At 39.1% G+C, this 72,089-nt stretch overlaps 1 protein-coding gene across 1 annotated transcript; it reads right to left on the bottom strand.

Annotated features, from left to right (window-relative positions):
* Positions 1-32,199: 32,199 nt before the first annotated feature.
* LOC150032016 (cysteine--tRNA ligase 2, cytoplasmic-like) lies at positions 32,200-49,360 on the bottom strand. Its single transcript, XM_090307988.1, has 10 exons — positions 49,024-49,360; positions 48,541-48,732; positions 47,406-47,469; positions 45,840-46,001; positions 44,782-44,952; positions 44,414-44,695; positions 44,206-44,331; positions 43,767-44,000; positions 33,271-33,387; positions 32,200-32,884 (listed from the first exon to the last, which is right to left on the bottom strand). Exons 2-10 carry the CDS (start codon positions 48,705-48,707, stop codon positions 32,552-32,554), a joined length of 1,656 nt encoding a protein of 551 aa, XP_090164114.1. The 5' UTR covers positions 48,708-48,732; positions 49,024-49,360; the 3' UTR covers positions 32,200-32,551.
* Between the last annotated feature and the right edge of the window lie 22,729 nt (positions 49,361-72,089).

The following is a 72,089-nucleotide window of genomic DNA, read 5'->3' as shown; positions in this document are numbered from 1 at the left end:
AAGTGGAACTTTTCTATGACTTAAAATTTCGACGATGTTTGGTTCAAAAGGTACTTAGGAACCTTGACAAGTAGTTTTGTACCATTGTGGACGAACATAGGAAAAAAAGGACGAGAAAGAGTCTGAAAAGATGGAACTTTAGATTTCTACAAGTGGAAGTCTGCTATGACTAAAAGGTACTTATGAACCTTGGAAAGTAGTTTTGTACCATTGTGGACGAACTTAGGCACAGAAGTTTCAGAAAGTGTCCAAAAAGGACGAACTTTGGATTTCTACAAGTGGAAGTTTTCTATGACCAAAAATTTGGCCTTGTCTATTTCTTTACCCTTTGTGCCAAAGTTCGTCCATGTAGGTACAAAATTGTCTTTCCAGAGTTCTTATCTTTTGACCCAAATTTCATCCAAATTTTAAGTCATAGCTGACTTCCACTTGTAGAAATCCAAAGTTCGTCCTTTTCGGACTCTTTCTCGAACTTTTGTGCCTAAGTTCGTCCACAATGGTACAAAACTACTTTCCAGGGTTCATAAGTACCTTTTGAACCAAACATCTTCCATATTTTTAGTCATAGACGACTTAAACTACTAGAAATCCAAATTTCGTCCTTTTCGAACTCTTTCTCGACCTTTTGTACCTAAGTTCGTCCACAATGGTACAAAACTACTTTCCAGGGTTCATAAGTACCTTTTGAACAAAACTTCGTTCAAATTTTTAGTCATAGCAGACTTCCACTTGTAGAAAAAAATAATCGTCCTTTCCGGACTCTTTCAAGACCTTTCATGCCTAAGTTCGTCCACATGGTACAAAACTACTTTCCAGGGTTCATAAGTACTTTTTGAAACAAAATTCGTCAAATTTTTAGACATAGCAGACTTCCACTTGTAGAAATCCCTAGTCCACTCTTTTCGGACTCTTTCTCGACCTTTTGTGCCTAAGTTCGACCAAAATGGTACAAAACTACTTTTCAGAGTTCATAAGTACCTTTTGAACCAAACATAGTCCAAATTTTTAGTCATAGAAAACTTCCAATCTTAGAAATCCAAAATTCGTTCTTTTCGGACTCTTTCTCGACCTTTTGTGCCTAATTTCGTCCACAATAGTACAAAACAACATTCTAGGGTTCATAAGTACCTTTTGAACCAAACTTCTTCCAAATTTTTGGTCATAGAAAACTTCCACTTGTAGAAATCCAAAGTTCGTCCTTTTTGGACTCTTTCTCAACCTTCTGTGCCTAAGGTCGTCCACAATGGTACAAAGAACTTTCCAAGGTTCATAAGTACTTTTTGAACCAAACTTCGTCCAATTTTTTAGTCATAGCAGACTTCCACTTGTAGAAATCTGAAGTTCCATGTTTTCGGACTCTTTCTCGTCGTTTTGTTCCTAAGTTCGTCCACAATGGTACAAAACTACTTGTCAAGCTTCATAAGTACATTTTAAACCAAACATCGTCGAAATTTTTAGTCATAGAAAAGTTCCATTTGTAGAAATTCAAAGTTCGTCCTTTTCGGACTCTTTCTCGACATTTTGTTCCTAAGTTTGTTCACAATGGTACAAATCCACATTCTAGGGTTCATAAGTCCCTTTTGAACCAAACTTGACCAAATGTTTAGTCATAGCAGACTTCCACTTGTAGAAATCCAAAGCTCGTCCTTTTTGGACTCTTTCTCGACCTTTTTTTCCTAAGTTCGTCCATACTTGTACAAAACTACTTTCCAGGCTTCATAAGCACCTTTTTACCAAACTTCGTCTAAAATTTTAGTCATAGCAAACTTCCAGTTGTAGAAATCCAAAGTTCGTTCTTCTCGGACTCTTTGTCGACCTTTTGTGCCTAAGTTCCTCCACAATGGCATAAAACTACTTTTAAAGGGTCATAAGTACCTTTTGAACCAAACTTCGTCCAAATTTTTAGTCTCGAAAAGAACGAACAATGGATTTCTAATACTGGAAGTCTGCTATAACTGGAAGTCCGTAGTTTTCAGACTCTTTCTTGACCTTTTGTGCCTAAGTTTGTCCACAATGGTACAAAACAACTTTCTAGGTTTCATAAGTACTTTGACCCAAACTTCGTCCAAATTTTTAGTCATAGCAGACTTCTACTTGTAGAAATCCAAAGTTCGTTCTTTTCGGACTCTTTTTTGACTATTTGTGCCTCAGTTCATCCACAATGTATAAAACTACTTTCCAGGTTTCATATGTACTTTTTGAACCAAACATCGTCCAAATTTTTAGTCATAGCAGACTTCCACTCGTAGAAATCAAAAGTTCGTACTTTTCAGACTCTTTCTCGACCTTTTATGCCTAAGTTCGTCCATAATGGTACAAAACTACTTTCCAGGGTTCATAAGTACCTTTTGAACCGATCTTCATCTAAATTTTTAGCCATAGCATACTTCCACTTGTAGAAATCCAAACATCGTCCTTTCCAGACTCTTTCTCGATCTTTTGTGTCAAAGTTCGTCCAAAAGGTATAATAACCCTAAACCATTGAAATATCTTTGCAAAATATTATAATGAAGAGTACATTATTAGTTTTTTTTGCTAAACTTGATTGGATTTAAAAGATTAATGTTTTTTACTAAAAAGGATATGGTTTTCTTTTCAGCATGACTAGCTCTCTAGATCAACTCTTAGCTTCCGAGAAACTAAACGGTGATAATTACTCAACATGGAAAAACAATATGAATTCAACACTAGTAATAGATGACCTGAGATTTGTCTTAGCCTTGAAAGAAGCACAAGGTAAATATGATTTACTAGTTGATGAGACATGTTTAGTGGAGGATGATACCTCAACCTGGATATTGGATTCAAGAGCCACTAATCATATTTGCTTCTCTTTTAAGGAAACTAGTTCATGGAAAAAGCTTGAAAAAGGCAAGATCACCCTCAAGGTTGGAACAGGAGAGGTTGTCTCGGCCGAAGCAGTGGGAGACTTGAAGTTATTTTTCAATTATAGATATATCATACTTAAAGATGTTTTGTATGCTCCTCTTATGAAGAGGAATTTAATATCTATCGGTTGTATTATGGAACAAATGTATAAAATATCTTTTGAAATTAATGAAGCATTCATTTTCAGAAAAGGTATTCAAATTTGTTCTGCTATACTTGAAAACAACTTATATAAGTTATAACTTTGGCACAAAATGTCAAGAAAGAGTCTCAAAAGGACAAACTTTGAGTTTCTACTTGTCGAAATGTGCTTCAAGTCCAAATTTGGATGAAGTTTGATTCAAAAGATACTTATTAAGCCTGGAGAGGAATTTTGTACTTGCGTGGATGAACTTTGACACAAAGGGAGAAAGAGTTCGGAAAGGACGAACTTGGATAAGAGTTTTCTAACTCATTGTTTGGTTTAAAAGTTATTTATGAACACTAGATAAGAGCTTTCTAACTCTATGGATGAACTTTGGACCAAAAGGTCAAGAAAGAGTCAAATGACGAACTTTGGGTTTCTACTTGTCGAAATGTGCTCCAAGTCCAAATTTGGACGAAGTTTTGTTCAAAAGATACTTATGAACTCAAGAGGATTTTTTGTACAAATGTGGACAAACTTTGGCACAAAAGGTCGAGAAAGAGTCCAGAAAGCACGAACTTTGGGTAAACGTATTAAAATGTGCTCTCAGTCCCAATTTGGTGGAAGTTTGGTTTAAAAGTTACTTATGAACTCTGGACAGAAGTTTAGTACCTATATTGATGAACATGGGACCAAAACGTCAAGAAAGAGTCCAAAAATGACAAACTTCAGGTTTCTACTTTTCGAAATGTGCTCCAAGTCAAAATTTGGTCCAAGTATAGTTCCAAAGGTACTTATGAACCATAGAAAGGAATTTTGTACCTATATAAACGAACTTTGGCACAAAGGGTAAAGAAAGAGACTGAAAAGAATGAACTGGGTTTCTACTTGTCGAAATGTGCTCCAAGTCCAAATTTGGAAGAAGTTTGGTTCAAAAGACGTTATGACGTGGAAAGGAGTTTTGTACCAGTGTGGACGAACTTACGCACAAAAGGTCGAGAAAGAGTCCGAAAAAGACGAACTTTAGATTTCTACATGTCGAAGTCTGCTATGACTAAAAATTTGGATGAACTTTGGTTCAAAAGGTACTTACGAACCCTGGAAAGCAATTTTGTACCTATGTGAACGAACTTTGGCACAAAGGGTAAAGAAAGAGACTAGAAAGGATGAACTTTGGCACAAAATGTCAAGACAGAGTCTTAAAAGGACGAACTTTGGGTTTCTACATGTTGAAATGTGCTTCAAGTCCAAATTTGGACGAAGTTTGGTTTAAAAGATACTTATTAAGCATGGAGAGGAGTTGTGTACCTGTGTGGACAAACTTTGACACAAAAGGCCAAGAAAGAGTTCGAAAAGGACGAACTTTGGGTCTCTACATGTTGAAATGTGCTTTCCCTCAAAATTTGTTCTTGGTTTGGTTTAAAAGTTATTTATGAACCCTAGATAAGACTTTTGTATCTCTATGGATGAACTTTGGACCAATAGGTCAAGAAAGAGTAAAAAATTGACGAACTTTGGATTTCTACTTGCCGAAATGTGCTCCATGTCTAAATTTGTCTAAATGTGCTCCATGTACCTAAAGAACCAATTACAAGAAGCAAGGCAAAGAAGATTCAAGAGGCATTCACACTACATCTTAAAAAACTAGCAAATTCACAAGAACCGACAAATAATTTTGAGACCAAAGTTTTATATAATGTTAGTTCAATAAGTCAAGAAGAGAATGACATGAAGAGGCATGGGAAAAGTCCTATAATTTGGAAAATGACATGGTGGTAAAAAAAAAGTGTGCAATTTTGTGAAGAAAATGTTGTCAAGTGTGCACTGCATGGGGAAATGTGATGTCAAACCTTGTCAAACGTGCATATCTACTTTGCCACCTTCTAGAGGAGATATTTAAGATAATTTGAAGACTTTTTACATTCCTAGTTTTGCATTTGGACTTATAATTTAGTATGCAATTAAAGTTTCAAGTTTCTAGGTGTTATTTTCTACAATTTGCAATTAATTGTATTTGAATGACTTTTGAGTTTCTTGCATCCACGACCATTTAGCCTATAAAATGATTTGTAATGTTCTTCAAAACTCAGATTATCAATAGTAAAAAGCTTGTGCTTGGTGTTGTCTTTTTTTCAAATCTTGCTTTAGAATTGATATTTAAATCAATTCATTGGATTAGTCTTGATCAAACTAATTCTGGAGTGAGTTGTCTTAGGATCTAATAGTGACCATCATAGATTCTAAGTTCGATCTAAGTAGCTTTCTTTGTGAGTGTTTGCAAGGATCCTAGAAGGACCTCTAGCTTTGCCAACAAGCATCGCGGGCGCTTATCAGTTTGGTTCAAAAGGTCCTTTTTTTTCAATAGGTAAAATTATTAAACAATAAGTTCAAAAGGTACTTATGAATCCTAGAAAGAAATTTTATACCTATGTGGATGAACTTTGGCACAAAAGGTAGAGAAATAGACTAAAAAGGACGAACTATGGGTTTCTACTAGTCGAAATGTGCTCTAAGTCCAAATTTGGAAGAATTTTGGTTCAAAAGATACTTATGAACCCTGGAGATGAGTTTTGTACTAGTATGGGCAAACTTAGATACAAAAGGTCAAGAAAGAATTCGAAAAGGTCAAACATTGTTCTTTTATATGTCGAAGTATGCTATAATTCCAAATTTGGACGAATATTGGTTCAAAAGGTACTTATGAACTTGGAAAGTAGCTCTGTACCTGTATGGATGAACCTTGGCACAAAATGTCAAGAAAGAGAAAAAAAAATGACGAACTTTGGGTTTCTACATGTCGAAATGTGCTCCAAGTAAAAATTTGGACGAAGTTTGGTTCAAAAGGTACTTATGAACCCTTGAAAGGAATTTTGTACCTATGTGGACGGAATTTGGCATGAATGTTAAAGAAAGAGACTAAAAAGTAATAACTTTGGGTTTCTACTTGTCGAAATGTGCTCCAAGTCCAAATTTGGAAGAAGTTTGGTTCACAACATACTTATGAACCTTGGAGAGGAGTTTTGTACCAATACGAACGAACTGAGAGACGAAAGGTCACCAAAAAGGATGAACTTTGAGTTTCTACATGTCGGAGTCTACAATAATTCCAAATTTGGATGAACTTTGGTTCAAAAGGTACTTATGAACCTTGGAAAGAAGTTTTGTACCTGAGTGGATGAACCTTGGAAAAAATTTCAAGAAAGAGTCTGAAAACGACGAACTCTTGATGTCTATTTTCGAAATGTGCTCCAAGTCCAAATTTAGAAGAAGTTTGGTTCAAAAGATACTTAAGAACTCTGGAGTGGAGTTTTGTACCTATGTTGACGAACTTTAATACAAAAGGTCAAGAAAAAGTTCGAAAAGGACGAACTTTGGGTTTCTATTGTCGAATTGTGCTCTCAGCCCAAATTTAGTCGAAATTTGGTTTAAAAGTTACTTATGAACCATGGAAAGGAGTTTTGTACTTGTATTTATGAACATTGGACCAAAAGGCCAAGAAAGAGTCCAAAATGACAAACTTTGGATTTCTACTTATCAAAATGTGCTCCAAGTCAAAATTTGGACGAAGTTTGGTTCAAAAGGTAAGTACCTTTTGGTTTGGCACAAATAATAAAGAGACTAAAAAGGACGAACTTTGGGTTTCTACTTGTCAAAATGTGCTCCAAGCACAAATTTGAAAGAATTTTGGTTCAAAGGATACTTATAGACCGTAGAGAGGAATTTTGTACAAGTGTGGACGAACTTGACATAAAAGGTCAAGAAAGAGTCCAAAAAGGATGAACTTTGGGTTTCTGCATGTCGAAGTCTATTATAATTCCAAATTTGGACGAACTTTGGTTCAAAGGAACTTTCGTTCAAAACCCTGGAAAGGAGTTTTGTACCTGTGTGGATGAACATTGGAACAAAATGACAAGAAAGACTCCGAAAAGGATGAACTTTGGGTTTTTACTTGTCGAAATGTGCTCCAAGTCCAAATGTGGACGAAATTTGGTTCAAAAGATACGTATGAACCCTGGAAAGGAGTTTTATACCTATGTGGACGAACTTTAACACAAAAGGTCAAGAAAGAATCCGAAAAGGACGAACTTTGAGTTTCTAGTTTTCGACTCTCAGTCCAATTTTGGTCGTAGTTTGGTTTAAAAGTTACTTATCTATCCTAGACAGAAGTTTTGTACCATTATGGATGAACTTTTTGAACGAACTCTTAATCAAGAGTACCTACGAGCGGAAGCGGATCTTTCCAATTCATTGTGACAGAATTACCGCATATACATTCAAGCATACTTTCATGATGCAAAAGGGATCAATAAATCATACCAGATGAAATTTCTTCTTCACAACGAGTCTGAAGCCCAACCGTCTACCTCGAATAGTCACCACTCGGACAGAAGGAATCGGAGAAGACAACAACACTTAGAGCCCTCTGTATTGTTAGAGTGAGAATCCAAAGTGTGGGCTTTGTTCGAATTTGGCAGAGGAAAAGAGGAAGAGCAATCGTACACAACGATGAAGCAAGTGGGAAATGCGATCGTCTATCGCATAGACAATATGCTTGATCGTTTAGGTAAAGTATACGATCGTGTAGCAAAAGTAAGTGTCGTCTATATGATCGTGTAGGAAAAGGTAAACGATCGTGTAGAAAAAGGGTGAGCAATCGTCCAAAACGATCGTGTCGGAAACACTAAGCGATCATATTAAGCGATCGTCTATACGATCATTTAGTAAATACTAGGAGCTAAATGATCGCTTAGGTAAAAGGTAAACGATCATTTAGGTAATAGCGCGTGACGGTGTAATCGTTATGTGATCGCTTAGCAATATCTTATATGTAAGCGATCGTGCAGTCCCTATCGTATAGGCACTAATTTTCTAAACGATGACACTATCTTTTTCACAATACCCACGCACATCGAGATCAACACACCGTCTACTATTTATAATGCACTCATTCGTTATTTTAAACGAAGAGGTGCCTTCCCATTTACTTTATAACCATCCGATGAATGTGATCTTATCACATTCATAACTTATAAATTAATATCAAATATTAATTATAATATTTTTTTCCTCTCCTAGATATAAATCATATTTATATCCAATTTCCTCTAAATTAATGTATCTCATACATAAAGTTAATTGTATCATATTTAATTAACTCATTCAATTATATCATATTAATCGAACTCCCTCTTGTCAATTTGAACATTTCAAATTGACCCAAAAACTGACTCTCAACTTGTATCCAAGCTACCAAGGGGACCTTATGAACTAATGGCTCGAAGCTCCAACGGTACATGAATAGCTGACTAAACTCTTTAGTCACAATATCCACCATCCGTTAACTGCCAGACATTCCACTAAAGACCGACAGTTGAACTCTTCTTGCCATAGATATATTTCTATGTCCATTGGATATAACCAATCATCAGTACGATGACCCTTTACAGATTTTCGTAATTACAACAGGCCAATTTACCGTTTTGCCCCTGTAATTACATCTTCCTCCTTAAGTACCACCGATCCCTCTAATGAACAATACAACATAGTCTTACTATGTGTGAAACCTTTCGGGCCATGAGAAGATGCATGACACCACATCGTTCAAGCCCTAAAATCAGCCCTTAAGGGAGCTATCTATCTACTTACCCCTGCCACGGGGAAGGAGTGAATTCCATCTTGTGAAGTTGAGTTCCCAGCTCCCAAATCAGACGAATCCCCAAAATAGTAGGTTTAAGTCGGCATTCTGCCACTCGCACCCATACAAATCAAAGGACCGCCCTCAATGACAGGAGTTCCCAACTGACTCAGGATTGAGGTTATACCTATGGTCATCCTAGTGAAGTGAAGTCTCAGTTATGAACGGTGTTATATAATGAGACATTCACACTTCGTGGTCAGGTCTTATACAAACTCTTTGTATAGGACGCCCCCGCTCGCATGTTCCCTACACAAATGATCAGGATCAGACCATCTGTGATAAGTCATAACACATATGACCATTCCACAAAGTAGGTCGCATTCGTAGCGTTACCAGGATAAGGTTTCCCTCCTATATCCATATACTACAGACCATTTTGGTTATCACTCAAGACATCATCCACTTGTATGTCACTACATACATGCTTAAGTTACATATAGATAACCAGAAATATTAAGTTTATTAGTTAGTGAAGTAAATATCATTTATATTATATATCACAAGTGTTCGTACAAAGTTGTTTACAAACTACTGGACACGAGACTTTGGGCACAAACCCCAACAATCTCCCACTTGTCATAAAGCGAAGTGGGGAGTACAAGTAAACATGTACAAAAGAATAAACTAGGGCATAAAAATCCAGTGCAACAAAATCTCCCACTTGCCCTAGTCCAGCCACGGGTGGTCCCGTAGACCCATGCTATGAAGGTGACCCTCAAACACTGTAGTCGTGAGGACCTTCTTGAACGAATTAGCAACATTTTTCTCTAAGGTGATCTTCGTGACGATCACGTCACCTCGATGCACTATCATGCGAATCGACTTTAACATGGCAACAGGTGAGAAAGTCTCCTCATAGTCGACTCCCTCCACCTGGGTATAACCCTTTGCCACAAGTCGAGTCTTGAAGGTTAACCTTCCCATCAGCACCCCATTTGTGCTTGTAGATCCATTTACAACCTATAGGTAAGCTCCATCAGACTGATCTACAAGATCCCATACCGAGTTGAAGTACATCGATTCCATCTCAAGATTCATGGCTTTGACCTATTCATCCCGATCAACATTCTCCATTGCCTTTTTATAAAACAATGGATCCTCAACATCACCATCTGTCACCATAGCTAGGATTTCAGTGAAACCCAAATAGCAATTAGGCGGGTTCGTAACCCTCCCACTGCATCAAGGTTCCCTTAACTCTTAAGGTGGAACCGACCTACCAGATGAACTATCATCGACAATTCTGTTGATGAATCAGATCCTTCAACAACTCTTGTTGAAGCTTTAGTAGTTTCTTTGGAAAGTTCACTTAACACGACTTTACTATGTGGACTGTGCTCCCTGATATGATCCTCCTCTAGGAAAGTAGTGTTCGTGGAAACAAACACTTTGATTTCGGACGAATCATAAAAGTAACCTCTTTGTGTACCTTTGGGGTAGCCTACAAAGAAGCACAACCGTGATCGTGATTCTAACTTCTTGGGTGCCTTAAGCACATGTGCTGGGCAACCCCATATGTGGAAATGACGTAAACTAGCTTCACGCCCGTTCCACAACTCCAGAGGTGTTCTTACAACACTCTTAGAAGGAACATAGTTGAGAATGTATACCGTAGTCCCCACTGTGAAACCCCAAAACGAGTCCGATAAGTAAGCGTAACTCATCATTGAACGAACCATGTCTAACAAGGTTCTGGAGAAACTCGTTGGCGTTTAGACTGAGTTACAATAGATTTAAACATCTCTATGTTATGGAGGGAATTTACGGCTAAAGGTCTTAGCACATACAAGTTATTTTCTAGTTTAGCTGTACAAATTTCAACACCATCCTTACGAATAAATGCTTTATTCAATTTAAAAGAAATAGTGTAATTGTATTGTAACACTTTACAGAAGTAAGATTCCTTTATAGTTCAGGAACTACAAAGACATCTTTTAATATAAGAAACCTATAAAGTAAACTGGATGTCTCCCACTACCACAGCTGAGACGACGTGCTCGGTGCCTACTTGCATCATCATCTCACCAGCCTCAAACTGTCGTCAGGATCTAATCCTTTGAAAAGAAGGACATTCATGATTAGTGACGCTTGAATCTAATATCCAAGCAGAATCATCATTCTCCACTAAACAAGTTTGAATACAAGAAAATCATATTTACCTCTGTCTGCCTTGGCCTTAGTCTTGGTCGCCTTCTTTTCCTTTAGATAACGAGAACAATTCCTCTTCCAATGTCCATCCTAGTTACAGTGGAAACATTTTCCTTTTTCAACCGGCAGTGGACGTTTCTTCTGGGCGATAGGTGGCAGGTTAGCAGGCACATTCCCTTTTCCTTTACCACCCTTCTTCTTCTTTCCCTTTCCAGAGTTAGAAGTAGAAGGTGCAGACTTTGTTCCTGAGGTCGAACCTCGAGAGGACTTTTTTGAGGACGAGACAACATTTGCCTCACCTTCTTTTTTCTCCTTACTTTTCAACAAGGATTGGTAAGTCTGCAACTCGTTGAAGAGAGTGGTAAGGGAGTATTCCACTTTGTTAAGAATCGTATTGCTGACAAAGTGGAGGAAGCTCTCCGATAATGAATGCAGGATAATGCTAACCTGACTACCCTCATCGATTTTACACCCATTCATCTCTACCACGTTAAAGTGAACCATCATATTCAGCACATGTTCACGAACAAAGGTGCCTTTCTCCATTTTGGAGTTGAAGATGTATTTTAGAGCCTCATGCTTGAGCTGTCCAGACGGCTGTCCGAACATTTCCCGCAACGATTTCATGATCTCACGAGCTAAGACCATGGACTCGTATTTCTTGCCCAAGACGTCACTAAGACTGGCCAGAATATAGGCTCAGGCCTTCTCATTTACCCGTGTCCAATGCTCGTATGCTACCCGAACATTTTGAGTAGCATCCTGAGGTGGAATAGGAGGACATTCTTCCGTAAGGACAAATTTCAGATCCTCGATGATGAGTATCGTCGTGAGCATATGTTTCCAACTTGAATAGTTTTGGCCATTCAGTTTTTCGACGCTAAGCAAATTGATAGTGGCTGATGGCATAAAAAAACCGTTGCTGAAATGAATAACCTTTTATAAGACTTTGCAAAAACCACATATTAATTAACCAATTAATTTTTAGCAAAACATATTCCAAGTACCCTAAGTGAAAAGACTTCTATTTTGCAATGATGCCCTAGTGAGGCAGGACAAACATCACTGGTGGGGTGATCGGATGGCCCTTCACTGTGATGAGACATTCTCAACCATTAGGCAGAACCAACTCTTGGAACTAAACCTAATAGCCACCATTTGTTCGATCCAGAATAGTTAACTCTTAACAATCCTGCGTAAGTGTAACCCCTCGTTTTCGGCCCCAGAGTCCCACTCTAATGCGCTCACTGTAAGGAAAAGAAAGATTAGGACAAGAGACTAAGTAACCTTATCCTCTTGTAGGAGATCAAATAAAGAAATGCGCAAAATAGTCATCCTATAGGGGGACACTCCCAGGGTGCCACGAGGCGATGCGCAGAAACTTTATTCAATCCATCGAGGGAGACCGAGGGATATGCTGTCACACTTCCCGCTCCCACTTACTATGAACACTCTCTCCATCCACCTTGATATTGACCTACCCAAACACCATCCGTTGGGGGAACACGCCAAATGTCACACCCCGCCCCAGACCACCCTCCGAGCCTAGAATTTCAAAGAGGACGCAGTGGACAGTGAAGTCTGGATAACAGCATCAACTTAGGACGAGGAGTTCTCCCAATATACTCGTGCGTTTAGAGTGATTACAAAGCCACCTGAAATCTCTGAAAGTCTAGTTTTTAGGGTAGGGTTGCCGGAGAAAAAGCTCTAAAGGATTGGGCTAGAAATTGAGAAAAAGACAGAAGGGTCAGACTATCGGATATGATTGTGCCAGTCTTGGAAATTTTGAGATTCCGCCCAAACCACGAGGATTTCTAAGCTCATATTTTAGGATAACCTTCCTGAGACATTTTAGAATATGTGTAGAATGAAGTATCTCAAAATAAAGCTTATAACTATGAGTAATCTAAGTGTTAAATTGAATCTGAATTTTAGGGGTGTAAAGGGAGCCCGATGTAGACAAGGAACCTCTAGAGAGAAAGGTTCCTAAGTGATCAAGGTGAGTGATTAAAACATTTGACTAAAATATTTACAATGTTTTAAAGAAAGCATGTTTTAAAGAAGATTATTCTCATGCCAGCTAGTTTTACAAAATAATTTCCAAGCAAACCATGAGTTATGTTTTAAATGCATGCATGTGTGGAAAGTTTGTTGAAAAGCTATTTATATGTTAAATATATCCAGCATGCGTTAGTATCTTTAAAGCCATGTTTTTATATGTGTTATACTTTACATGCTTTAAAGAGAGAGTCATTTATGACTAGTTTTACTTAAAACGCTATACCGAAGGACATTTGAGAAAGTATCCACCCAACTTGATACCGAAGGACATTTGAGAAGGTATCAAACCAACTTGGTACTGAAGAACATTTGAGAAGGTACCAGACCAACTTGATACCGAAGGACATTTGAGAAGGTATCCTAGCAGCTCGATACTGAAGGACATTTGAGAAGATATCTGAGCAGAAGTACCTAAGGTATGACAGTACTTAATATGGCCACGTGCACGTAGGTAGTTAGATTCAGAGATTGAGCAAAAGGGTTCTTTCTTGACTAGTAGTTGGTGTTGGGATTATTTTTAACCACAGCAGGGTTATTCTCAACTGAGAAATGGTTTTACTGTTTCATGATTTAAACAGCTTTATATGTTTTACGCTTGGAAAATGTTTATATTGCAGTACAAGGTACTGTAGAAGTTTATATTTCAGTTTAAACTCTTTATTGAGACTTTTGCATGAGAATCAGTTATCTTTCTTAAGTCACTCACTGGGCTAGCAAACTCACCCCATTTTAAAATGTTTTCCATTTTCTCAAGTAGAGGTCAAATCGTCAAAAGATAGCTCTGCATCTGCTCTTCCATTAAAGGTAGATATTGTAACCTGTCAGTTTAGGTGGTTACTGTAAATATTGTACACATGTTTCCGTTGTTCATATAGGGACTAGGGTTTTTGGGCTTTGGGACTTATGAATCTAGTGTTAATGACTCTAAACATGTTATGTTTCTGAATTAATAAATTTTTTGCCTAAAGACATTCCGCTGTATATGAGTTATATCTTGGTATCAGAGTTATTCTGCAAGAGTTATTAGGTATAAATGTCAGCAGAAGGGTTGATAACTGCTGTCAGTCACACCCTTTCCTAGGCTCAAAGGGTAGTCTGGGGCGGGGTGTGACATGGGGTTCCTTCAATCAAACACCTTATGTGAAATAAGTTCTCCCTTTGATCTTCAACTTTCTCCTCCTTAATATGCACATTAAGTACTCTTCTTGCAACTAAGGATATGGAGTTGCCTTCTACAATGTACTCATCATCAAAGGCTTCGGATTCTTTCTCAAGGCTGCCCACCTTGTTCATCACATTCATCTTCTGAATCAATAATTCCATTCTTATGACCATAACTTTTTTATTGACATAATCTTTGCTCATGTGCCCAAATCCTTTGCACTTTCAACATTGAATGGAACTAGATTTCTCTCTTTCCTCCTTTGAAGCTTCATTATTTTTAGTATAAGTGCTCCCAGCTTCCACTCTTTTAGGAGCCACAAACTTCCATTTTGCTTCACCCATATTCACAAAACCATCCTTGTTCCAAACATTAGAATTTGAAAAGGTATTAGCTTCAGAATTATACCTCTTGGAATGCTCCTTTTCTTCTCTCAATTTTTCATCAATTTTGATCGCATAATGATACATATCTTCCAAGTATAATTGTGGATATCTATCAATGATATAAGCAATTTCTCGATTTAAACGTCCAAGGAATCTAGACATGGGGTCTTCTTCTTCTTCTCGAATATTTTCTCTTTCCATCAAAGTTTCCATCTCTTGATAATATTCAGCTACACTTTTTGTTCCCTGCCTCAAAACTTGCAATTTAGTTTTCAAATCTCTTTCATAATGTTTTGGAACATACCTCTTTCTCATAGCTTCTTTAAGTTCTTCCCAAGTTTCAATGGGATCCTCCTCTTTCCTCCTTCTCTCGGATTTGAGATGTTGATACCAATTTTCCGTATGGTTAGTGAATTCTGCAATGGCAAGTCTCATCTTCTTATTCTCACTAAATGTGTTGCAATCAAACACATGTTCTATCTTCCTTTCCCATTCCAAGTATGCCTCTGCATCCGACGTTCCACAAAATGGTGGAATTTTTATCTTGACTCCACTGTCTCTATCTTCATGGATTCTTTCTCCTCGTCTAGGGTGTATATTATTTCTTCCTCTTCCTCTCATGTTTCCTCTTCCTCCAATTTGTCTTTCTTGTTCAACTAAGTCAATTACTCTCTCATCTTCTTGTAAGACTCTTTGTTGTTGGGCCCTCCTTTCTTGTCATCTTCCCTCATCATTTCCATCATGCCTTGAATGGCTTGAAGAATAGCCATATTAGTATCTTGTACTTGTGGTACTCGTTCACCCTATGACATTTTAAAGTTAGTAATAAAAGGACCTCACAACACTTCTCACCAATTTCACTCAAGAACACTCGTGTTTATCACTCAAGGGTAGGCTTATACTTTTGGTGAAATCTCACTAAAAATTTGATAAAAACCAATTCAAAATGATCAACTCTCACAAACTAAGACTAGAGTAACTAAAATTAGGCTAAAAAACAAATCTGGAATTTTTTTTCCTTTTTTTTTTCAAATTAATGACAAGAAACTTTCATGTGCTTGGATCTTTGATTTCTTTTCTTTCTTTCCTTTCCTTTTTTTTTTTTTTTTGCTACTATTTTTTTTCCTTTTTTTTTCTTGCTGATTTTTTTTTTCCTTTTATGATCCAAGAGCTGATTTGAAGAAGTTTTCAAGACAAGTTGTAGTATGTCTTGTTACAAGATGTAAGCAATTATTATGGTGAAAAAAATTGAAATAAAGTAAAGATAACACCTCTAAAGTCGGTCAAAAACGATGAACAAATGCTCTGATACCAAATGATAAGCACCCGTAATGCTTATTGGATGCAAAGCTAGAGGTCTTTCTAGAATCCTTGCAAACACTCACAAAGAAAGCTAACTTAGATCAAACTTAGAATCTATGATGGTCACTCTTAGATCCTAAGACAACTCACTCCAGAATTAGGTTGATCAAGACTAATCCAATGAATTGATTTAAATATCAAATCTAAAGTAAGATTTGAAAGAAAAAGACAACACCAAAGGATAAGCACAAGCTTTTTACTATGGATAATCTGAGTTTTGAAGAATATTACAAGCCATTTTATAGGCCAAATGGTCATGGATAGACCAAGAAACTCAAAAGTCATTTAAATATAATTAATTGAAAATTGTAGAAAATAACACCTAGAAACTTGAAACTTAATTGCATACTAAATTATAAGTCAAAATGCAAAAGTAGGACTGTAGAAAGTCTTTGAATTGCCTTAAATATTTCATCTAGAAGGTGGCAAAGTAGATATGCACATTTGACAAGGTTTGACATCACATTTTCCCATGCATTGCACACTTGACAGCATTTTCTTGACAAAATCTGCACCCTTTTTTTGACCACCATGTCATCTTCCGAACTATAGGACTTTTCCCGTGCCATCTTCATACCATTCTTTTCTTGACTCATTGAAATAACATTATAGAAAACTTTGGTCTCAAAATTATTTGTCAGTTCTTGTGAATTTGCTAGTTTTTAAATATGTAGTGTGAATGCCTCTTGAATCTTCTTCGCCTTGCTTCTTGTAATTGGTCTTTTAGGTACATGCAATGGTTCAATGGTTGAATTCACATCAACAAGGCATCATAGCAACAAATCACAAACAAAACAAGTCTGAACAGAAACGACAGAACAAAGCCAAATAGAAACAAAACCTCCCACCAGGAGAAGAGAAACAAGTAGAAGCAAAAAGTTCGTCATTTTTCGTCTCTTTCTTTACCCTTTATGCCAAAGTTCATCCACATAGGTACAAAATTATTTTCTAGGATTATAAGAACCTTTTGAACCAAACTTCGACCAAATTTTGACTTGGAGCACATTTCAACAAGTTGAAACCCAAAGTTCGTCATTTCTTGACTCTTTCTTGACTTTTTGGGCCAAGGTTTATCCATACAGGTCTTGTCCAGGGTTCATAAGTAACTTTTAAACCAGACTTCGACCAAATTTGGATTGAGAGCACATTTCGACTCTTTTTGACCATTTGTGCATAAGTTCGTCCACACTGGTAAAAACTCCTCTCCAAGGTTCTAAGTATCTTTTGAACAAAAATTCTTCCAAATTTTTGCTTGGAGCATATTTCGACAAGTAGAAACCCAAAGTTCGTCCTTTTCAGACTCTTTCTTGACATTTTGGTCCAAGGTTTGGCCAATCTACATAACTCCTTTCCAGGGTTCATAAAGACATTTTGAACCAAAGTTCGTCTAAATTTGGAATTATAGCAGACTTCGACGTGTAGAAACCCTAAGTTTGTCTTTTCAGACTCTTTCTTGACTTTTTGTGTCTAAGTTTTTCCACATTGGTGCAAAACTCCTCTCCAAGATCAATAAGTATCGTTTGAACGAAACTTCTTCGAAATTATGACTTAGAGCATATTTCAGAAAGTAGAAACCCAAAGTTCATCTTTTTTAGTCTCTTTCTTTATTCTTTGTGACAAAGTTCAACCATATAGGTACAATTTTTCTTTCTAGGGTTCATAAGTACTTTTTGAACCAAATTTCATCAAAATTTTGACTTGGAGCACATTTCCAAAACTAGAAATCCAAAGTTCATCATTTGGACTCTTTCTTGACCTTTTGGTGTGAAACCTGGATTTTAATTTCCCTACTTGAGTAGGTGATGAAAGGAATTAACTAAGTGAAAGTTAAATCCTATGTTAAAGAGAAGGAAATTCTAAGTGTTTAAATAGATTGTTTAGTAGATTTGAGATAAGTCTTAACTAGTAAAAATTTGGTTAAGTATAAATCCAAAAGAACCACGTGTTGGAGGCTAGAAAATGGCTAAGTGTTGTGTTATACATTGGACATACTCATTTGAGAGGTTATTTGGGCGTTGAAAGAGGCTAAGGTATGGCCGAGAGGAAAAGCTTTGCATGGACAAACATGCGGCAGTCAATACCTTGAGAGGTTAACAAAGCATGTGACGGCCTCAAGTTGTGCGAAAATGGGCACTGGGTGCTAGAGGTGCGCACGCTGAACAATCGTGTAGTAAGTGAGCAGTGCTACACGATGAGGTATATGATCGTGTAGCAAATGAGTGGCGCTACACGATGGGGTATTCGATCGTCTAGTAAGCGAGCAGCGTTACACGATGAAGTAGGCGATCGTGTAGGCAGCCGCTGGATGATCGTGTAGCAAATGCGTGGATCTAAACGATGTGGTAGGCGATTGTGCGATAAAGTGTGGTGCTAGACGATGCAGTGAGTCGCACTAAATGATAGCGCTATGCAATGGGCGATAGGGCTATGCAATGGGCGATAGCGGTATGCGATGGGCGGTAGTAGTATACGATGGGTGATAGCGTTAAGCGATGGGGCATTGGCACTGCACGATCGGCATCAGTGCTAGACGATGGGCGTCAGCATTACACGATAGGCGGAATACTAAGCGATGAGCGTTGCGCGATAGACGTAGATGCTAGGCAATGACGTTAAGCGATAGGTGGATGCGTTAAACGATGAGGTGTCAACGCTAAGCGATAGATGCAAAATCTGCACGATGAGCAAGAGCTGTGCGGTAGGCGTGTGTGCTAATCGATAGGCACAGGCGCTATGCGATGGTGCTATGTGGCAGCATTACTAGACAATGAGCTAGGCGATAAGTGGATGCATGGTGAAATGTCTTTGCGTTGCTAAAGCTGGTAGTACGTAAGGCTTGTGAGGTTAGTTTGCATTGGTCTTGAGCAAGGGACTAAAGACGTTGAAAAGCAATAAGGACAAACATGCGATGGTCATGGGGGATGCATTAGCAAGAGGCTATGTGATGGTAAACTATACCATGAGGCGTTGAGTTGAGACCTAGCTTCACTCAAGGGTTGTTATGTGTTGGAGATGATGTGCCAAGGACATCTGAAGGCATCTGGGCGCATAGGACAAGGCTAATAGTATGCGTTGAAAGAGTGTTGGTCATAATCCTAGTTGAACGCATAGGCCAAAGGAAAAGCCAGGTGAGAGAAAAGGACATGCACGGCCAAGCAATGGGGTTAGGATGCGCCTTACGAGCATCTAGCATATGTGGCCAAGTTGCGTTAATGGGATGCACAAGATAAGGTTACGTTAAATAGACATGGCAATCGAGGTTAGTAGGTCCGGAAATGGCTAGAAGGGTGTACTAAGGATAAAAAGACATCTCAAGGGCGCAAAGAAGGAATTGATGCATGCGCCAATGGGGTGTCTGGACATAGGTTTGTTGCGCCAATTGGATGGATACATTTGAGGTCAAATTGACGCATAGGCCATGCGGGGGAGCGATCGGCCAAGATGGCTTGCGACCATAAGAGTGTGGAATGTGCCAATGGTGATGCTAAATCATCTGGACATGTGGCTTTTGGGGAGAACTCTTGGGCTTCAAGCAAGTGAGGTGGATGCACGGGAAGACATGCAATTTGAGCGTTATGTGTTGGCTAAGGAAGAAGGAGACACCTTAGATTGCGATGTCATGAAGGTTGCATTAATAGTGTGGGGAAAGGACACCTGAACATGCGGCCAAGTAGGAGGTGTCGAGGCAAGGGGAGGTCTTGAAAGCCTATAAATAGGCGATTGGGTATGAGTAATTCACCTGCGCCATTTCAGTGTTTTAAGTGTTGAAAAACTCAGGAGGGAGTTTAGAGAAGGAATCTAGGTGGCCATTGTAGTTGAAGTTCTAGAGAAGAAGGAATCGATGCAAGGAAGCTAGGTGGTCCGACTGTCCAGACGCGCATGCCCAGTAGCCAAGTGCACACGTGCTTTGCCAAACGCATAGACGGGCGCACGTCGCGCAGCCCAAACACCTACACGCGCATCTTTGCCTACGTTGCATGTGATTTATGCGGGGGTTGTCGCTCACGAGCGTGTCACCCAATCCCTACGCGTGCGGACACAACCATTTGCGAGCACCAGCGCCCCAAACTCGGTCAAAATAACCTCAAAGCGGGTTGTTTTGGGAAGGTTGGCTTATTTTGACACTTTGAAGGGTGGTAAGCTGGTTATTTCCATATTAAGGGTTATTTATGCAAAGTTTTTAGATTCTTGGAAAATTATAAACTAATTTGGAATTCCCTTAGGAACAAGTGGAATTCCAGGGAACGGGATCAGAAGCCGGTCGAGGGAACTCCTGAAGAGCAAACCAGAAGGAATTGTGAGTGGTTATATCATTTTACTGATTGTATGTTGATTTCTATATATATAGGTAAATATATAGATATAGGTAATATGTGAAATTGGCATGATCGAGAAATGTGTTTGTCTGGATTTAATTGTTATTATGCTTGTTGAAATATTGCTTGTGATTGTGCTGGAAACTAAAATAGTACCTGGGATTTAGTTAGCATGCTTGGAAAAGGTACTTGGCGAGATTAGTCAGTATAATTGGCGGGATTAGTCAGCTTCGCTGACGGGAAAAATATAGTCAAGATACCTAAGCATAGCTAGGGGGATTTAGTCGATGTGCACATTCGGCGGGATATTGGGGTACTAAGGAGGTTTCCACGAGATTTGTTTGTTGTATTGGGATACGTACGGAAATATCCAAGAAATACATGATCATGGTAAGGGTATCCAATTGACAAGCTGGGGTAATTACATTTTGTTATGTGATTGTTGTTGATTGTGGAATTGTTTTCCTAAAGATGAATTTCTGTAATCAAACTTATGTTTGTTTAAAACTGCCACTCACTGAGCTTTGTAGCTCATGGTTTCCATGTTCTGTTTTATTCCCCCCTCCCCCCAAGTAGTGGAAGCGGAGCGTTCTGGGAAAAGCCACCAACACCGGAAACTGGTAAGCTCTCTCAAGGCAGGACTCGGATCGAGATAGTTGAAAGTCATTAGGATGGCTAGATTATTTGTTTAAAAACTAAAATAAAAACAGTAATGAATATTGTCATCATTCTTAACGTATCAATTATTTTAGTCGGAGTTGTTATTGCATCAGCTGTCCTATAGTTGAGTATAGGTGGGTAGTTGATGTCACATAAGGGTGATGTTGGCTATCTTCACGCCCTCTTTTGAGTCTGGTGGACAAGGGTCGGGAGGAGGTATGACATTTGGTCCAAAGTTCATCCATACAGGTACACCTGTCCAGGGTTCATAAGTAACTTTTAAACCAAACTTCAACCAAATTTGGACTGAAAGCATATTTCGACACGTAGAAACCCAAAGTTTATCCTTTTTGAACTTTTTTTTTACTCTTTCTGTCAAAGTTCGTCCACAAAGGTACAAAACACTTCTCGAGGGTTCATAAGTATTTTTTAACCAAATTTCGTCTAAATTTTGACTTGGCACCCATTTCGACAAGTAGAAACCCAAAGTTCGTCTTTTTTAGACTCTTTCTTGACCTTTTGGTCCAAAGTTCATCTACACAGGTAAAACTTATTTCCAGGGTTAATAAGTAGTAGCTTTTAAACCAACTTCGACCAAATTATGACTAAGAGCACATTTCGACACGTAGAAACCCAAAGTTAGCCCTTTACGGACTCTTTCTTGACCTTTTGTGTCAAAGTACGTCCACGCAGGTACAAAACTCCTCTCCAGGGTTCATAAGTATCTTTTGAATGAAACTTCATCCTCATTTGGACTTAGAGCACATTTCGACAAGTAGAAACCCAAAGTTCATCTTTTTCGGGCTCTTCTTGACATTTAGTGCCAAGGTTCATCCACACAGGTAAAAAACTCCTTTTCAGGTTTCATAAGTACCTTTTGAACCAAAGTTCGTCAAAATTTGGAATTATTGAAAACTTTGACATGTAGAAACCAAAAATTCATCCTTTTCTAACGCTTTCTTGACCTTTTGTGCCTAAGTTCATCCACACTGGTACAAAACTCCTCTCCAATGTTTATAAGTATCTTTTGAATGAAATTTCTTCTAAATTTGGACTTGGAGCACATTTCAACAAGGAGAAACCCAAAGTTTGTCCTTTTTAGTCACTTTCTTTACCATTTACGCCAAAGTTAGTCCACATAGGTACAAAAGTGCTTTCTAGGGTTCATAAGTACTTTTTGAACCAAATTTCATCAAAATTTTGACTTGGAGGACATTTTGACAAATAGAAATCCAAAGTTAGTCATTTTTGGACTCTTTCTTGACCTTTTGGTCCAACGTTCATCCATACAGGTACTCCTGTTCAGGGTTCATAAGTAACTTTTAAACCAAACTTCGTCCAAATTTGGACTGAAAACACATTTCGACAAGTAGAAACCCAAAGTTCATCCTTTTTGGACTCTTTCTTGACCTTTTTGTCCAAAGTTCATCCATACAGGTACAAAACTCCTATCTAGGGTTCATAAAACCTTTTAAACCAAACTTCGACCAAATTTGGACTGAGAGCACATTTCGACATGTTTACCCAACGTTCGTCTTTTGTGGACTCTTTCTTGAAATTTGTTGTCAAAGTTCATCCACATAGGTACAAAACTCCTCTCAAGGGTTTATAAGTATCTTTTGAACCAAACATCGTCCAAATTTGGATTTGGAGCACATTTCGACAACTAGAAAACCAAAGTTCGTCCTTTTTAGTCTATTTCTTTACCCATTGTGCCAAAGTTCGTCCATATAGTTAAAAAATTCCTTTCCTGGTCATAAGTAGCTTTTGAACCAAACTTTGTCCAAATTTTGACTTGGAGCACATTTCGACAAGTAGAAAACCAAAGTTCATCATTTTGGACTCTTTCTTGACCGTGTGGTCCAAACTTCATCCATACAGATACAAAACTTCTGTGCAAGGTTCATAAGTAACTTTTGAACCAAAACTTTGAATAAATTTGGACTGAAGCACATTTTGAAACGTAGAAACCCAAAGTTTGTACTTTTCAGACTCTTTCTTGACCTTAGTTCACATAGGTACAAAACTCCTCTCTAGGGTTCATAAGTATCTTTTGAACCAAACTTCATCCAAATTTAGACTTGGAGCACATTTCGACAAGTAGAAACCCAAAGTTTGTCCGTTTCAAACTCTTTCTTGACATTTGGTTTCCAAGGTTCATCCACACAGGTACAAAACTCTTTTCCAAGATTCATAAGTACTTTTTGGACCAAAGTTTCTCCAAATTGAGAATTATAGCAGACTTTGACATGTAGAAACCCAAACTTCGTCGTTTTCGGACTCTTTCTTGACCTTTTGTGTTTAAGTTCGTTCACACGTGTACAAAACTCCTCCCTAGGGTTCATAAATATCTTTTAAACCAAACTTCTTCCAAATTTGGTCTTGGAGCACATTTTGACAAGTAGAAACCCAAAGTTCGTCCTTTTTAGTCTCTTTCTTTACCCTATGTGCCAAAGTTCGTTCACACAAGTACAAAATTCCTTTCTAGGGTTCATAAGTACCTTTTGGTCCAAAGTTCATCCATGCAAGTACAAGACTCCTTTACAGGGTTCGTAAGTAACTTTTAAACCAAACTTCGACCAATTTTGGACTGAGGGCACGTTTTGACATGTAGAAAACCCAGAGTTCATCCTTTTCGGACTCTTTCTTGACCTTTTGTGTGGTTCATCCACACAAGTACAAAACTCCTCCCTAGAGTTCATAAGTAACTTTTGAACCAAACTTCGTCCAAATTTGGACTTGGAGCACATTTCAACAAGTAGAAACCCAAAGTTCATCCTTTTTGGCCTCTTTCTTGACGTTTTGTGCTAAGGTTCATCCACACAGGTATAAAACTCCTTTCCAGCATATATAAGTACCTATTGAACCAAAATTCAACCAAATTTGGAATTATATCAGACTTCGACATGTAGAAATCCAAAGTTCGTCCTTTTCGGACTCTTTCTTGACCTTTTGTGTTTAAGTTCGTCTACACTTGTACAAAACTCCTCTCCAAGGTTCATAAGTATCTTTCATCCTCTTTAGTCTCATTTTTTACCCTTTGTGACAAAGTTCGTCGTTTTAGGTACAAGATTCCTTTCTAGGGTTCATAAGTACCTTTTGAACCAAATTTCGTTGAAATTTTGACTTGGAGCACATTTTGACAAGTAGAAACCCACAGTTCGTTATTTTTGGACTCTTTCTTGATCTTTTGGTCCAAAGTTCATCCATACAGGTACAAAACTCCAGTCCAAGGTTTATATGTAACTTTTAAATCAAACTTCCACTAATTTTATACTAAGAGCACATTTCGACACATTTACCTAAAGTTTGTCCTATTCGGACTCTTTGTTGACCTTTTTATGTCAAAGTTCATCCACACTGGTACAAGACTCCTCTCAAGGGTTCATAAGTATCTTTTAAACCAAACTTCATCCAAATTTGGAGTTGGATCACATTTAAACAAGTAGAAACCCAAAGTTTGTCCTTTTTGGAATCTTTCTTGACATTTTTGCCAAGGTTCATCCATACAGGTACATAACTCCTTTCCACGGTTCATAAGTACCTTTTGGACCAAAGTTCGTCCAAAATTTGAATTATAGCAGACTTCGGCATATAGAAACCCAAAGTTCGTCCTTTTTGGACTCTTTCTTGACCTTTTGTGTCTAAGTTCATCCACACTGGTACAAAACTCATCTTCAATGTTCGTATCTTTTGAACCAAATTTCTTCCAAATTTGAACTTGGAGCACATTTCGACAAGTAGAAACCCAAAGTTCATCCTTTTTAATCTCTTTCTTGACCCTTTGTGCCAAAGTTTGCCTACATAGGTTCAAAATTCCTTTCTAGGGTTCATAAGTACCTTTTGAACCAAACTTCATCCAAATTTTGACTTGGAGCACATTTCGACAAGTAGAAACCCAAAGTTCGTCATTTTTGGACTCTTTCTTGACCTTTTGGTCCAAAATTCATCCATACATGTACGACATTCCTTTCCAGTGTTCATAAGTAACTGGTAAGCGCTCGCGATGCTTTTTGTATCCAAAGCTAGAGGTCCTTCTAGGATCCTTAAACACTCACAAAGAAAGCTAACTTAGATCAAACTTAGAATCTATAATGGTCACTCTTAGATCCTAAGACAACTCAGTCCAGAATTAGCTTGATCATGACTAATCCAATGAATTGATTTAAACATCAAATCTAAAGCAAGATTTGAAAGAAAAAGACAACATCAAAGGGTTGAATAAGCACAAGCTTTTTTACTATGGATAATATGAGTTTTAAGGAGCATTATAAGTCATTTTAGGCCAAATGATCATAGATAGACCAAGAAACTCAAAAGTCATTTAAATACAATTAATTGCAAATTGTAGAAAATAATACCTAGAAAATTGAAATTTAATTGCATACAGTTATAAGTCAAAATGCAAAACTAGAAATGTAAAAAGTTTTCAAATTACCGTAAATATCTCCTCTAGAAGGCAGCAAGGTAGATGTGCATATTTGACAAGGTTTGACATCACATTTCCACATGCAATGCACACTTGACAGCATTTTCTTCCATGTAATCAGAATTTTGAGAGCTCAATTGCTGAAGTGTTGGGATCGGTGTCCTAAATCTCTTGTAATCTCCTAGTTTGTAAACTTTGTATAAACATATTGTTGTTAATAAAATAAGTGTTATTTTATAAGCATATACTCAATCCAATAAACTAAGATCCTAGGTTATTTTATGTAATTTAAACATGTAGAGACATACAAGTGGGTCTTGTTTAAATAACTATCTAAATGGTCTGTAGTAGATGGATAAGACTACCTTATCCTGGTGACACTATATGGATATGGTCTGCTTTGTAGGTATTACAAGTGTTGTAAAGTACTACAAATGATCTGATTCTGATCATTCATGTGGAGACATGTGAGTGGGGGTATCCTATTCAAAGAGTTTGTATAAGACTGAATCACGAAATGATTAGTCTCATTATATAACGTCTTTAATAATAGAGACTTACATTTCACTAGGATAACCATTGGTGACATGACATGAATCCAGAGTGAGTTGTGAACTTCTGCTCATAAAGGCGGTCCTTTGATTTGTATGGGTGAGAGTGGGCAATTTGCCAACTCAATAAGCCTACCATTTTGGATACTCGTCTGACTAGGGAGCTGGGAACACAGCCATACAAGACGAAATTCACTCCTTTCCCGATGATGGGGCAAGTAGATAAATTACTCCCTTGGGGGCTAATTCCAGGGCTTGAACAGCCACACCCTCTCCTGACCCAAGAGGGACTTGGTCATACGACTATGACTTACTGATCATTAGAGGAATCAGTGGTACTTAAGGAGTTAGATGTAACTACAAGGGAAAAATGGTAATTTTGGCCCAGCTGTACTTACGAGTAATTTGTGAAGGGTCATCGTGTTGTTGATTGGTTATATCCAATAGACACAGAAATTTATCTGTAGTGTGAGTATAGGTATCCGTCTTTAATGGAATGACTGGCAGTTAATGGATGTTGGATAATTAAATTAAGGAGTTTAATTGAGAATTATTTTTGGATTAATTTGAAGTGATCAAATTAATTGAGAAAATTAGTTAGATATGATATAATTAATTAAATTAATTGTATATGTGATGTAATTAATATAATATATTTTATACATTATAATATAAGGTAATATGAGAGGAATTTGAATATGATTCAAATATTAATTATATGAATGAGATTCATGTAAGTAAATTTAATATAAATATGATTTATATTACATACCGTAAATAAGTTTAGAGGAATTAAATGTTTGGATATGATTTAAATATTAATTATATGAATGAGATTCATATAGTTGAATTTAATATAAATGTGATTTATATTAAATGTCATGTATCATTAGAAGAAATTAAAACTATAGGTATGTTGTATTTGATGCAATATAAAACTATAGGTTATATGTTATATTTGATATAACATATAATGTGTGTGTGTATATATATTTTTAATTAATTTTAATTAGAGGGAGGGAGTTACAACTCCCTCCCCTCTGATCTCTCATCCATCACGTGATGTGGGTAAGATAAATGGCTCTCATTAATCTTTCTCCATGAAACACTCTAAAAAAATTCACAGAGAAGAAAAAATCCCTCTCTTCCTCTCCACTTCCTTCCTTTTTTTTTATCCAAAAACCGTAAGGCAGAGTCCACAACTCCTATCATTCTCAAACCTAAGGAGAATACATGAGGCTCCGTTTGATGGTGTTCCTTTTGGAAAAAGAGATCCGTTCGAGGGAATTCTTGAAGAATCGTTTTACAAAGGTAAGATCTTTCTTCTCCCTTCTATCTATTTAGAAAAGCATGTTGTAGGTTAAATTTTAATGCATAATCCTTCTCTTTTAACTCTAAAATTCTTGTAAATTTTGTGAAAAATGAAAATTGGGACCGATCCCCGCATTCCACTACAGAAACCTTCAATGGTTTTTCCATCATGAAGAAGGTGTTCTTCCCTCTCAAGCTAAAAACCATTTTTTTCCCCCTAAAACTCCCTAAATAGTAGCTCATTTTGGGTTCCACCACCCAATCTAAGGTCCAAGAGAATAGTAGGGAAGATCAAGGTCCACACCTTGTTGCTGAGGAGATTAAAGTTGAATTTGAAGTTGAAGAGAGTTCGTCAAAGGTATATTGCTGAAACCCTAATTTTTCCTTATGAACATGCTTTCTTAGTAGCTAAAATTGATGAATAAGAGTGCTTAATGATTCTATTTACTTCCGCTAATTGCATGCTAACTCCAACAATCTGAACCTTTTGAAATTATGGTTGATGCTAGTGATTAGGCATTAGGTGTTATCTTAGGTCAATGTAAGGATAACATTTTTTGGGTGATATACTATGCTAGTAAAACTCTTGATAGTACTCAACAAAATTACACTACTACTGAAAAAGGGTTACTAGTTGTTATATTTGCTTTTGATAAATGTAGGCCCTACTTACTTTGTTCTAGGGTAACTGTTCTATTGACCATGTAGCTTTGAAAGCGTGCTAAGAAAGAATCAAAACCTAGATTGATGAGATGGGTTTTGCTTTTGCAGGAATTTGATTTTGACATAAAGGATAGGAAAGAATATGAAAATGTGATTGCAAACCACCTGTCTAGGCTTGAACTTAAGAATGAGAAACCTAGCACGTCTATTGTTAAGACTATTTTTGATAAATATCTGTATCAGGTGGAGGATAGGTCTCCTTGGTCTTTTGATATTGTTATTTATCTTGCAAGAAAGGTTTTACCTCCTGATCAAATACACAACAAGGGAAGAGGTATTTACACAAAAACAAATCTTAACACTAGCAAGCTCCTCTTCTTTAAAAGGTATGTGTGGATGGTTCCACAAGAAAATGTGTTCATCAGAAGAAAGTGGTAAGTATCTTGAACTCTTACCATTCTTCACCCTATGGAGGTTATTTTAAACCAACTAGAACTGTAGATAAGGTACTTCAATTAGGATTTTATTGGCCTTCTCCTTCTCAAGAATGTTATATTTTTGTCACATCTTGTAATAGGTGCCAATGTATTGGCAATATCTCTAGATAACATAAGTTGTCTATGACCTTTATTTTGGAGATGGAGCTATTTGATGTCTGGGGTATTGACTTTATGGGCCCTTTCCTTTGTCTTTAGAAGGCTATGCATATTAGTTGCAGTTGATTATGTGTCTAAATGAGTAGAAGCTATAGATACTATGAATAATGATGTCCGCACTGTTTTGAAATTCTTACATAAAAACATTTTCACAAGGTTTGATACACCTAGGGCTATCATAAGTGATGAGGTATCTCATTTTTTTAACAAGTTGTTTGATTCTATAATGACTAAATATGGTGTGAAACATAATATTTCCGGAACATACCATCCTCAATCTAACAGGAAAATCAAACAAATCCTTGAAAAGATAGTTCAGATTAACATGAATGATTGGGCTTTCAAGTTTAATGATGCATTATTAGCCTACCATACAACTTTCAAAACTTCAATTGGTACTTCACCGTATAGGTTGGTGTCCAGGAAGGCTTGTCACTTACCGGTGGAGCTAGTGAGTAAAGCTTATTGGGCCATCAAAAAGTTAAACTTTGATACACAAAAGATGAGAGAGAAAAGGTTGTTGGAACTTGCTAAGTTGGAAGAGTTCCATGATCAAGCTTGTGAGAATGCCAAGTTGTATAAAGAAAGAATTGCTAGATGGCATGATAAGAAGATCATTCACCATACATTTTATCCTGGACAAAAAGTTTTACTTTTTAATTCACGTTTAGATTTGTTTCCAAGTAAACTCAGGACTATTGTGGAGCTGTGGAAGTGCAAGGTGAAGATGGATCAAGATTCAAAGTCAATGATCAAATACTTGAGCACTATTGTGGTGATGAAGAATGGAAGATCGAAACCTGGTTTTCAAATAATGATTTTGTAGTTCAGTCTAGCTAAGAGACGTTAGACTAAGTACTTGTTGGGAGGCAACCCAAATTTTTACTACGTTATTTATTGTTCTGTTTTAGTTGTTTCTTTTAAAAAAATTCGAGAATCACTCATTTGTTCTCATATTTTTCAAGGTATATGTTCAACACAAAAGGTACTCTTTTCACTAACCTACTTGGTAGACTCCTGCACGCTCCCAGACTTGTTTTCCTATACTCTATTCTTTTCTTGTATTGAGGACAATGCAAATTTCTAAGTTTTGGATGGGAGGTGTCTTTCGTACTTTTATGTTTGTTTGTTTATTCCGATATGTATGTTGATTTGATTTTATCCTTCTATGCATGTTATTTTGAAAAAATGGAGAAACTTTTATTTTTTTTTTATTGAGAATTGAGATCTCATTGGTTCTTTGTTGTGTGCTATTGATATTGATTGTCCATGATGAGACTTGAATATGCATGTTGAATGACTCATAGTGGAAATAGGATAGTAATATCTTGAAGTACGATCTATCTATGTCCCTCTTTGAGTTTCCCATATCTTGAGCACGTAGTCATTTCAATTTAGAAACTTTAACAAAAAGTAGAATCATGATAAGTGTATTTGGTTGTCACCTTGAGAGATACCATCGGTTAGAGAGTTTATGTGCATGATGGTTTATAATGTTAGACTAAGAGGGGAAAAAAGAATATTATGTTTGCCTCTAAAAAAAAGTAGTGATCACTCATTATCACGCTTGAAAGAAAGATTCTTTTTATGATTTATATAAACTTTTAATGTGAATGCATGAATGGGAGTAAAAAGAGTTGCTCTTGCTGCGATCAGTTAGGATACTTGGAAATTAACTATATGATTCTCTATAAAGAATGTGTGAAAGCTAGTGCCCCTAGGTAAAATGATGCACGTTTAGGACCCAGGACTGTAATTAAGGCACCCTAGTGGACATATACCTTCCTAAAATGTGTTGATGCTTGATGATTGGTGCATGAGGCAGAATAGGGGAAAACTGGAGAAGCTTTCTTGAATCTAACTTTAGTTTCTAATTTCTGAATTGAATGTGACTTGCACACACACACATGGGAGATTATTAGATTTGGCCATGGATGACCTTAACAATAGACTTGCTTGAATGTTTCTGTTTGAATTTTCAACTAGTTATTCTCTGAGGCATGAATCATTATAGCACACTTATTTAGAATTTTTCTATTTTTTTTTCTTTTTTCTTAAGTTTGGGATGGTGAAACGCACACAAAATGTGTTGTTTGCCTTAGATTTAGGATCGATTTTTTATATATCTTTTTATAAGATTTGACGGGTTTTTGCAAGTGATTTCTAGAATTTATGATCGATAATCAAATTATACTCAAAAGGAGCTAAAAAGGATCAAAATATGCTCAAAGAAATCAAAACCGAGCAATGGATCAAAGTTTAATGAACAAGTTTAATAAAGTTTAATGAGAGAGATAAATATTTAATATAATATATGTGGATACATTATATAATAAAGTTTAATGAGAGAGATAAATATTTGAATATGATTCAAATATTAAAATTAATTGAATATATGAGAGAATAAAAACTATAAGTATATTCTTTATGATATAATATAAGCTAAGTTATATATGGTATTAATTATATTAATTATAATATAATTACAATTTGAAAAATAACTCTTTAGGAGTTATTTTCCGTGGTTGAGAGAGAGTTATGAGATAACTTCCTCATCTCATATATGGGATTTACATAGAGAGGCGGGATGATGGTTTTTTACGTGAAACTCTTTGAAGAAGAAAAGCTCTCTTTAGATCATCTTCTTCCTTTATCAAATTTCTTCTCAAGAACTCCCTCAATTCCCTCACCAAAATCTAAAGCAAGTCCATCACTCTACCTAGATTTTCACCTTGAGAATAGTAAGGAAGACCTCATTGATAACGTCCAAGAAGTAATGTATTGTTACACATAGGAGTTAGTGACGAAGAGGAAATTGGTTGTTCGTGATCTTGTCAGAGAGAAAAACAAGAAAAGTTCTTCATGAGCAAATCCATCTCATTTTCCTTCCCTTTGTGCATTACGTAGAAAAGCATGCAGAAAAGCATGCTTAATGTTGCTTATACCTGTAGTTCTCTGTATTTCTCTGTTTTAATAAGTTCCAAAACGAATTCAACAATCCAAGTGAACATCCGCTTCTACTGGGGGAATTCACACTTGGCTGCCCCTTCAAAATTTCTCCTCTCCCAAGCGCCAACTCTCTCCAACAAATCCCTGATAGCATCGATGAACAAGTTTCATCAAGGAATTTGGAGTGCAATCGATCTCCTCTCTCTCTTAGACGCCGGCAAATATGTATCAAACACTAAAGCAACCGGCGGTGACCTCCACACATCGGCGACCAAAGCAAAGAAAAAAAAGGTAAAGGTTTTAAAAAAGGTAAAATACATAAGACAAAAATTCTCATCTTTTCTTTTCACTGCTGGCCACATCCAATTTCTCTCCGATGGTCTGTCCCGGTCATCTTCTCCCGCAACAATAGCAACACCAGTGGCAATGGCTTTCCGAAAAACATAACCCAATGGCGGTGACACCTTTTCTCCACAGACGACAACTAAAGAGCTCATATCTCCTCAACTGTCAACTCCACATGTTATAGAAGTCACAAAACAAAGGGTAATATTTTAAAATGATAGGAACAAAAATAGAGTAAAACTCATATAGGTATTTCAAACATAATTAGATTTTTTTAATAACAAGAAAATGAAATAATATAAGGACTACAATTTAAAAAAAAATATATCTAAAAAAAAAAAAAAAACTGGCTCACACAAGGAATCCTGCTGAAAGAAGGGAAAGACGGGACTCCCATGACATTATTGAAACATCTTTGCTGATCACATCAGTCATGCATATAAACTAAAATTCTTTCAAGAATTCTACTAATATTTGGGGGAAAAACTAGCAAAAATTGAACCATAAATTTCCTCTTGGCCCATAATCAATTATTTCAAATGAAATTCTCATTATAACAGGGAGTCGGCTGGGATTAATTTTTAGGGGCTGAACTGTGGTATAAGTTAGTAGTAAATTCTCTCTCTTTCTCAACAATTAAATTACGTATAAATAAAGTTACATATATCTGTAGGCCAAGCAGGCTCTTCCAAAATGTATCAGGTTTCGACATTAATGGCCAAAAAGTGTTTACGAATGGCCAACAATGTAAATCTCATCCTCCATCCCTCTTCGCCAAACGAAAAAGACGCAACATCAGATGGGCACAGTCACCTTCTTTTCCGCCTCATGTGGCTGAGCATCAACTGTTTGCTCTTGAACTGCCTTCAAGTTCAACTGCTGGCGGCTGGGCAAGTTGCTGCTCCTTCGGCTTTTGCTCCACTGGACTGGGCTTGTTCTGTTCAGATGGAGGAGGCAGTGGCGCCAGTTCTACAGGAACACACGGCCTCCAGATGGTCTCTTTACCAACATCCATGAGAGCTATGCCCAAGTAAGATAGCTCGGCTCGGATATTGTCACTTCTCGCGAAATCTTTGTTTTTTCTAGCTTGTGTTCTATCTTCAATCAAACGGAGGATATCATCTTCCACCATCCGTGCTCTCTTCAGTGCTTTGTCCTTCAACTGCTGCAAAACCTGAATGGTGGATTGCATCTTTATGTTTCATATTCAACAAGTTCAATTCTAATTCATTTTTCATCTTGTTCTCTTCTAATCCCTAATGTTTCAAAATATTTTATTTTTATCTTTTAACATACATAGACTTCATTTCAGTCATTAATGTTAAAAACTTGTTCCAGTCATTAATGTTAAGCTAACATGTTAACGATTTGGAAAACAAGATTTGTGTTAAATGTAAGACCAAAATCTAATTGCAAGAATTAAAAATACATTTGTGTGAAATTCCAGAAATCAAAGTCTTTTGAAGAGCTGACCAAGCCAGTAAGAGTGTGAAGATTAAAGAAGCAAAATAAGATATGAACCTATGGAAATAAAATATATATAAGACAGATTATATTTACTTCAGAGTACGTAAATGACGACAGCAATCCAAGAACATCTAGAACTTCTCTCAATTCCTTCTTCACATTGACAAGGGACTGGATCATGGACAGTTGCTGTTTCTTTGGTTGCTTCTTCTGATAAAATAAAAAACATGGTTATTCTAAATGGAAAAAATAAAAAGAAAGAAAAGAAAAAAAGAAAAGGGGCGTAGGAATTCAGACAAAAAAAATTCCCGCTGTATTTAGTTTAGTAGATTGATTTTAATTTATCAAGTTGAACACTAAAATAAATGGAAAATTAACATATACAAAACCAAATTAGATAATAAAACCAACCTAGATCACCCAAACACTTGGCTAACAAAACATAAGAAATCTGATAGGCCTCAGCCACAGGGAGAAATTTGAGAGCTCCATTCCTCTCCACAATGCTCAAAAAGTTGGATTACAGTAATGAACCAAAAGTATTCTCTCACCACACACCCCAACGACACATAATCTCACCTTGAGGCCCCCTAACCAACAATATTCCTTTCTTGGGCCAACACTAACTATATATTTTCCTTGCACGAATTTACCCCTCCTCTCTTACCTCTCTTACGAACATACACTCTAGTGACTTGGGGCCTATCATTACTCGCCCCCAAAGAGCCACCTTGTCCACAAGGTGGAAATCTGGAAATTGCTCCTTGATAACCGAGGCAAGCTCCCACGTAGCATCCACAGGGAGGCCACCGTCCCGTCGAATTAATACCTCCAAAGCTCCCTCATTATTGGGAGAGTTCTGCAGACCTAACACCCCTGCTGGTTGGAGCTTGAAAGTCTATTCATTGGCCAAATTGGGAGGTATTGGTAGATTTGGCAGGTTGTTCCTACTGCTTTTCACAAGAGTGATACATGAAAGACCAGATGAATATTCGATTCTGCTGGCAACGTAAGCCAATGGGCTACTGCTCCCACCCGTGCAGCAATTTGGAAAGGCCCAATGTAGCGTGGTGCTAGCTTCGGATGAGCATGGTTGCATAAGGAAGATTGTTGATATGGCCTTGGCTTCAAGACACCCAGTCTCCTACTGCATAATCGACCTCTCGTCGTTTTTCATTTGCAGCCTTTGTCATGCATTGTTGGGCTCTATTTAACTCAACCTTTAGAGTTTTCACGTTCGTGCGGCAATGTATCAGTCTCATTAACAGCACTAAACCCCTGTTCATAATGCAAAATTGGAGGTGGAGGGTAGCTATACAATACCTCGAACTGTGTTAAACGCGAAGCTGTATAAAACATGTTATAATTAAATTCTGCCCAGGGTATCCACTTTGACCACTGCTTGGGAGTGCCCATTGCAAAGCATCGAAGGTAGGATTCAAGCCCCCAATTAACTACCTCAGATTGACCATCGGTGTGAGGATGGTAGGTGTACTACGGTGGAGCTGAGTTCCCAATGAACGGAATAACTCTTCCCAAAACAAGCTGATAAAGATTCTGTCACGATCCAATACAATGCTCCTGGGATAGCCATGCAAACTTACGCTTTCCCTAACAAAGGCAGCAGCTACGGATTTTGCAGTGAATGGGTGCTTGAGGACAATGAAGTGGGCGTACTTGGAAGGTTAACTACCACCATTATAGTATCATACCCCTCTGATTTGGGCAACCCCTCATATCCATGGTATTATCCTCCCAAACTTTGTCCGGAATAGGCAATGCTTGTAGAAGTCCAGTCGGGGCTAAAGTCAAATACTTTGCTTGTTGACATATTGGGCAATTCACTACAAATGCATGCACTCTCACCTTCATTCCAACCCAATATACCTCCCTTGCCAATCGTTGATATGCCTTCAAGGCTCCTTGATGTCCTCCCCACTGGACTGTTATGAAATTCATTCAAAAACTTATAATCCGAACTCTTTTTTTCAAAGGAATAGTTGGTGAATTTGCTAGCAGGACCAACCGGCCTTTGTAACAGAGAACATCTCCTTGTAACGAATACCCTATAGGTGTAAACCCCAAAGAATGATAATTAGTATGTTAATTAAAATCAAGTATAAGTTAATGTAATGTTTGTAGGGAAAGCTGATAAAGAAGAAGGAAAAGTTTCAAGTATGGAGAAACAAGGCTCTCGGGTAGCTTTTGCATTGAGAAAAGGTGAGGAAATTTGGCCAAGTGTGGAAGCTAAATGTGCCATGATAGCCCATGCGTTGAAGGTTGTTGAGGTGTGTGGCAGCCATGCTCCTAAGAGGTTAGTTGAGCGCATGATGGTATGTTGCATGGAGAAAAATGACCAAGTGCTGGCTGTGAGTTACCATGCAATGGGCGTGGGCAACGCGCCAACCAGAGCCAAGTGAGGTTATGTGGGGCAGCAAAAGGAAGGCGTTGGACGCATGGCTAAGGCTATGCGATGTTTAAGCAAAGGCCACGAGCAAGGGAAGTCAGGCAATGACACTAGGCCAAGCAACAGACGCATGATGTGTTGAGGGTGAGCATTGGCCAAAAGGGTATGCGTCCAGATGTGCCATACGATGGTTAGAGAGTATTGAACCATGCAGTCTCCACTATAAAAGTAAAGCCTCGATTCAAAGAGTCGGTTTGAGCAAATTACTCATGCTATTGAGGTGTTTCCAAAGCCATTTGAACAAAGGTTAAGTGTAGTTGAAGCTCTAGGGCTGCCAAAAGGAACCTCCAAGGAATTCAAGGTGAAATATGAAGAAATCCCCAAGAAGGTCAGGCTCTCGGATGAATCTGACCAGTGGTGAAGATTGAAGGATTCCAACCAAACCAAGAAGTATTCAGGGTAAGCAAGTTAAGATGTTTTTAACGAGTTTGTAGAAGAAAATTTTCCAAGAAAAGGTCTGGAAAATAAGTTATTTGAGCTCAAAGAAGAATCTAGAATTTTGGTTTGAATAAGCAGACAACTGCTTAGGTTAAGCAAGTAAGCAGCTTGAACGGCCAGACGGTGACGCAGGTGAACACGCACGTGGAGAGCTAAGTTGCGTGCAAGGGATGTGCTGGGCTTGGCGTAAGATATGCATTGGACCATGCGGCGTATACTGAAGCCCTAAGCACAAGGGGATGCTGTGTGAGCGATAGGCTGCACAATAGTTGCGAGCGAGGATGTGTGAATAGGCGCACAAGGTGCTGAGCGCAAGGTTGCATGGGAGGTGTGTTGGCGCGCGGCTGGACGAGCATATGAGGCATGCGATGGGCACATGGATAGTCTTGTGGCCGCACAACCTAGAAACATAACTCAAGAAAATACTAAGTGTTGAACGCATAAAAGGGTATGCATGGAGCTTGAAAGGGATGCTTTAAGTTAAGTATTAAGTCATTCAAGTGAGTTAGTCTCACAAGAGAACTTATGGCATTAGCTAAACATGGTTATCATTTCCATAGGGTTAACACCAATAGGAAAGGCTTATCAACCCTAAAAAGAACGCCCAAGGCTGTGAGTGACAAAACTAATATTTTTCCAATGTTTTAGTAACATATGTTTTACTTGAATGTTTATACTCATGCTTCCTTATGTTTAAAGAATGTTCAAAATAATTTCCAAGAAAACTAGATTTCATGAAGCCTATTAACGCATGCTAGTTTAAAGAAGTTTATGAAAGCATGGTTTAAGTATTTCTATACTTAATTTTCAAGAAGCATGCATGGGAAGTTTTATGTTTAATAGTAATGATATTTAAGCATATGATTTACGATGTTTATGCATCCAAAGTATGTCTTACTTCAAAGTATGAATATTATGATGATTTTTAGAACCCAATACTATAGGACAATGAGAAGTTATCTGGGCAGTAGTACCTAAGGTATGACGTTACTTAGTTATTACCACGTGAACATAGGTAGAATTGACGTTGGTCATGTTGAGAATACTCCACATCAACTAAGGTTTGTCGCTGAGGGATTGAACAAAAGGGTTCTCTCTCAACTATGGAGCATGTAAGCTATGTTTCAAGCTATGCTATGTTTGAAAGTTTTAAGCATGATATTTATGATTTATTAGTCACTCAGTAGGCTAGTAGTTTACTCGTTTTAAATTTTTTTTCCCAAATAGTGGTCAATTTCCCAATGGTTAACTGCATTGCTGCTCTCCCACCCAAGGACTCCAATTTCAGAAAAGTTTTAGGTGTTTACTTGTAAATGTCTGTACATAAGTGTTGTTTATGTTAGGGACAAGGGCTAAATGTTGGGACCCATTGAACCCTGTATCTGTTTATGATGTAAATATGTTGTGTGCTTAACCCTGGTTGTGTTATCTGAGTTTAAGTATTTTAAATTGTTATTTATATATTTCAGGTCTAGGTAGGTTAAGAATATAGGTTAGCCAGTAAATGCCACAAAAGGATTGGTAACTGTTGTCCTCTATGAGGCCACCCATCATGAAAGTCTACGAGAGGAAGAAGGGCAAAAGAGGAAAGATGGATATGGAAACAAAGAGTGGGAACCAACAGGAGGGGACCATGATGGAAATAGGAGGCACAAACCACTAGAGGGCAGCAAGCATTTGGGGGAGCCGTACAGAGGAGGGAGGACCAGTGTTCGGGTATTTGTAGGACCTGCGGGGAAGAAGGAAAGAGGAGGGAATGCTTTGGGAATGAAACCTTGGGAGAGTCGACCTCTCAAACAGTCGAGTATCCTTTTCATTTCTACCTTGTAGTATCATTGTTCTTTTCCATCTGTTATTTCCTTTTGTTAGAAACGCTTGAGGACTGTAAGGTTTGCTAGTTAATATCATAACTCAGGGAGGGATCTAATACCCTGATTCTTGGAGTTAGGTGTCTGGTTGGTGTGTGTGTGTGTTACTGTTGTTCTTCTGCAAGTGAACCGAGATCCTAACATCGTCACATTTTCTTTTGGATTAAGAGGGTAATCTGGGAGGGGGTGTGACAATAGGTGCCTATTGTCCTACCAATAAAGCTTGTCGAATCTCATTCAAGGTGGTATCAACACACACCTGATCAGTAAAAATTGAAGTGTTTATACCCCTCGATCACACTGAGCAACCCTAACTTAAGAGCTGGAGGCAACCTTAATAAAGCATCAACCGTGAATTTTTTTGGCCCACGTTTGTATTCAATCGAGAAATCAATAGCATAGTAGCTTTGCAATCCAACGTTGGTATTCCCCAGCAACCACCCTCTGTTCAAGTCAGAATTTCAAACTCTTCTGATTTGCCTTTACAATAAAGCATCTACCCAAAAGCTAGGGGTCTCTGTTTTCGCATCAATACTGCCCCTACTCCAACACCTGAAGCATCCATTTCAATCTCGAATGGTTCCTCAAAATTAGGAAATCCTAAGATCGGTACATAGATCATGGCACTTTTTAACCTCTGAAAAGCATCTCCTACCTCCTAATTCCATGTGAAATTCCCTTTATTTAGCAGTTGTGTGAGGGGTCGCTAAATTGTCCCATAATTAGCAACGAATCTCCTTAAATAGCTGCCTGTTAATCCCCAAAACCCCTTCAATTCCTTGACATTTCTAGGTATTAGCCATCATTGCATAACTTCAATTTTCCCGGATCAACCAAGACACCATCAACATATGCAATATGGCCCAAGTATTCGATATAGGGGCCCCCAAACTGGCATTTCTTGAAATTAGCCACAAACTGATCAGAGACTAAGATATCCAGCACAATAGTCAAATAGCCTATATGATCCTCCGTTGTTTGACTATATATCAAGATGTCATCAAAGAATACCAATAACAAATTTCCTCAAATATGGCCTCAATATGTCATTCATGATAACTTGGAATGTGGACGGGGCATTTCACAAACCGAATGGCATTACTAAGAAATCATAACGGAATGAGTACCAAGGCGGGAATTCCATTCACCATGCCTCCTCTACCGCACACCGCTTCCTCAACCATAACCCGAACAATTCATATCGATCGGAAAATTCTCTCTACCCTTGATTGTGTCGTTAAGAGGGAAACATTTCAAATTATCTGAGCAAACTCGCTCAAACACTCATTCCATCTTTGTTTCATAGACATCTCTTGAGTGGCTTGCTTCATCTTTCAATTTAATTTTCAGTGAACCGCTGAACCATAAGTTCTTTAGGAAATTGAATGATGAAGGTGTGACACCCTCTGACTTGAAAAACACAGCAATAAGAATGGTTACTTTGCAGAGCTCACTCTCTTGGAACACTCTGGCCACTGCACTATTATCCTCATCCCATATATGGAAAATAAATTGGGATGATTCTCTTTTTTCTTGTTGGTTTTGGATTACCCTGGTCAGCCTCACCATACAAACAATTCTGCAGTGGCTTCAAAGCCACAATCTTACAAGGCTACTATTCAATCATCCTCCACCCAATCGAGGCCACCCTATATGACCACAACTACTATTCATGCTAGCTCCTCCCGCTCATCAGCCCTGCTTCATCCCCAATTTGATTGGAATTCTATGGTGGTCCAACTCTTTACACTTGGAGACTCTTGGTCATCTATTCGCGACACAATTCAATCATCCCTCTCAGCCCACTGTACCATTAATCCTCTTTCTGATGATAAAGCACTGTTGCATGTTTATAATCATGAGACATCTAAAAGCCTTTGTCAAACTACCGATTGGGTGATTGTGGAGAATAAGAAGAAAATTAAGTTCCTCTCTCCATCATCTTCTTCATCCTTCAAACAGCATGAGGTTGGATTGATGTCTACAATCTTCCCTTACATTGTGGTCGCAAGATATCTTCAAGCAAATAGGTGATTTATGTGGTGGTTAACTCCGTTCATCCGATCAAACTGAGAGAGGCCTTATTCTCTCTTTTGCTCATTTGAAAATCAAAGAAAACTCTAGGGGCCTCATTCCTTGCGAAGTGCATCTTCCCTCAGATTTGGCCGGTGGTGTACTCACGGTCAGAATCCAAGTCGTGATAGATGGGTCAAGCAACCGCCAGAGAGGAAAGAAACTGTCAACTGAGATTTCCATTGTTGGAAGTGCTATGATTAAGGATCTCCATGAATCAAGGGTTACCGAAAAAGGAATATCCCAAGCTATTAATTCCTTGTCGACGGTTTCCCCTTCTCTCTCCCCTTCTTTATAGTCGTTTGATTCCCCTAAACTTAAGGAGATGCCAAGCCAACAACCTCCTCTTTTAGCTTTCAACCCCAAATTTCCAGCCCTTCCACCTCTGCCTCTCCTTCCTTCTCCCAACCTTCTCTTTCCATAGTTACTTTCCGAGAAAGGCCCACTTCCCTCCACGTTGGCTCCATTTTCTCCACCTCAACCACTGCTTCCCTCCCTCCATTCGCTGGTTCTAATACTGAAAGGTATCCTTCCAGCCCTGTAAATGAACCTAATTGCCCTACCCGTGACTCAACGTTTACCAAACTGCCCCTTGACTTGTCTATGTTTGGAGACCAATCGAACGAATCAAATCACCTTCCCCTATACTCCCTTCCTCCCCTCCCAACCGATCTAAGCCCTAGCCATGTCTCCACATCTCCAATTACCTCAACCTTAAACCCTCCTACCCCGATAAGTGATTTCCCTTCTCCTATCTCCCCTCCTTTCTCCAACAGCTTGCTGCATCTTCCCTCCCTTTCGGTCTTAATGACTTGGCTTCATTGTTGTCAAAACATGGTTTATGTGTTATGGTCATCCCAGCTGCTCCTAAAACCAAGAAGCCATCTGTCATGGCTAGCAAAAACCCAAATTACAAAGAGAACTACTTGGTCTCTATTCATCAATCCACTATGACAAGTGATAAAGGGAACTACCTCAATCACGTCTGAGAACTCCCACAACAGTAATAAGAATAACCCCGATTAACTAATTGGTAAACAACCCCAAGAAAGCTAAACATATTTTGGTTTAGAAAATTGATCGATGATCAAGAAGAAAGGAGAACTTGTTCCTAACTTCAAGATTTCGAACTTTCTACAATCTAATTTAATTTATCAAACTAGATTGAAAGTCCTAAAACATGCATTCTAAACACAAGAATACAAAGAAAGAGCATAAAGCTTGAGAGAATAAACTCTAAGGAAATTTCATTCAAATTCAAAATGTTGTTCTCCAATGACAAAAGTACATAGGTATTTATACTAATTGAAAAGACAACTTGAAAGGACACGACATTTCACCTAATTGACTAGGTTCAACAAAAACTCTTCAACTACAAATATGAACCTCCATAAATGTAAATACATTATTATAAATTGATACATTAAATATTAAATATGTGAATGAATCTGAATTTCTAGATTCATTATGACTTTTGGTGGCTTTGATTCTTGAAGGGTTGCAACTCTTCATATTTGGAAGCTTAACGTGGAAGCAAACCTTTTAATGCTCTAGCTCCTAATCTTTATCAATTATTTGCTATTAGTCTGCAAACTTGGCCATAAGGGAGAGGGTACTTCGGACTATCAATGAAATTCCTTTCTTGGAATGTTCGGGGCCTCAATTCTTGGATGACCTTGGTTAAAAGACTTATCCAGCATCATAACCCAAGCATTGTTCTCCTCCAAGAAACAAAACTACCATCAGTTGGTTCTTTTTTTATTAAATCTATATGGAGCTCCTCATGCATTGATTGGATTGCTTTGGACACTTTGAAGTGAACCTGATTTTTCTGTCCTTGAGATTCAAGGTCATTTTACTCTCTATCCCTGTTTCTCTGGCATTTTTCTTTTGGCTTTTGCTTTTGGCTTACTACAGTTTATCGTCCATCTAATAATGTTTACCAGTCTGATTTTTGGCAAGAGCTTGATGACCCTATTGGTTTGGGAGGCGCGAATTGGGTTATTGGTGGAGATTTCAACGTCACAAGGTAGTCTTGGGAGAAATCTTATGATCCCACAATCTCCTTCAGTATGCATACTTTTAATGAAAGGATTTCTACTTACCACTTGCGAGATATTCCTTTGCCAAATGGTTGCTTTACTTGGTCTAGCACTGGTCCCACTCAATCTCTCTCTCTTCTTTATCGGTTCTTTCTCACAAAATTATAATCTTGAATCCAATAAACTAAGGTCCTGAGGCTATTTAATGTAGTTTGAACTTTATGTAGTGACATAAATGTGGATCAAGTTCAAATATATAGCCAAAATGGTCTATAATATATGAATAAGGTTGGGCGCCTTATTCTGGAGACACTATGGATGTGGCCCACTTTGTAGTTAGTACAAACGATGTGATCCTGAATCGTTCATTTAGAGATATGTGAGTGAGGGGATCCTATGCAATGAGTTTGCATAAGACTTAACCATGAAATAGTCACTTTTTACGTTCTAAACGTCATTTTATGTATAAAACTGACTATTTCGATAATTGATGACCTAGGTAACTTAATCTTAATCCTGAGCTAACTATGAACTCCTATTCACTCGGAATTATCCTTAGATCTGCATAGGTGAGAGCAACTCATCATTGCTGGCCCAATAAGCCTCCCATTTCAGGGGTAAGATCAGGTGGATAGAGGATCGACGGGTCTAGCTTCTAAGCCCATAAGAGGAGACACATAGGAGATAGAACGGATATGTTGGGTTTCAGTTTAACTATCTACCGTGTGTGTAGGTAGGGTTGAGAACAGACTCATTCAAGACTGAGGTTTGAATGTTAACCTCATAATTGTGATATGCTTGTATTATTATGAGTTGAAAGAGACTCTATAAGTTGTTTACACTCACTGAGCTTCTTGAAGCTCATTCTTTTCTTTCATATTTTTCTTCTCAGGTAGCAAAAGATGAGGAGTTCCAAAATGCTGCTAAGGTCAAAGTCTGTCACGCCACAACCACACTTTCAGTTTAAAGTTGTTGATGTAAACTTTGTAGTTAAGTCTGGCTGTATAAACGTTATACTGTTTGTAATAAAATGGGTTTAGTCAAATAGTTGTTTATATCCTTGGCTTAAAGTTTAATGAGTGCAAAGGTTCAGATGGGTAGTATATATCATGAAAGAGTGATATCTGTTGTCTTCATGCCTCCTTTCGGGTTCTAGAGGTAGGCTCGGGAGGGGGTGTGACATTACAGTAATGAACCAAAAGTATTCGCTCACCATACACCCCAACGATACACATACTCTCACCTTGAGGCCCTCTAACTAACAATATTCCTTTCTTGGGCCCACACTAACTATATATTTTTCTTACCAGAATTTACCCCTCTTCCCTATCTTATGAACATACACTATAGTGACTTGGGGCCTATCAAAATCCAATTATGAAACATCTAAGCCTAACCAGAAAAACACTACCAGGTACACTTGATGCCAAATATTCACACCGACAGAAAAGTTCCAACACAATTATAAAATTCAGCACCTACAGAAAATAGTCTAGCCCAATCACAAAAGTGTTCACATCTAGCAACTCTCTGCGAGTGAATTTTTTTTTTTTTTTTTTTTGAAGGGGGGCGGCAATGACTCCACTGCTTATTCAAGTTCAAATTTTGATTTCATAAAATTAAAATTTTTAAGTAATGATATAAAACAAATTCCCTAGCATTGACTGTGGAGACGTGCAGGATGCATGCAAGAAACTGTACCTTCAACGATGCCAAAGTACTATTTATAAATTTCAGAGCTTCCTGGAAGGTGCCAGTTAATATATGTGCCGTGTTCAAGTCATCTGCCATTCTAGTTTGAAATTCAGAGCGTAGATTACTGATGCATTCTTCAGCAGCAGAGCTAACAGGATCTTTTTTGGCTGTTTTTCCCAAACCGTCAGTAAGGTTTTCCCCTTGATGTTGTGATAAAGCATCTTCACAATCTTGCAAAGTCTGCCATTTACACAAAAACAGGCCATGAATATCAAAGAGACTGGTCATTACAGAATAATCCATCATGAGTTGAATATACCACCACCTTGCACCAAGTACAAATGACTGACCATGGGTTTCATTATGAAAAATATATATAATATTAAATGATTGACCATGGAATGACTGAGGAGATTGATCAGTAGGCATCGATGGGATCACAAACCTGGTATATATAATAAACCGTATCTGATGCACTATCCAACTGAGAGATAGTGTAATTGAGAGGGGACCGATAATGAGCACTTATTAAAAAGTGTCTCAAAACTAATGGATGATACCTTTCCGTAATCTGCAGGATGTAAGAAAAATGTAGTAACACCAAAAACAAAACTTGTTTAAAAGCTTCAATAGCTCCTTTATGCCCATCCTACCTGGCGAATGGTGAAAAAATTACCCAGTGATTTGGACATCTTTTCGTTATTATTGGTAACATGCCCATTGTGCATCCAATAACTAATTTTACTCTCTTGGCAGGCAGCACAGCTTTGTGCAACCTCATTTTCATGATGTGGAAAGATCAAATCGATGCCACCTCCATGGATATCAAACCTAAAAGTAAGATAATGAGCGCTCATAGCACTGCATTCTATATGCCATCCAGGTCTTCCAGGACCCCATGGACTTTCCCAACTTGGCTCACCAGGTTTCGCAGCCTGCACGGTTTATATTTATTACAAACATTAAACAACCAATTCCTGTTCCTACTTACCTCATAGCCAAATTGATATCTGCTTTTTACCTTCCACAATGCAAAGTCAGCAGGATTACGCTTTCTCGAATCCACAGCAACCCGTTCGCCAGCCCTATGATTTTCAAGCTTTTGTCCCGACAACTGTCCATAATTTGGAAATTTGTCCACAGAAAAGAACACGTCTCCATCAACTACATAGCCACATTCATTCTTTATAATCTGCAAATTTATCGACCAAAAATCAAATAAGACAGGGTCACGACTAATTGTTCCCTTCAATTCACAACTAGAATAAGGAAATCTTCAGATGAAAAAAAAATGACTAGACATTTATAAAAGGCAAAACTCCATGGTTTTCAACTACTAGAGAGAACGCTCCCTAAATTAATCATTTTTTTGTCTTGGAAAAGCACTTCGACCTTCATATGAAAACTGAAAAGAAATTTTTTTATATAAATAAAAGTCCAAGCACGCATTTCAAGAACCTCCTACATCTGATTGCTAAGAAAACTCATAAGATATTAATTCTAGTAGTTGATCACCACAGCTTGTCCTCATTTGTCTCCTAGTCTTTTACTATTTACATTAGCCCTTGGACCACCAGGCATGGTGGTTTCCCATGAAAAGGGAATCATATATAAAATTTCAACACATAGTATTATGCACGTTTCATTTGTAGGTTTTTTCCACCAAAACAATATAAAAATAGTCACGAAAAGTGTCATAGTTATCTAGAAGGAAATAACATTTAAAGAATATATTTGGGTGGTAAGCACACAACACCATAAATATTGATGATCATTGACCAATCATTAAGAATCCTTGCTGCTAATTTCTGAATCACATTTGACTAGGTATGGGGCAAAATTATATAAGAGTGCAATAAAATATAATTGTGCACATGAGATATGGATGCATTCTGCAATTTAGAGAAACAAAAATAGCTGAATCACATTTGACTAGGTATGGGGCAAAATTATACAAGAGTGCAACAAAATATAATTGTGCACATGAGAAATGAATGCATTCTGCAATTTAGAGAAACGAAAATAGTTAAAGTTTGTTGTAGACAGATTGGATCGTTCAGTTGTTGTAAAGATCCATACCTGAGTTATCATATCCTTGATTTGTTCCAAGTGATCTGACACACGAGGTTGATGTGTTGGAGAAAGGCACTGAAGATCGGCCATGTCAGAAAGATATTCTTGGCAAAAGCGATCACTTAACGTAAATGGATTCTCCCCAGACTCGTTTGCCCGTCGAATTATCTGTTGATTGTAACAATGGCAACCTCAAGTACTGAAAAATTTACCGTGCAGAAAATGCCACACATTTACTATTAAGAAAATGTCAAAAATAAACAAATCAAATATTTTTTTCTTTTGATGAAATACCAAACTTTTACCGAGAAAAAGTGAAAGGGCATGCAAAAAAGAGCCCATAAAATGGAGGCAAACTAAAACAGCCTCCAAAGTCCAATCTCATAAAATAAGATCAAGCGAAAAGATTTAGCCAACGGATACCCATATAGACACATTGAACCAAAAAAACAAGACCAAACCTCACACAAAGGTCTCACAGGCCCAAAAGTTATGTTGTTTCTTTCTCATCAAAGGTCCTAAACAATAGCACACACCCCAACTAGCCACAAAACCTTCCTTTCTCACCAAAAGGATGATGGAGCAAGAACTCCTCAACCCTCTTTCTGCAGCCTCTACATCTAGCCAAACTCACATAAAAGCTCCTCCAAAAACCGACTCGAAACTGAATAAGAAAGATCACGCTCCCAAAGAATGTGACCAATATCTTCCATTGAGAACCCAATATTAGGACATCAAGTTGGGAACCCTCCCCAAAAATCTATCCAAGGTATTAATTCTTTAGTAGATAATCTGCCAAAGAAAAAAAAATCTTGGAAATTTTCACTCAAAGGGAAGGGATTAATTGACAAATAAAACAGGACTTATATGAGAACCCTTTAGAAGGACTAAGGTTCCAAATACATATCTCTCCCCCAGAGCAAAAGTGAAACTCTCCAAGCATCAATAAAAGATTGATATTATCAACCATTTCCCTATGACAACCCGAACGTAGGATAGGATGTGGACTGAGCCAAAACTTATAAACACTAATAAAAGCACCCTGAGATTCTACTACCATTGAGGTTAACAATCTTTTAATCTCTCCGCCAGCAGCAATAATCTTGTGAACACCAATCACTAGACAAATAAACAAGTCTATACTCTCAAATTTTCCTTGCCCCAACCTTGAGGAACCGACATACAAAAGTGTCTGGCCAAGGAACTATCCAAGACTACCCTCTCAATTTTTATTTTTTTTATCAGAAACGTTAACAGAATTACATGGTTTAAATTCGACAATTAAATCCAGCAGAGAGATCAATGGCATGGTTTAAATTCAACATCAAAGAAAAGATTAAGGTTTGGGAACATCAACTATCAACTGTTAGGCAATCAGACTTCAAATTGGCTATCCCAAGACTGTATTAGGTGACAAAGTCTATATTACTTTTCTATTTTAAACGATAGTTTGTCTCATATCGGAAAAAGATAGAACTCTAAGAAATCATCCCAACGGAAGTAAATCATTATAACACAATTCTTGCTTAATGTAAGATATATATATACACACACACATATCTACACTCTCACCTTGTCATCAACATCAGTAAAATTCCGCACATAAGTAACTTCGTATCCCAAGTGCTTAAGGTATCTGCAGGGATTTATACCAATTTGGTTACAATTTTAAAGCATTTGATTTTTTTTCCTTTTTTGTTTCTAAGAAGCATTTGATGAAAAATAAAGCTTCAAAACTGCAAACAAATCACCAGCCATGCAGAAAAATTCTAAATATCAAGAGAGTTTCAGATGCTACAAAAATCTAAATGTCAAGAGAGTTGGATAGATGCTAGGGATATCATTGGCTCTCATAGGAACAAGACACCAATATTCAATAAGCAACTTAGATTATAGGCACACAATACAATTCGTGCTTCACTTTCAAGGCCAGACGAAAGATACTAAAATTGGAAATTCACTTATTTATTATAAATATTGAGAAGAAGTAAAACAATTGAAAAGATTCACTTTGCAAAGGTATTCCATGCACTAAAATATTTTTTATTTCATGTCAATGGACCAATTTGTGACTAATAAAAAGTACCAAAGATGTTCCCATTATTATCTTTTTTCTTTTTCTTTTGTTGTTTTAATAAATAACTGAGGTTTCATAAGAAGAAAATGAAAGAAATAAAAGAAGAGGCTTCAATCCAACAAAATCAAACCAATACCATAATAACAAAAGAGTCTATAAACCGAAGCTCATAACAAGTATTAAACCTAGCCCCAGCTCTTCCCAGAAAAATAGCTGGTTTATCATTTATCAAGAACCTAATTTGGTCCCATAGATAAAGTTGTGCATCCTGGGTGTTTGGGTGCCTTCTTTTTTTTCTTTTTTTTTTAATGAAAAGGGTGTTTGGGTGGTTTGAACACCATGCCTGTTTGTTCTCAACTTCCCTACTCATGAAATGACTTGAACAACTACATATATATGCACAATTGATCTAAATTAGCATCTGCCTAAAGAAGAATTCGCTTTACTGTACATATTCTTTCTCCTTTTCCTTTTCCTATAATCTTTTCCCTCCTCTGCAAGTAACGGAGTATTGAATCTCCCAGAAACTTGATATCCTGGCGCTATCAAAAACCTCACTATCCAAAAGAAATAATATCTTATAAATGCAATCAATTGCCTAAAGAAATAAGAATGCAGAAATTGGTAAACCTGTACAGGACGTCAAAGTTTACGGCGGCGCGGGCATGGCCAATATGGCTGAAATCATAGGCCGTGATGCCGCAGACGTACATGCCAACCTTACCAGGCTCCTTCGGCGTGAAGACTTCCTTCTGCTGCGTCATCGAATTGTAAACCCTAAATTCCTCCTTCGCCATTCCGACGGCAAACGAGAAACTAAATCTGCATGAGATACCAAAGAGGAAAACTTTCAAATTTATGTCAACAATAATTCGAGTCTTTTAATTTCGTCAGTTTCACATGAGCATTGTATTCAGAATTAACATCACAGTTTTATTTGATATTCATCAATATTCGTTTCTTCACTACCATGCTTTGAATCTAAAAATGCGCTGAGGTTGTCCTGTCACGTAACTCCTCATTTTTTTCCCATTAAAAAAATCCTAACTTGGGTTATTCTAGTCGGTGGATGGGAAGAGAGAAAAATGACACAGATTGAGATTGAGAGAATACCGGTACGAAGAGAATAGAAAAAAGAGCGCAAACAGATAGGAGGAAGGCGGCAGCGGCAGTACGAGCAGGAGAAAATGGCAGAGTGGCGAGAGTTGCTAAAAGGAAGGGAGAGCCGGCGCCGCCGTCGGTGTCGGCGTTGGGCGTGAAGAGTGAGAGGGCCGAGGAGAACGCGAAGGAGGTGGAGCACGTGTGAGTAGGACGGGAGGGTGGGAACTAGGTTGATGGTTCGCTGTCTGAAACCCCGACGTCGTTCGACGAAGCCCGCCGTTCGAGTTTTCCTTGTTCACGGAGGAGCAGCAGGTCGCGCGAGAAGGAGAGGAGAGGAATCGCCAGGGAGAAGATCGTACGTTTGTCTTTAGGGTTTAAAAAAAAAAAAAAAAATGGGACGTTTAGTTTAAGATTTTCTACGTATCTGAAAATAAGATATTTGAGAATAAGATATCTGAGAATTAAAGATGTTTGGTTGTGCATAAAAATACTATCAAAATTTTGTGAACAAAAATTGTATTGCATTTAATTTAGGAAATTAAGTATCCAAATCTTATTATAATTACAATAGACTAATAATTCAAAGAATGAATAATATTAAATATATCAATAAAAAAAATAAATTAATTATGAATTAATAATAATTTTAATTATAATTATTTGAAAATTGAGTAATTTATAAGTAAATTATAATCTAGCACTGAATCATTTTCATTATTAATTAGGTTCAACATTAGTAATTTTACTTTTAATTAAATAATATAAAAAGATATATTTTAATGAACAATATATTATATAAATGTGAAGAAAATGAGATAAAAATATAATATATCAATAAAGAATATTAAAAAGTGTTTTATAAATATGATATGTTAATAATGAATAAAGTAATAAAAGTTATTCACAATAAATAATAAGTGATGATTATATATTCATAGTGAATGATCAAATTAAAATTAATCTCCATAAAATTACTTGATTATTAAAAAAGATAATAAAGTAATAAATTATTATTATTGAAAAATGAAGTTTAATACTAACTAAATTTGACTAATCACAATTTGCTAATTAAATATATTTAAGATATCATTAGTTAGTAAATTAATAATTTATGTAAAAAAATAGTTCCATTAATTTACTAAATTTTTATTATAAAATAAGTTAATTACATATTTTAATAGATCATTATTGATTTATTAAAATAAATATTTATATTATTTTTATTAAATTATTATTAATTAATTAATTAGTTAATCGTATTCAATGTGAAATTATATGTAAAATAAAAAACAGTTAGATAAGGGAAAAGAGAAAACCCACATGAAAGGAATAGGATACCCTTTATCTTGTGGGAAATGATGATGCCTGAAATAACTTATTCCCAAGCAAAGAGTTGAAAACTATGAAACAAACATGGGAATTGAATACATGTACCAATTCCCATGCAGAAAACCCGCCAACCAAATGGCCTCTAAAGGGTAATTTAGACTCTCACATGCTCATGTCTCATGTGATTTCCCGTATTTATTCTGTTGAGCTTTTTTTGCCTTAAAATTAACCTTAGATTTCATAAATATCGAGAGTTCTATTTTTTTGGAAATTTTGTATGCAAAAATGTTGAATGACCTAAATTTTAAAAAAATATATATATATCGAATGACCCTTTGTCGACGTCAAATTTGGATGAAATTACTAAAAAATACTTGTACATGTAGAAAAGCCATCTTGCTCTCGTTCTCTCTTAGTCTCGCTCTTGCTCTCGCTCTATCTCTTGGTCTCGCTCTTGCTCTCTCTCTTTTTTTTTTCACTCACAAATTACTATTTTCTCTTTGTATCTCTACTCCTCTTGGTCTCACTCTTTGTGACGCCCTCAAAGATCGTAAGGCAAAATCCGTCTTATTCCTTTTTATTTTTGGGTTTGAAATTACACGATATATATATAATTATTTAAGGAAAAGGGAGGAGGAGTTAGGGTTTAGTGGGGTAACAAATGGTTATAAATGTGGAGTTAATGAGCCCTCGGTTTGCGTGTAGAGAAAAGAAGAAAATAAAATTCTATTTTTTTCTCTCCTTCTTCTTCCTTCCAGTCGCTCGACTGCTGCCCTTCGTCGGCTACGTCGCTCGATCGCTATTTTCTGCCAGTCGAGTTTCTTCGATTTTCCGTTCCCATTCTTGTCGTCCGCCAGTCGCCGACCTCTTCTGTTCTACTAGGAACTTGGTTTTTGGTTTTTAGTTAATAGGTTTTGAATGCCTATCGATTTTGGTATGATTTAAGTTTACTCAAGATGCGTTGTTGCTCAATTCGGGGCTTCAAGATTTTTTTTTTTTTGGGCGCCTTTTGGTAAGCTATAATAGGTGTTCTGATTTAAATCTTATTTTCCCCAATTGGTTTGGTGAATATTTGTGTTAATTGGATTTTAAGATTGAGTTTTGAAACCTTTCAGTTTTGCTTATGACTGGTTTGGATTTCGTACTTGGAGCTCAGGTATAGTTTTGGTTAAGTCGGCATTTTTAGGTAAGTGGTTTAGAGACTTTTGGTGTATTTTGGGTGAGTTAGGTTGTGTTTATAAGGATTGACATTAAATTGGTTTATTCTAGGGAAATTCGAGCATTCGACTCAAGTCAAAGAGGGATTTGATTGATAGTTGGAGTTTTGTTTGCTAATTGTTCGGCATAAATTCGAGGTAAGTAGTTTACTATCGGTTTGCCCTCAATCCTAAGCATGTGTTACTGGTTCCTTAGTTGGAAAGAAATATTTTGATGTGCCTGCTGGTTAATGAAAATTTTGAAAGCTTACACTTATGCCACTGTGTGTCAATATTGTATGTCGTTGAAAAGTTTGTTGGATGGATAAATGGTGAACTATTGGATGATCTTAGCATGATTTATGACCTTGTTTGCATGCTTATGTCTGTTTGAAATTCCAGTGACTGTTAGTGTTGCCATTGGGCTATGTACATCGCATGTTGTGAGCCTTCGGGTTACACCCTATGCTTACGTACGGTGTCCTTTTGGGATCACCACTTATGTTTATGTTTGTGACCCCTGGGGGTCACTACTTTTGAAAGTGTGCCTTTGGGTTCGCCCCTTATGCAGGCCTATGATGCTTTTGTGCACTTTGGTCCAATGGAAAGACTAACAACCACTGAGTGAGCCCAGTAGTGGGTTGCTTACTGAGTATATTTTTATACTTATCCTTTTCTTTTCATATTTTTCAGGTAAGGGTAACGATAGACCAGTGCATAACAAGAGAGATCCATGACCTGACCATTTGGATGATTTACTGCTTCCGCACTTAGGTCTCATATATTAGAGTCTGGTTTAGGAGTTAGGCGTTTTAGAATCTTATGAAATATTCATTGATTTATTTAATTGTTATTCATTTTAAAGTTGGGTTAGGGGTACCCCGAACGATAATTTTTTGTATGTTTGCTCAACTTTATTTAGCATTATTTAAATTAAATAAAAATTTTATCTTTTTTATTTTATTATTCTTTGGAAAAAAATGTATTGTCAAGCCTATGCATGCATAAAGTCACATCCGAAAGTTGGGTCGTTATACTTTTGCTCTCTCGATTTTGGTCTCATTCTCGGTTTCCTGGCTCTTTCTCTTCCTTTTCTCACTCATAAATCACTTCTATCTCTATATCTCTCGCTCTTCCTTTTTCACTCATAAATCACTTTCCCTCCTATATCTCTCCTCTTTCTTTTCTCACTCATAAATCACTTTCTCTCTCTATATCTTCTGTCTCTCTTTCCTCACTCATACATCACTCTTCTCTCTCTATATCTCTCACTCTCTCTTGCACGCTCTCTCTTGGGAGGGCTCATTGCATATTAATCATATTCAATGTCATTGTTCTCTCCCTTCCAGGTACGCAATTCTCGTCATTTCATATTCTTAATCTTTTCTTTTTCGTCAAGTAGGGAGTGTTGATTTTCGTAGAAGAAGAAGAAGAAAAGAGGGAAAAAAAAGAGTTTTCACCGAAGTTGGTCCGCTGAAAAATAAGAAAAATAAGGGAAAAGAAAACAAGAAAGTTTTGTCGAAGTTGGTCCATTGGAGAAGTTGTGGTCGTACATAAGAAGGAAAGAGGTATTAAAGAAGGAGAGGAAGAAATAAATCAAGGATATAGTTGTAACTTCACTCACCTGACATCAGCAGAAGGTCATTTGATATTTTTCTTTAAAAAATGGGTCATTTAACATTTTAAATGTCTAAAATTGACTAATTGTCCAAATTTCCCCTATTTTTTACATGTATGGACAAATTAGTTTCATATATTTACAAAATTAAGAGTCAATTACCAAAAAAACCCTCATTTTGAATTAAACTTTAGAAAGATAAGGAAGGAAAGCCAAACGACCTCCGTTTGCAAAACCGTCTGGCACACGACTTTTTATCATCATTCTTAATCCCTGGGTCTATTTTCGTGCTTTTTCAATCCGAAGGTTTGCGCACAAAAAACGGCCCCCCGACGCAGCTCCCGGGGCCTCGGGGGCCATTTGGGATACCAAACGAGCTCCATTCCCAAAACCGTCTAGCACATGACTTTTTTTCATCGTTTTAACCCTGGGTCCATTTTTGCGAAAAGTGGGCCCTGAGGCCCCAGGGGCCATTTGGGGCAACTTAACGAGCTCTGTTCCCAAAATCGTCTGGCATACGGCTTTTTTTCATCGTTCTTAACCTCTATGTCCGTTTTCGCACTTTTTCATGACGGAATGTTCGAGAGCAAAAATTTGGCCCCGTGACCCTGCCCCGCGACACCCCAGTAGTGCCATGCGACACCCTAGCAAGGCACCGCGACACCCCTGCGGGGCTACGGAGGCCGTTTGGGCCACCAAATGAGCTCTGATTGCAAAACCGTCTGGCACACGCCTCTTTTTCATGGTTCTTAATCCCTGGGTTCATTTTCGCGCATTTTCGCGCCGGAAGGTTCAAGAGAAAAAGTGGGCCCCACGGCCCCGGGGGCCGTTTGGGGCACTAAACGACCTCCATTCACAAAACCATCTGACACACGACTTTTTATCATCATTCTTAACCCCTGGGTTCGTTTTTGCACTTTTTCACTGCGGAAGGTTCGCGCACAAAAAACGGCCCCCCGGCGAAGCCCGCAGGGTCCCGGGCGCCGTTTGGGACACCAAACGAGCTTCGTTCCCAAAATCGTATGGCACACGACTTTTTTTCATCGTTCTTAACCCCTGAGTCCGTTTTTGTGCATTTTCGTGCCGGAAGGTTCGGGAGCGAAAAGTGGGCCCTGGGGGCCATTTGGGGCACCAAATGAGTTTCGTTCCCAAAACCGTCTGGCACATGGCTTGTTTTCATTGTTCTTAACACCTATGTTCGTTTTCAAGCTTTTTCGTGACGGAAGGTTCGGGAGCAAAAATTAGGCCCCGTGGCCCTACCCCGCGACACCCCAACAGTGTCGTACGATACCCCAACAAGGCACCGTGACACACCCGCGGGGCCCTGGGGGTCATTTGGGGCACCAAACGAGCTCCGATCACAAAACCGTCTGACAGACACCTTTTTCTCATGGTTCTTAACTACTGGGTCCGTTTTCGTGCATTTTTGCGCTGGAAGATTCGGGAGCAAAAAGTGGGCCCCACGGTCCCAAGGGTCATTTGGGGCACCAAACGACCTCCGTTCGCAAAATGAGCACATGACTTTTTATCATCATTCTTAACCTTTGGGTTTTTTTTTGCACTTTTTCGCTTCGGAAGGTTCGCGCACAAAAAACGGCCCCCGGTACAGCCGCAGGGCCCCGGGGGCCGTTTGGGGCACCAAACGAGCTCCGTTCTCAAAACCATTTGGCACACGACTTTTTTTCATCGTTCTTAATCCCTGGGTTCGCTTTTGCGCATTTTCGTGTCGGAAGGTTTGGAAGTGAAAAGTGGGCCAACGAGCTTCGTTCACAAAACCGTATGGCACACGGCTTTTTTCATCGTTCTTAACAACTGTCCGTTTTCGCGCTTTTTCGTGTCGGAAGATTCAGGAGCAAAAATTGGGCCCCGTGGCCCTGCACCGCGACACCCCAGCCAAGCCATTTGACACCCCAACCAAGCCATGTGATACCCCAGTAAGGCACTACGACACCCCTGCAGGGCCCCGGGGGCCGTTTGGGGCACCAAACGAGCTTCGATCGCAAAACCATCTGGCGCACGCCTTTTTTTCATGGTTCTTAACCCTTGGGTTCGTTTTCGTGCATTTTCGTGTCGGAAGGTTGGAGCAAAAAGTGCGCCCCACTGCGTAGGGGTCTGGTTGGGGCACCAAATGACCTCCGTTTGTAAAACGGTCTGGCACCCAAACTTTTATCATCAATCTTAACCCCTGGGTCCATTTTCATGCTTTTTCGCTCCGGAAGGTTCACGCACAAAAAACGGCCCCCCGACGTAGCCCGCGGGGCCCCGGGGTTCGTTTGGGCACCAAACGAGCTTCGTTCCCAAAATCGTCTGGCACACGACTTTTTTTTATCGTTCTTAACCCCTGGGTCCGTTTTTGCGCATTTTTGTGTCGGATGGTTCGAGAGAGAAAAGTGGGCCCCAGAGCCCCAAGGGCCGTTTGGGGCACCAAACGAGCCCCGTTCCCAAAATCGTCTGGTGCACGACTTTTTTCATCATTCTTTACCCTTGTGTCCATTTTCGTGCTTTTTCGTGACGGGTGGTTCGGAAGCATAAATTGGGCCTCTAGCCCTGCCCCGCGACACCCTGGCAAGGCACCGCGACACCCTAGCAAGGCCTCGTGACACCCCCGCGGGGCCATTTGGGCAGCAAATGAGCTCCAATCGCAAATGAGCTCTGATTGCTCCGATAGCAAATGATTTGTTATTGGCTAAGGGTTACAAGGAAAGAAAGAAAAATTTTTGTAGCAAATGCAAGTTGGCTGAGAGGGGTGTTAGAGTTGTTTGGTTTTTATAAAACATTTTTGGATTAATTTGCTAAAATATAAAATTAATTTAACTTGATACTTCTTGCAAGGCTACAAAGGAAAATGAATAAAAAGCCACGTAGTAGGGAAAACAAGCAGCTGGGTGGAGGACTTTGATTGGAGGAAAAAGTGTGCAGCTTCGGCCAGAAACTTAGGGTCTGAAGAATGCGATAGATCTCTAAAAATACTCGTGCAAAAGCTTCCATATTTAAACCAGATTAAAGCTTATAGTGTTGTGAGTCTATTCTAGGGCTGCTCAAGTGATTTAAGATCGGAAAACTGGAGAAATCGTGAAAATAGTGAAGATTGCCTGAAAAACTACTAAATCCGAGTAAGGTGTAGTCCAGGAGAGATTTTGAGCTCTAGAATATGATTTAAGAGTTGTAATTTTGAGGTTAGATAGCTTAAAGGTTTTTTTAACATATTTCATGAAGGAAGTATGTGCAAGGTTTCGCTTTAAGTTTGGTTAAAAGTTGGTTAAAGTGAAACTAGTGTTTTCTCGAACAAGGTAGCAGCAGGCCAGCCACCACCCTAAGGCTGCCAGCCCCACCAGCGCACCTCCTGCCGTGCCAGCGCCCCTCATAATGCCTCAGCCCGTCCAGCCTTGCCCACCCACCAGCCTTGCCCACCCATGACCAACCTCGCCCACCTGCGCCCATGCCCATTTCTAATGTGAACCTCGAATCCTAATTTCTCTACTTGAGTACATTCCCTACTAAGACTAGTGTGGTGAGTAGGTTGATATTGAAACTAGTGTGTAATGGTAGAGAAAAGAGAGGAAATTAGAAGAAAAGAGGAAATTTGGAAGCTTGACTTTTGGGAAAAATTTGAAAATTTGGCTAAGTATAGAATTTTGTGTGGGATGCGTTGGAAGGGTGTGTTGATGCGTTGGAAGGGTTGTTGGTGATGGCATGCGGCTGAAGGAAGAAAAATGGAGCTGATGCATTGGAAGGCAGCCTATGCGTCGAGCAGGCCAAGCGTTGCCAAATGCCTCTGCCATGCGTCAAGTAGCCTCGGCCAAACGCCCCTTCCCAATGCATCGAGCAGCCTCGGCCAGACGTCCCTATCATGCGTCAAGCGGCCATGTCGTGCAGTAAGCGCCCTGACCGAGCGACCATGTCTATGCGTCGAAGAGCCCTGCCGAGTGGCCTGCATCGAACCCCCTGCCATGTGTCACAATCGCTCTTTCGGAAGCTTTTCTTAGTGATTGTGCGACACTTGTTCCCGCTCACGAACAAGTCAGCCAACTCGAATACGGACTGCCGGTGGCACACCGAGTGCCTCTCACAACCTCCACCCCCGTTTTAGGGAAAACGATTTTAGAAAATGGGTTTGGAGAAAAGGTTTTTGTAAGAAGTTTTTGTGAGTGTGAATAAAGAAAGAAAGATTGTAGTAGACTAGAAAGCAATAAGCAACAACAACAGCTTTATAAAGTACTACTCCGGGTATGAGGAAGTGATGGTTAGTCTTATCCCCATATAGTGCATTCTGAACAAAAAGCCAACTGGCGCCCTTGCATATGCAAAAGGGCGAGTGGTCACTTACAATGAAAATGTAAAGAAAGCAAGCTAACTAAGCTAATACAATACAAGATATGAAAGTATGCTAGAAGGGGTTGGATTGGGCATGCGGCCATGGGCAACAGGCCCTGGACAAGCATGACCGTGACATTCTCCCCCACTTAATTGGTTGACGTCCCCGTCAACTGACCTTGTTCAAAATCTGCGATGGCTGGAGCTGCATTCTTCAAATCTTCGGCCCGCTCCCAACTGATCTCTTCGTCGGGGAGATCCTTCCATTTCACTAAGAACTCTGTCAGTTCTCGTCTGGGTCTTCCAATACGGCGCGTACGTTTATCCAGGATTTGTGCAACTTCTTTCTCAGCAGAACTCTTCATCGTGACCGGTGGGCGCCTTAGCATGTTTCGCTGTTCATCCTCGGGATCGGGATGATAGGGCTTCAGGATACTCACATGGATAACAGGATGAATCTTCACCCATGAGGGTAACTGAACCCTATATGAGGTTCTCCCGACCTTCTCAATTACCTCCACTGGACCTTCATATTTCTTTACTAGCCGTTGGTCTCTCTGGCCTCGGAAACGAAACTGTTCCGGTCGTAGCTTGATCAGGACCTTGTCCCCGGCTTGAAACTCGAGGGCCCTCCACTTCTTATCAGCCCACTTCTTCATCCTTCTTGAGGCTCTTTCTAGGTAGGCGCGAGCTATCTCAGAGGTTTTTCTCCACTCTTTAGTGAAGTTATGTGCCTGAGGACTTTTGCCTGCATAAGGGTGGTCCACCAAGTGTGGCATGAGTGGCTGTCTACTGCACACCATTCGGTCGCAGAACTCTACTGGCTATTGAAGCTAAACTGAGCCACATCTAACAACTGGACCCAGTTTTTCTGCCTAGCGTCGATAAAGTGACGCAGATATTCCTCGAGCATACTGTTGAAGCGTTCCGTCTGGCTGTCAGTTTGGGGATGATAGCTAGAGGAGATATTCAGTGTTGACCCCAATATTTTGAACAATTCTATCCAGAATGTCCTAGTGAATCTTCTGTCCTGATCGCTAACAATGCTCGCGGGGACGCCCCATAATTTCACGATGTGTTTGAAGAACAGCTGGGCAGTCATCACGGCTGTGCACATTTTCGGCGTTGGGACGAAAGTGGCATATTTTGAGAACCGGTCGATGATAACAAGGATCGATTCGAACTCTCCCACCTTGGGCAAATGGGTGATGAAGTCGAGAGACACGCTCTCCCATGGTCTAGAGGGCACAGGTAGGGGTTCCAGCAGACCCGCTAATTTCGCCCTTTCGACCTTATCTTGTGGTAGACAAGGCAAGTCTTGGTAAATTGTATGACATCGTCTCGAAGGCTTGACCAATAGTAGCCTTGTTTCAGAAGGGCATAAGTCCTTTGCCAACCATTATGTCCTGCCCACGGTGTGTCGTGACACTCCTTCATCAGCGACCTTCGTAACTCCCCGGATCTGGGGATGTAGAGGCGATTGCCCTTGGTGTATAGTAGATCATCTTCCACCCAGAACTGGCGTGTCTTCCCCTCTCTGGCCAATTGTAGGATGGCCTGCGCCGCTGTGTCATTTGTCAAGTGAGTTTTGACAGTTTCTCGTACTGTTGCACTCAACGTACTTGCTTGTAGGCGGGCAAACATGCATAGGGCCGCATGTTTGCTCTTTCGGCTAAGAGCATCAGCCGCTTGGTTACTTTTCCCCGATCTATGTTCGAATTGGAAGTCGAACTTCGCTAGACACTCCTGCCACCATGCCTGTTTCGATGACAACCTCGGTTGGTTGAAGAAGTGACAAATGGAGTTGTTATCGGTCTTGACCACGAACTTGGCCCCCAAGAGATACTGTCTCCAGGCCCTCAAGCAGTGAACTACTGCTAACATCTCTTTCTCGAAGGCGGCATACCTCCGTTCGGCATCATTTAATTTTCTACTCTCGTACGCGATGGGGTGTCCGTCTTGGAGGAGAACACCGCCCAACGCGAAGTCAGAAGCATCAGTCTCTACTTCAAATGGCTTGGTCACGTCGGCAATTCCGAGGACCGGCCCCTCAATCATCACTTTCTTCAAGCTCTCAAAGGCGGCTTGACATTCAGGAGTACAGCTCCACTGGCTATCCTTCTTCAATAGTTCGGTTAATGGCCCTGTTCTTCTCGAGAATCCTTTTACGAACCGCCTATAGTAGTTGGCTAGTCCGAGGAAGGATCGTAGTTTGGTCACGGATGATGGTACCCTCCAATCTCTAATCGCGGCCACCTTGCTCTCTTTCATACCAATCCGACCACACTCAATCACGTGGCCGAGGAAATTTATGCGCTCTTGGGCAAAGAAGCACTTCTCTCTCTTTACATACAACTGATTTTTCCTCAGCTTTTCGAAGACTAGTTGAAGGTGATGTCGATGGTCCTCCAGCGAAGCACTATAGACCACAATGTCATCAAGATATACTACGACGAATTTGTTGAGGTATTCGTGAAACACTTGGTTCATTAAGTTACAGAAAGTTGCTGGAGCATTGGTGAGGCCAAAGGGCATCACGAGGAATTCGAAGGCCCCATATCTCGTGACACAGGTCGTCTTAGGTTCGTCTCCTTCAGCAATTCGAACCTGATAATATCTAGACCGTAGGTCCAGCTTCGAGAAATACTTAGCACTGTGAAGCTGATCAAATAAGTCAGTAATGAAAGGAAGGGGATATTTGTTGCGGACTGTGAGCTTATTCGAGGCCCGATAGTCGATGCACAACCGGAGGCTCCCATCCTTCTTCTTCTGGAACAGTACTGGGGCTCCGTAAGGGGCCTTCGCCGGTCTGATAAATCCTGCATCTAACAACTCATCTAACTGTTTTTGGAGTTCGACCAATTCTGGCGGGGCCATCCAATATGCATTCTGGGAGGCGGCTTTGCCCCTGGTAACAACTCAATCTCATGGTCAATCCCCCTTCGTGGGGGTAAGGACTTGGGCAAAATTTTCGGCATGACATCCCAATACTTTTCCAAGACAAATAGAACGTCTTGGGGGATCTCCTCTTCAGTGGACTCAACTGATTCTATCGGGATGGCCATGAACGTGGGTTCGTCGTGGGCCAGGCCTCTCTTCAATTGGAGGGCTGAGATCATTCTCACCCCATTTGGCTGCTTGATACTGGCTTCGACCACGGTGGGTGTAGATCCGGTAATGAGTAAACATTTGGCGAGGGGCATTAGTATGACTTTATGTTCAAGTAGGAATTCCATCCCCAATACCACGTTAAAATGATCCATCTTGACAATCACGAAGTCAACGAAGCCCTTCCAGTCTCCTAACATCACCGGAGTTCTCTTCGCTATCCCCGTAATCGGTAGGGCTGCGGAATTCACAGCTTTCATCTTCCCTGCATCTCTTTCCCAAGTCAAGTTCAGGTGGCGAGCTTCCGTTTCAGCCATGAAGTTATGGGTAGCCCAGAGTCAACCATAGTGTTTTTGGCCGATCTTTGGTTGACCCAAACGTCCACATACATGAGTCCTTTCTCTAGTGGCTCCGTCGCCTTTCCCATTTTCTTCTGGAGCGCAGATAAGAATTTCAATGCCCCCATCCTGGGATTCTCAATTTCTGCAGCTGGCTCAGTTACCGTCTCCTCCAGTTCAGCCTTGTCTTCGGAGGTAGAGGCTAACGTGGCTTGAAAAGCATTGAACGCGGTTCGATTTGGACATTCGCTCGCCCTGTGTGGCCCTCTACATATGAAACAAGACAGGGGGCGATTGTAATTGTTATGCCGTTGCGGCGGCCCCCGCCAGTTGTTTCCTGATCTCGGTTGGGATGATTTACGGTCCCCCCTATGTTCTTGTCTCCTCCCCCAGGTCTGGGAGGAATGGAATGGTTGTTTTTGTTTCCCCCATTTGAGGAAGTTGACTACTTCCTCACATCTTGTGAGTCAGTGTTAAGATCGTATAGCCGTTCAGCTACCGCATAGGCAGAGGGGAGATCCTGTACTCTCTGTTCATATAGTTTTGATTTCGCCCACGGTTTCAGCTCTTCAATAAAGTAGAAGACCTTGTCTTTTTCAGACATATCTCGTCTGTCCAACATGAGTCCTGCAAACTGTTTTACGTAGTCCCTGATGTTACCTGTTTGCTTCAGCTCTCGGAGTTTCCGCCGAGCCAAGATCTCGACATTTTTAGGGAAGAACTGCGAGCGAAGTTCTTGTTTCAATCTATCCCAAGTATCAATAGTGCATCGTTCTTCCTGTATGTCTGTAAACTGTGATCTCCACCACAGTTTTGCATCTTCAACTAGATGCATCGTTGCTAGTGTGACTTTCGACTCTTCAGTCACTGTGTTCGTCGCCTTGAAGTATTGCTCAAGGTCGAAGATAAAATTTTCTAGGGCTTTCGCTTCTCGTACCCCACAGAAGGGTTTCGGTTTCGGGATTTTTATTCTGCTTACTGCCATTACTCTCCCAGATGGGGCTTGGTTCCCTACCGCTGGGATGGTGAGATTCACCCTAGCACTCACATCCGCTATCTCGGCTCTGACGACGTCAAGGGTCGACTGAAAGTCTTCAGATAAATCGGTTACCATCTGAAGTATTGCTTTTTGGGAGCTGTCCAGCTCTTCGACACGCTCCTCTATGTGGGCAACAGAGCTCGATGAGCTATCGCCTCGTTCAAAGCTGTCGGACCGTGCTGTTTTTGTCTCGAGGGTCTCTACCCTCATCATCAATTCTCTGACGGGTAATCCGTCTAGGCGGCCTACTACCGCATCAATTCCATCGGCTTTCTCAGCAACTTCTTGTAGCCGAGTCTCTAGGAAACGAACATTATCCGGGACCTCTCTCAGGTAGAGCATTTACTCTTCCATCTCTACCAATCTGTCCACATGGGACTTGTTCAGGTTCTTCATCGCCGACATGATCACTGACCTTCCCTCTGTAAGCCAACCTGGCTCTGATACCAACTGTCACAATCGCTCTTTCGGAAGCTTCTCTTAGCGATTGTACGACACTTGTTCCCGCTCACGAACAAGTCAGCCAACTCGAATACGGACTGCCAGTGGCACACCGAGTGCCTCTCGCAACCTCCACCCCTGTTTTAGGGAAAACGATTTTAGAAAACGGGTTTGGAGAAAAGGTTTTCATAAGAAGTTTTTGTGAGTGTGAATAAAGAAAGAAAGATTGTAGTAGACTAGAAAGCAATAAGCAACAACAACAGCTTGATAGAGTACTACTCCGGGTATGAGGAAGTGATGGTTAGTCCCATATAGTGCATTCTGAACAAAAAGCCAACTGGCGCCCTTACATATGCAAAAGGGCAAGTGGTCACTTACAATGAAAATGTAAAGAAAGCAAGCTAACTAAGCTAATACAATACAAGATATGAAAGTATGCTAGAAGGGGGTTGGATTAGGCATGCGGCCATGGGCAACAGGCCCTGGACAAGCATGACCGTGACACCATGCAGCCAAGCACACAACCTATGCGACCAAGCTGAGCCATGCGGTCGAGCGAACGAGCGATGGCCAGCCTATGCAGCACGCCTATGTGTCGAGCGGCCAGCCTATGTAGCATGCCCATGCGTCGATGGCCAACACCATGCGCCCATGCCAAGCAAGTCGGGCGATGCTACCTAGTGAGCCATGCGTCGAGGATGGGCGATCACCCTATGCATTGGTGATGGCTAGCTCTTGTGATGGCTAAGTTGGATTGCAATGGTAGTAAGTGGCCTGCTATGCATTGATTATAGGCTATGCATTGTTTATGGACTATGTGTTGAGCATCCAAGAGTTGGATGCATATAAAGGATGAGATCATCTAAAGGACATAATCAAACCATGTACCTTCTTGGGAGGAAGCCTTAAGCCTGAAGAATTTGAGGTGGTTGCATCTGAGGACATGCAATTTGAGGCTCATGCATTGGCTATATAGGAGGAAGACACTTAGATTGCGTTGATAAAAAAGATGTGTTGGTAGTGTGAGATGGAAACACTTGGACATGCAGCCAAGTAGGAGGAGTCGAATTTGAAGAAGATTTGGATGCCTATAAATAGGGCCAAAGACTTCATTTTTCAGATCAAAACTCAAAATACATTTAAGAAGAGTGGGAACGTTGAGGAAACCTTGCGTTGAGAGCAAAATCCATGCGTTGGTCATAGAATTTCAAAGAGGACACATTGGACAGTGAAGTCTGGAAAGCAGTATCAACTTGGGACGAAGAGTTCTCCCAATTTACTCGTGCGTTTGGAGTGATTCTAAAGCCACCTGAAAGCTCTAGAAGTCTAGTTTTCAGGGTAGGGCTGCCAGAGAAAAAGCTTGAAGGGATCAGGCTGGAAACTGAGAAGAAGACAAAAGGGTCAGGCTATCAAATAAGCTTGGGCCAGTCTTGGCGATTCTGTGATTTCGGCCAAACCACGAGAAATTCTAAGCTCAAAACTTTAGGGTAGACTTCCTAAGATATTTTAGAATATGTTTTTATAAGGAAGTATCTCAAAATAAGGTTTAGAACTATTAGTAATCTGAGCTGTAAATTGAATCTAAATTCTAGGGGTGAAAAGGGAGCCCGAGGTAGAAAAAGAACTATTAGAGTGAGAAGTTCCTAAGCAATCGAGGTGAGTGACTAAAACATTTTGACTAAAATGTTTTAATTACAATGTTTTATAGAAAGCATGTTTTAAAGAAGATTATTCTCATGCCAGCTAGTTTTACAAAGTCATTTCCAAGCAAACCATGAGTTATATTTTAAATGCATGCATGTATGGGAAGTTTGTTGAAAAGCTATTTATATGTGTTAAATATACCCAGCATTCGTTAGTATCTTTAAAGCTATGTTTTTATATGTGTTATAATTATACATGCTTTAAAGAGAAAGTCATTTATGACTAGTTTTACTTAAAACGTGATACCGAAGGACATTTGAGAAGGTATCCGCCCAACTAGATACTGAAGGACATTTGAGAAGGTATCTATTGGTATTGAAGGACATTTGAGAATGTATCTATTGGTACTGAAGGACATTTGAGAATGTACCAAACCAATCGGATACTGAAGGACGTTTGAGAAGGTATCCTAGTAGCTCAATACTGAAGGACATTTGAGAAGGTATCTGAGCAGAAGTACCTAAGGTATGACGGTACTTAGTATGGCCACGTACACGTAGGTAGTTAGAGTCAGAGATTGAGCAAAAGGGTTCTCTCTTGACTAGCAGTTGGTGTTGGGATTAGTTTTACCCACAGCAGGGTTGCTTTCAATCGAGAAACAGTTTTACTGTTTTATGACTAAAACAGCTTTACATGCTTTATGCTTGGAAAATGTTTATACTGCGGTACAAGGTACTATAGAAAGCTTATATTTCAGTTAAACTCTTTATTGAGATTTTTGCATGAGAATCAATTATCTTTCTTAAGTCACTCACTGGGCTAGCAAGCTCACCCCGTTTTCAAATGTTTTCCTTCCCCCCTCCCCCCTCCCCACAGGTAGCGTTCAAATCCTCAGAAGATAGCTCTACATTTTCTCTCCCACTAAAGGATAAAGATATTGTAACCTGGCTGTTAGGTGGTTACTGTAACTATTGTACACATATTACTGTTGTCCATATAGGGACTAGGGTTTTGGGCTTTGGGACTTATGAATCTAGTGTTGTAATGACTCTAAACTTGCTATGTTTCGGAATTAATAAATTGTTGGCCAAAGACATTCTGCTGTATATGAATTATATATTGGTATCTGAGTTATTCTGCAAGAGTTAGTAGGCAGTAAGTGTCAGCGAAAGAGTTGATAGTTCTGCAGTCACGCCCTTTCCTAGGCTAAGAGGGTGGTCTGGGGCGGGGGTGTGATAGCTTGGTATCAGAGCAAAGTTATACGTAAACTTGGGAAAGGATTGAGCTAACCTAGTATTAAGAGCATAAGGTTTTGGATGAAAGAGAAAGTTCATGTATTAGATTAAGTCCCACAAGTAAGTCCCCAACATGTGTACTTAATAATTAGGCAAAAATGCTCAGGAGAAGTGGCAAGCTGAGCAGGCAGACTAAGGAGAGGAATGTTGACCTTACCAACGGAGGTCCTGAAGCTAGACGGGACCCAGATCTAAAGGGGAAAAGAGTTAGAGACTCAGTAGAGTAGGAAGTGACTTTTGCGAACGAGTCGAGTACACCACGGGTAGATGTAGATCCCTAGATGGAGAATCGAATGTTTGATAGAATCGCTCAAAGATTGGTGGCGAGTGTAGGATCGATTCAGACCGATCCAGAGAAGAAATTCGGCATCGAGAGGCTGAAAGCTTTAGGTGCCACGACGTTCGATGGAGCCACAGATCCAGTAGAAGCTGAGGTCTGGATGGACTTAATTGATGTCACACACCCTCCCTACCCTTAGTCCCCAAGACCTGGAAGGGAGAGTGAGGGTACACTAGTAGTATTCCAAGATAACATTTAACATATCATTTTGCCCCTTATCTATTAAAGACTTTAACCTATTTACAACACTCTATCTAACTTTCATACACATAGTTCATTTTCTTATATTCTTTATTACATGATCCGAGTCGTGCTCTGAGAATTTACCAAGTCCTGGTGTGTTGGTGGTTAGTAGACTCCTTCCTGAATGCTCTGCTTTGCTATCTGGGAGGATATAAGAAAACATTTGAAAGAGTGTGAGCTACTAAGCCTAGTGAGTGGTGCTTTTAAAATAATAATCACTTTGCAAAACATATTTTCTGGAAGTCATTCATATAATAAAAAATTCAGTATAATTTATGCATGATTATGTGTTATTTCATTCAATCATCACCCTCCAATTTCATTCTTCTTGTCCTTCAGTACCGGCTTATTTCCTAGCATCAAATTAAGTTTAATTGCTTGCCATTTACACAAGAACACATTCTATCATAGCCTTCCTCTAGAACACATGCTTCAACATTAGAAACTTAACTTTTGTAATAAATTCACAACATACCTTGGCCTGCGTTAAAACATATACAAGTCGGAGAAGATACGCTAAGCTATTCATTAGACATTTGTTGCTTGAGGAAGTATAAATTCATCATCAACATCACCGTAACTTACATGGTCTTATATGCATAAGTATTTAAAGCATTAAATTCATTTAGTCACTCACAGCTTGTCGGGGCTCTTAATGGTTTATACACCTCTCTTAGCTCTTCTTGGCCTGAAAGGACATAATTCCCGATTAAATTCCTTAGAATTCTCAGCAAAATACCTCAGATAGTTCATTTACTAATGAAACTTTCACAAAAAAATCAGCATTACTAGCGAGATAATCATCATGAGCGAGTTCATCCTCATGAGCGAGATCAAGCATTTCACTAGCAAGACTCTAACCTAGCGAGACTTACCACCTATAGCTAGATTTGCTTCCACACCAATGAGATTCAACCTAAAGTTCCAGTGAGATTTCCTTCTTGAGCGAGATTTAGCACAAAAATCAGCGAGATTATCATCCTGAGTGAGATCCTCATCTTCCTTATCTCGCTCTAGCTCTCTACGATGAGCTGTTTGCTTGATCTTCCCAAGCAGCTGCCTGCTTATGCACAAATTTTTTGTTTCAAGTTAAAAAATTCCTAACTCAAAATCCAGAACTCTTTTCAAGAAACTTCCTTCTACAAACTTGTTTATAATTGATTAACTTTCTTACTTTAAAATATCAGTCGAAAATTACTTGTAGTTTGGCCTGGAGCTTCTAATCTTCACTTTGGGCCCTGATTAATTCGAGAATCTGCCCCTTTTGCAAATTCTTCACTTTTTTTTCTTCTCCTTCTGAGATCTTCTTCTAGAAAACAACCTCAAAAAATAGATTCTCCTAGCTTTCAAATGGCTCTAATTTCACTTAATTTGCTCATGCCAATTGTCAAAACCAAGCTTTTGAAGTTCCGCTTCCTTTTATTCTTGCCACATCCCAAGTTCAATGATTAAATCGCCACATCACCCTGCACTTAATGCTTCCAGCCAAAACCAATTAGGGAGCTCCTTCATTTAATGTGTTTTTCCTTCCTTTCCTCCATAACTCCTGTAAATAAACATGAATCTCGACTTATCAAATATTTAATATAATATTCCTTTGGCTAAACATGCTTATCTAGGAAACTTAAAGTTCGGGGTTTACAACAGTAGGTTCACATGTGAGATCAATCAGTGGTGCTTCTGCAGATGTTGAGAGGAGAGCTATTTGTGCAGAATGTGGCAGAGGTCACTGGGGTCCATGCTTTGGAAAGAATGATGTATGCTTCAACTGTGGACATTCTGGACATTTCCGCAGAAATTGTCCTAAGTTGTTACGAAAGAGCAATAATACTCAAAGAACCACTTCTCAAATAGTTGATCAACCAACAGCTTCCAAAGGCGAGGGTTCGAGCGGTGCTAAGCAGAAGGCACCAGTAGGTTGCTCCCGTGCTCAAGGGAAAATTTTTGCAATGACCCAATAGGAAGCTGATGAAACACAGATGTCGTGATTGGTACGTTAATTGTTTTTGATAAACCTGCTCATATATTGATTGACCCTGGTGCTACGCATTCTTTTGTGTCATGTATGTTTGTTGTGGGTGTTAATAAAAAGTTAGAATGTTTGCCAGAAGAGATGTTAATTAGTACACCATTAGGTGAAACATTTGTGGCTAAAGATGTATATAAAGAATGTACAATATGTGTTAATGGAAGTGAATTGTCTGCTGACCTCATACCCCTAGATATCCAGGAATTTGATATAATTCTAGGGATGAATTTTTTGTCAAAATATGCCTCTTTGGATTTTCATCGAAAGGAGGGTGTTTAAACAACCAGGAAAAGTTGAAGTGAATTTTAAAGGCGATAGACGAATCCTACCTGCATGTTTGATTTCTGTACTAAAGGCAGGTAGGATGTTAAGAAAGGGTTGTGTTGCTTTTCTGGCTTATGTGATAGATAAACAAATATATAAAAGTTGAAATTAGAAGATATACCAGTGGTGCAAGAATTCCAAGACGTTTTTCCAGACGACCTGTCAAGATTACCACCTGATAGAGAGATAGAGTTTGCTATTGATTTAGAGCCTGGAACAACTCCGATCTCCCAAGCACCATATAGAATGGCATCGACAGAATTGAAAGAGTTGAAACCTCAGCTGCAAGAACTGGTGGATAAAGGTTACATTAGACCTAGTGTTTCTCCGTGGGGTGTTCCAGTATTGTTCGTGAAGAAGAAGGATGGTACACTAAGATTATGTATTGATTACTAACAATTAAATAAGGTAACAATACGTAATAAATATCCTTTGCCACGGATTGATGATTTATTTGATCAGCTAAAGGATGCCTCGGTGTTCTCCAAGATTGACTTACGGTCAGGGTACCATCAGTTGAAAATTAAGGAATCAAATATTCCAAAGACAGCGTTTAGGACAAGGTATGGGCATTATGAATTTTTAGTAATGTCGTTTGGATTGACGAATGCCCTTGCAGCATTCATGGATTTGATGAATAGGATATTTCATCCTTACCTTGATCAGTTTGTAATTGTGTTTATTGATGATATACTAATCTATTCTAAGAGTAAGAAAGAACATGCTGAACACTTGAGAACGGTGTTGCAGACATTGCGAGATAGGAAATTGTATGCAAAGTTCAGCAAATGCGAGTTTTGGCTCGAGCAAGTGATGTTCCTTGGAAATGTGATTTCAGCCAAAGGTGTTATAGTGGATCCACAGAAAATAGAAGCAGTACTTAAATGGGAGCAACCCAAGACAGTGACTAAGGTAAGTAGCTTTCTGAGTTTAGATGGTTATTACCGCCATTTTGTTGAGAGATTCTCGAATATGGCACTTTCATTAACAACTCTGACCAAGAAGAATGCTAAATTTTTGTGGACGGAGGATTGTGAACGGAGTTTTCAGGAATTGAAAAGGAGATTGGTTTCAACACCTATTTTAACACTTCCAACACCTGGTGTCGAGTACGAAGTTTACTGTGATGCTTCTCACCAAGGCTTAGGGTGTGTTCTTATGCAAAAGGGTAAATTTATAGCTTATGCTTCCTGACAGTTGAAATAACACGAATGTAATTACCCAACACATGATCTAGCGTTAGCAACAGTAGTGTTGGCGCTAAAGATTTGGCGACATTATTTGTATGGGGAAAAATGTCGCATACTTACAAATCATAAAAGCTTGAAGTATGTCTTTGATCAGAAGGAGTTAAATATGAGGCAAAGAAGGTGGCTAGAGATGATCAAAGATTATGACTCTACCATTGATTATCATCCAGGCAAGGCTAATGTGGTAGCTGATGCATTGAGCATGAAGGCATTATATGCAAAGGCTTCATCGAATGCTATTAGTTCATCTCTTTTATGTGAACTAAAGGGTTGTGATGCAGTGTTAGCAGCAGATAACTAGGGAGGTTTAATGGCACAAATTCAGGTAAGGCCTACCCTAATTGACAAGATTATTGAGGCACAGAAAAATGATGAAATGTTGAAGTAGATACAAAAAACAGTGGAGCAAGGTTATCAGACAGACTATGATGTAATGAGCAACGGAGCTGTAATAAGATATAACCGTGTGTGTCTTCCTAATAGGGTGGACATAAAGCAAGAGATTTTAGAGGAAGCCCATAGCTTAGCCTATACAATACATCCAGGTAGCACTAAAATGTATCCGACTTTGAAACAGTTCTACTGGTGGCCAAGGATGAAACGCGATATAGCTGAATATGTATTGAAATGCATGATTTGCCAGCAGGTTGAACCTATCAGATAGAAAATAGCTAAACTTCTAAACCCACTCCCAGTGCCAGAATGAAAGTGGGAGCATGTTACCATGGACTTCTTATTTTGACTTCCTCGCACTCAGAATGGTCATGATGGCATCTGGGTGATAATTGACAGATTGACTAAGATAGCGAGATTTTTACCAGTTAAAGCCACTTATTATTTGGATAAGTTGGCTAAGATGTATGTAGCAGAGGTTTTTAGTCGCTATGGAGCACCAGTATCGATTATCTCTGACCAAGATCCTATTCACGTCAAAGTTTTGGCCAAGCTTGCAACACGCCCTTGGTACTAAACTTAAATTTAGCACAGGATTCCATCCCCAGATAGATGGGCAGTCAGAACGGACTATTCAGACTTTGGAAGACATGCTCCGAGCCTGTGTGCTGCAGTTTAAGGGCAACTAGGATTCTCATCTTCCACTGATAGAGTTTGCATATAATAACAGTTACCATTCCAGTATTGAAATGGCTCCATATGAAGCTTTGTATGGGAGGAAATGTAGAACCCCAGTATGTTGGGATGAAGTTGGTGAGAGGAATTTATTCGGACCAGAATTGGTGCAAATCACTACTAATACTATTAAAATCATTAGGGAGAAACTTAAGACAGCTCAGGATCCCCAGAAAAGTTATGCTGACAAACATCGTCGATATTTGGAATTCGAGGTGGGAGATAAAGTTTTCCTGAATCTTTCTCCCTGGAAAGGAGTGCTACGCTTTGGTAAGAAAGGAAAACTGAGTCCAAGGTATATAGGAACATATGAAATTTTGGAACGCATAGGACCATCAGCCTACCATTTGACATTGCCAATTGAGCTTTCCAGGATACATGATGTCTTCCATGTGTCAATGTTGCGTAAATATATTTCAGACCCATCTCATGTTCTAGAATCACAACCATTGCAACTTAAGGAAAATTTGTCCTATGAGGAAGAACCTGTACAAATCATAGATAGGAAGGAGCAGGTATTGAGGAACAAGACGATTTCACTAGTCAAAGTGTTGTGGAGAAACCATGGAGTAGAAGAAGCAACTTGGGAAAGCGAACAACAAATGAGAACCAAATATCCCCATTTTTTTCTCTTGATGACTTTCCGCTAAATTTCGAGGACGAAATTCACAAAAAGGGGGTACTGACTTGTAAGCCCTTGTCCCTTTTTCTCTTGTTTATGCTTAGCATCAACCTAGATAAGTGAGCTTATGTACCTAAATAAATAACTTGGATTGTATGACCTAAGAAAGTTTTAATTCTAAGTGTTGGAATTAAAGTTGAAAATTACTTAACAAATGCAAGTTCTTTTAGAAATGTAGTCATACATGTTATTATTGGAACAATTTTTCATGATTGGGCACTTGTATAGTGAACATGATTTGTTATTGGCTAAGGGTTACAAGGAAAGAAAGAAAATTTTTTGTAGGAAATGCAAGTTGGCCGAGAGGGGTGCTGGAGTTGTTTGATTTTTAAAAAACATTTTTGGATTAATTTGCTAAAATATAAAATTAATTTAACTTGATACTGCTTGCAAGGCTACAAAGGATAAGGAAAATGAATAAAAAGCCACGTAGTAGAGAAAACAAGCAGCTGGGTGGAGGACTTTGATTGGAGGAAAAAGTGTGCAGCTTCGGCCGGAAACTTAGGGTCTGAAGAATGCGATAGTTCTCTCAAAATACTCGTGCAAAAGCTTCCATATTTAAACCAGATTAAAGCTTATAGTGTTTGAGTCTATTCTAGGGCCGCTCAAGTGATTTGAGATAAAAAAAACTGGAGAAATCGTGAAAAAAGTGAAGATTGCCCAGAAAACTACTAAATCCGAGTAAGGTGTAGTCCAGGAGAGATTCTGAGCTCTAGAATACGAGTTAAGAGTTGTAATTTTGAGGTTAGATACTTAAAGG

This window comes from Benincasa hispida, chromosome 12, assembly GCF_027475165.1.
Source record: "Benincasa hispida cultivar pf3 chromosome 12, pf3_genome.v1.1, whole genome shotgun sequence".
Lineage (NCBI taxonomy): Eukaryota > Viridiplantae > Streptophyta > Magnoliopsida > Cucurbitales > Cucurbitaceae > Benincasa > Benincasa hispida.
The sequence above is the reverse complement of the archived record's forward strand: the minus strand, read 5'-3'. Positions and strand labels throughout refer to the sequence as shown.

Excerpts from the sequence above, each read along its gene's own strand:
- LOC150032016 (XM_090307988.1), bottom strand. The coding sequence starts at position 48,707 with ATGGCGAAGGAGGAATTTAGGGTTTACAATTCGATGACGCAGCAGAAG. Across the intron at positions 33,388-43,766 it reads GTACTTTGGCATCGTTGAAG|AAGAAGCAACCAAAGAAACA; the intron begins GTACAGTTTCTT and ends TTATTTTATCAG. Across the intron at positions 32,885-33,270 it reads CGTCATTTACGTACTCTGAA|GTTTTGCAGCAGTTGAAGGA; the intron begins GTAAATATAATC and ends TCCACCATTCAG.